We start from the raw sequence: 72,089 nt of genomic DNA, 5'->3' as shown, positions 1-72,089 counted from the left end.
TGTGTTGACACCAGCAATGCTTGAGTATCTAGCTGCTCAGGGTGGAGCTGCCCCATCAACTGCCTCTGGTGTTGCACCAGCTGAGGGGGAGGGTCTTCAGCGAAAGCCAGCTGTCAAGAGGAAGAAGTCAACTACCTCAACTAGTACAGCCACCGTCTCACATACTGGTAACGCAGTAGTTGTATTAGAATCTAGTGCTCTCTGATCATAAAGAACAACCCTAGTCTTATATACTAACTACCCACTTCTAGTATTGGAATCCGTTGCTTAACTATTTCTTGGTAACAGGCAAATCCAAACGTGCAAGAGCTGGCTCCAAGCAAACCACAGGGGGAATTGCACCAGTCTCAACTGCTGCTCCTGCAAAGGATGTGGCTATGGAACCTGGTGCATTTTTAGACCATACAGCAGAAAATTCTAACATAATTAAAAATCTTTTATCTGCTGACTTGAAAAATGAATGTGGAGTTTAAGGTATAACCCTGGCTCCCAAGCTGACTGGTTTTAAAACTAGTGTTAAGAAGAGTAACAACACATACTCTTCTAGCCAGACACTTCCATATTTTTCAAATTTGAACTTAATGTTATATCCTCTGCTGCCAGTACAATCAGCAGAGCACATACCTGACCCCTAAAGCAAACTTGAGCTGGCTCTTCATCGTGTTGAACCAGCTCAGGATACTGCACAGCCATTATGTTACTCGAATCATGCTAAGAGTCTCACTCCTACATCATTACCAGCCAGAACTCTTACACTATCTGGGTCAACATGTGTCGCCAATGAGTCAGCAGAGTCACAGCTGTACTTACAGACACCTTATTCTGTCTCATTCGAAGGGCTGACCAAATCACCAGTCTGTCCCCAGAGACCAACAACAGATGCAATTGTTGAGTCAAATTTATTTGGTTCTACAGTTGTTAACATAAAATGTTCTATTGTTTCAGTTCTTAGCAGGGTAGATGAACAGGCAGAGGGGGAGCAAGTTAAAGATGATATTATTCCTACTGTGCAGATTGCTGCCTCTGCTACTGGTATTGGTGCTACTGTTTCTCCTACTGGTGGTGCTGATGCTAGTACTGTTGCTTCTACAGCTGCTGGTAATACTGCTCCCAGTATTGTTGCTTCCACTACTACACCTGAAGTGGAAGATGAAATCATAGTGGATCCTCCTGTTCTTAAAAAGGTAATTGACAATATTGTCAAGGAGGTTCTACTTGATGAACCTGTCACTGAACCAAAGGGAGACATTACATCTGCTGCTGCTACCGATGCACAAAATGTTCTCATGGAAGCTGGTACAAGTGATACTTTTCCATCTGATGTTATCATGGAAGCTGGTACAAGTGCTACTTTTTCATCTGATGTTATCATGGAAGCTGGTACAAGTGCTACTTTTCCATCTGATGTTATCCTGGATGCTGGTAAAAGTGCTACTTTTCCATCAGATTCTGGTTCACAGGGTGATACTGTTCTAGAGGTTCTTGATTTTATTAATGCTGGCTATGTTGGCTATGTTCCCACTGAGGCAACGGTGGATACTGATGCTACTACTGGAGATGCTGCTTCTTCACCTACTGCACAGCTACTTACCGCTGCTATTGGTTCTACGGAACCCGTTATGGATGCTGGTACCTCTGCTATTGCCACTACTGACTCTTCTCAGGCTTCTGTTTCTGCTGAGAAGAAACCCTATGTGTGCCAGGTGCCAGATCCTGATGAAGTTGTCCCTAACTTCATCTATCGGGGAGCATCTATCACTCCCAGAGTTGCTCTGCTGGTGGATCAGCTAACTTTTGATCCTCAAATTGCCATAGTCTCAGCCAGCAAATTGCCTCGCGAGGAGCTGACTGAACTATTGTCTCAGCTTGATCGACCAGCTAGAGAAGAAGTTTATGAGAGGATGGCTACTTTAGAACAGATAAACGAGCAGCCATTTTATCATTATTTTGGCATGGCTCCAGCTGCTTCCCCATGGCCTGGTACATGGAGGCCTCTCAAATTCATCAGAGATCCCTCTACTGGTAAATACGTTATGCAGAATATTCCTGATTCGCCAGTACCTTCTGATTCATCAGCTTCTTCCTCATCATATTCTTCTTCTGATGGTGATGCTGATAAGGGTACTGGTAAGGATGAACCAGCCACTCATGATAATGTGACTGGTTCCAAAGATAAACCAGTGGATCTCACAGATGATGCTGATCTTCATGCTGACAAGGATACTAGTGGTTCTAAACCTTCGGGTGAAGGTAAAAATGATGGTGATCATGGTGACGAGTCAGATCATGACCATCCACCTCCACCACCCCACAGAAGTACTCCCGTGTCAGCTGCTTCTGACCAGCCCTCAACCAGCTATCTTAAATTTAATTCTAATGAGGTGGCTGATATTTCCACCTTCGCTGTGCTTAGGACACTCAGAGAAGTTACACCAGCTCTACAAAACACCATTCGCACAGCTATTGATGATAGTGTAACCCAAGCCATCCGGAACGCTGGGCAAGTCACCTCTTCGAATATTGAGGCCCAGCTAGGACAAATACGTGCTTTTGCTGATCTGGCTGTATCAGCCATTGTCAAGCAAATTGAGGGGGAGGAGGAATTAAAGCAGCGAATCCTTTCTCACAATGAGTACATGGAGGACATTGCTAGCCTTAAAGCTGATTTGGAGGCTGCCAATTGTAGAATCCTGTTTCTTAATGAAGAAAATGCTGTTCTACATGAGAGATTGGAATCGCAGGAACAACAAATGGCTAACATGATTCCTGTCTCTGCCTATGTTAAAATGGTGGAGAATATGCAATGCCTGGCTGCTCTACAGGGTGATGTTAGGGCTATGGTTGAACAGATGGCCATGGGTGTTGCAAGGAATGAAGTTAGATCCTCCAACCTTCTCCTTAGACAATTTGGTGTGGATCCTGGTGCCCATCTTACTCCTGAAGTTGCTGATTGGAACAATTTTTCTTTCTCTGTTCCCAACTCAGATAGTGACCTTGATGCACAGGTCTCCCCTGTTCCCTCTCCTGCCCCTGCTGATGACAAAAAGGGGGAGAAGAAGAATTTTAAAAGGAAATCTAAAAATAGAAAACAATCAGAGGGGGAGCATGAGCATGAAAAGGCTCCTAAACAACCAAGGAGGGATGGTGATGGTGATGTTCAAGACTCTAGCACTAAGCCCAGCAACGCTCATACTGAAACTGGTGTACAGGCAGCTGGTGGATCTCAACCCAGTGATTCTGTCACATCAGTGGATGATATTGGTTCTGGCAGTAAGCCCAGTGATGTTTCTGATATGGCTGTTGCTAAAGCTCTTCTTGTCTCTCAGTCTATTGAAAGGAAAATGAAAAGAAAACTTGAGAGATATCAGAAGAGACAGCAAGACTTAAATGATGCCTTCAATGTCAAATGGGATGCCTATGTTGCTCTTAAACGCCACAGAATTGATCATAGGAGATGGCTGACCCAACAAAAGAAGGACATTGATGATGACCTGACTGGCATTGATCTATATAAAAAGGAATCGCGAAAAAGAAATGCCAAGTTCATGATCAAATATGACAAAAAGAGGGCAAAGTTGTATGCTGAGCGTGCAGACAGAATTAAACGAATGACTCCAGAAGAAATGAAAGATTATCTTGCATCTACTGGGTCAGGGGGAGGAGTTAGAGCTGATATTTTTATGAAATGGTTAGATGCTGTGTTAGAAACCAGCTCATCTCCTCGACCAACATCCACTGCTCAGCCAGCTACACAGCAACAACCAGCAGAAACAATCAATCTTGACGATGATGATACTCAGGGGGAGCATCTTGCTATTGTTCTCTATCTATCTCCACAAGAACCAGTATCAACACAAGAACCATCAGCTGAACCCAAGCCTATTGATAAACAAAGGGTGAAATCCACTCCAAGGGATAACCAGCCCCTCAGGAAAGGACCCCTATTTGAGGCAGCTGATGAAGATACTGTGACAGTTGTGCCAGCTGATACTAATCAATCAGCTGGTACTGAAGACTCAACAAGGAGTGCTGAGAAAGAAGACCCATCCGGAAGTGTGCTGCTGGGTGACACAAGCGTTGAAGACCCAGCCAAGGTGGTTGAGCTGGGTGCTAAACCAGATGATGATACGGTTGATCCTGCTGACTTTACTGTCTGGGGTAGAGAAGATTACTTATTTGTTCAATCTCCTATCTCTCCTCGGACCCTCACTTATTTTAATAGAACAAAGGATAACTGTGTCAATCAATTCTCAGTAAGTTCATCTGGCATAGATGAATCAAACATGTATCCTCCATCTTCCCCAAAATGTCATGGTAAACACAGAACATGGGAAGATGATTCAGTTGCCCATAGTGAGCCGAATCTTTTCAGAATGAATCCAGATGAAAGAGAGCTTACAGGCTGGAGATCACTGTTCTAGAATTGCTTGAGCAAAGACAAGCAGAGCTTAATGAAAGAATACGCCAAGTCAGATTGTTGCATCATCCTCTTGATCAGCCACTCTACATCGCTGCCTTGAACTTTGGCGTTGATATTGGTGTATATTTGAATAACAGTGGTCGAAAGCTCTCCACTGATAAGGAGAAAGCTCAATTTCATGAAGCTCATCAGCTGGGTATGGATCTGAAAGAGTATCAGGTTGCTCTAAGAACTGAAGATGGAAGAAAAATGATTGAAGCAGTCAGATCTCTAAAAATTAGCCACACTGATTATCTGTTAGGCTTAGTGGCAGAACAGCAAAGAAGAGAGGCTGCTGATGCTGAACTTACTGAGAGATTAAGGCTTCAGGAAATAGAAGACAAGTTGGCTGCCGATAAAAAGGAAGAGGCTGAGTCCCTCAAACTAATTCAAGCCATTGTCAAAGAACAGGATAAGGCACTTGATGAGAAGGAAGCTGCTGAGAAAGCACCTGCTACTGCTCCTATAAAACCTATCAGTACTATTGAAGTTCCTGATCATTATTACAGGAGCAGATGTCATAACCCGACCTTAACCATAAGGACGAATACAATAACATATGATTTCATCGCGAGGTATTGACCTCTATATGCGACATTTTTCAAAAATTGCATTCGTTTTTACAATACAAACCATAGCTTTTATTACAAATACAAGGTTTAAATAACTTAATAATGATTATCGTTTAGCAATAATCTTAGACTTACAAACTTTACATGTGATAATAACAATACGACCTCCAACATATTTTACATTACAAATCCTCTGATATGCAGTTTTATTTTTGACACAAATATGCATACTCAAGATCTTGCTTAAATTCAACATGTTGCAGCGGAAGCTTTTAGTTATCACCTGAGAATAAACATGCTTAAAACGTCAACATAAAGTTGGTGAGATATAGGTTTAATGCTGGCAGCGTTATAAATATAGACTACAAGATTTCATATATAAACATTTTAATAAAAATATTCTAAGTTGTTGAGCACTTGATAACCATACTTAACATTTAATCAACGTCGCATATTCCCTTTATTATGAAATCTTACTACACAGTACCAAGTATAGTCACCGAAATGAAGTACTGTGCAACCGTTGAATACTGGTCGTCCAGTTCGGTTGGGGTTGTCAGGCCCGATAGATCTATCAACAGGATTCGCGTTTACAATACCTCATGTAAATAATAGTTACCAAGTTACAGGGAAGTATGCCAGTGGTACAACTCAACGTAGAATATATATTTTTAATCACTTGTGTCCATAACGTAAATCATAAAATGCATGTATTCTCATCCCGAAATATTTAGAGTTTAAAAGTGGGACTATATACTCACTTTTGCCTTGAAGGTATTTATCACGACTTGGTCTCCGATAGATATCACGAACCTAACCATATATATAATATATCAACATATTTTCTTTTTAAGTAATCGTTATATATATATATATATATATATATATATATATATATATATATATATATATATATATATATATATATATATATATATACTTTTAATACTTTTAATATTTTCTTAGTTCGTAGTTAGCAGTCCGATGTTAGTGGTCCACAATTAGTTGCTCAATAAAATAAATAAAGACCCCATCGTATTCGTATTGATCAGAATTAATCTTAACCCATGGTACCATGTTGTCAAATGACGTGTTGCGTACATAAAGTACCGTGTTGTCAAATGACGTGTTGCGTACAATCATGAGGTCTTATGATTAATCTTCTCGTGTTGTTTACGGGTGGTCCTGAAATATATAAAATCAGATCATAAGTAAATATATATGAAATATCATATTAATTAGAAATATATGATTAATTTAATTTTTCTCCAAATATTTTCGTAGCTAAACTAGCTTCGCATACCCGATCTTGTTTTAGTCGTAGTTTCTTCATTACAACTCCGTTTTTGTTGGTTCAACTTGACACTTCCTTGGATCGAGTCAAATTTTAAGAATATGAACTGAAAATACCTTAGGTTGTATTTGAAATCACAGGTTATAGGTCAAACTTTGGTGAAACTTATGAAAGTGATCATTTTCCATCATAAAAACAACATTTAATGATCATTTTTCTAAAAATACTTACACTTTGAGTTAAACCATGAAATTTTTATGTGTTAACATATTCATAAGAAATATCATTTTTCCAGAATATGAACTTCCAATTCAAAGCTTAAGATGGTTTTTAATTATCCAACCCAAAACAGCCCCCGGTTGCACTCCGACGACGTAGATTCAGTTTTTAAGATGTTCTTTGTAAAACCAAGTTATATCTTGTTAAGTTAGCATATCATTATGATATATTACAGGTATTGAAGTGTTTTAAAAGTCAAGTTAGAAGGATCTATTTAGTTTGCGAACAAGTTTGAAATCATTCAAACTATGTTCTTGTTGTTAAAATTTTATACCACAAAATAAGATAGCTATATGAATATGAATTGAATAAGATTATGAATAAGGTTACTACCTCAAGTTACTTGGACAAAGTTACTGTAAGAGATGAGAAAAATCCTAGAATCAAAAGAGTGGTGGATTTGGATTGAAAGGTTGGAAGTAAACTTGTTTACTTGGAAGGATTTTTGAAGTGTTCTTGAATGGATTTTCTTATGATGATTAAGGGTTGTTTTTGAAGCTAGATCTTCATGGTTATTTACTGAGATTGTGAAGAACACTTAAGGTTCCTAAGAGTGTGTTTTTGGTTAGAGAAAATGTGTAGTAAAAATGAAAATGGAATGGAGTATAAATGGTGGTGAAAAGATGTATAAATTTGTAATATTGTGCAAAAGTCTTGTAATATGCCAAATTGATTAATCATGCATGCTAAGATCCAAAATTGGCTGACTCATGGCTGCTAATAAAGTGATTGTGATGTGTATATACCAATAGTAAATACGTATAGAAGCTGGGTATGATACGGGTACATATACCCTAGATATATGTATAAAAATCTTGAGAAAACGGATCGAGGATTCAAATATAGCTATCTTTTGTAAATATACTTACATTGTTTTATGTATATAAATCCTTTAAAAGTGATAAAATACATATCTATACGATACATGTATAAGCATTATAAGTTTTAAGTATTTAAGTCGAAGAACGTCACATATAGTTATCATTTTGAAAACTTAAGTTAGTAGTCTCAAAATATACTTATAACTCATTATTATTAGTACACAATGAGATGTTAAAACATTCTTAGATCATGTTAAATATATAAAAATACATATATATACACAAACGTATAATTATCGTATGTTATATAGTTCGTGATATCATCGGTCAAATTGGACGGTCAAACGTTGTGTAAAACTCTTTTCAAAAACATAAGTCTCAACAATTTAGATTGCTTATCATGTTGGTAAGGTTTAATTTATGTAAATATTAATATTATAAGTGTAAAACGATCGGAAAAATTCGGGTCGTTACAGTACCTACCCGTTAAATAAATTTCGTCCCGAAATTTTAAAGTTGTACCTATTTTGCGTTCTCGGGAAACAAATATGGGTACTTTTGTTTCATCTGATCCTCTCGTTCCCAAGTAAACTCGGGACCTCTTCGAGCATTCCAACGAACCTTAACGATTGGTATGTTGCTCTGCTTGAGCCGTTTAACTTCACGGTCCATGATTTCGACTGGTTCTTCTATGAATCGTAGTTTCTCATCGACTTGGATTTCTTCAAGAGGAATGGTGAGATCTTCCTTTGCAAGACATTTCTTGAGGTTTGAGACGTGAAATGAATTATGTACTCCGGCTAGTTGTTGTGGTAACTCGAGTCGATAGGCTACCGGTCCGATGCGTTCGATGATCTTGAACGGGCCTACATACCTTGGGTTCAGTTTACCCCTTTTTCCAAAATGTATTACACCTTTCCAAGGTGACACCTTTAGCATAACCATGTCACCGATCTGAAACTCTAATGGTTTCCTTCAGACATTCGCGTAGCTCTTTTGGCGACTACGGGCTGTTTTCAATCTCTCCTTGATTTGTACTATCTTCTCAGTCGTTTTGTGTATGATCTCGGGACCAGTTAATTGTCGATCTCCTACTTCATTCTAACAGATAGGGGATCTACACTTCCTTCCATACAGTGCTTCAAATGGTGCAGCTTTAATGCTCGCATGATAACTGTTATTATATGAGAATTCTGCTAATGGTAGATACTTATCCCATCCGTTTCCAAAATCAATCACACATGCCCTGAGCATGTCTTCAAGAGTCTGAATTGTTCTTTCACTCTGCCCGTCAGTTTGTGGATGATATGCGGTTCTCATATCCAAACAAGTTCCCAGGGCCTCCTGTAGTGATTGCCAAAACTATGATGTAAATCTACTATCACGATCGGATATAATAGAAATAGGTATTCCATGCCTTGAAACAATTTCCTTTATGTATTATTGTAATAGTTTCTCCATTCTATCTGTTTCCTTTATAGGCAAGAAATGTGCAGATTTGGTGAGACGATCAACTATTACCCAAATGGTGTCATAACCCCAGGCAGTCTTAGGTAACTTTGTGATGAAATCCATGGTAATACCATCCCATTTCCATTCTGGGATTTCTGGTTGTTGAAGTAACCCTGATGGCTTCTGGTGTTCTGCTTTGACTTTGGAACAAGTTATCATTCCCCAACATATGTTGCAACATCTGTCTTTAAATTAGGCCACCAATAATGCGTCTTAAGATCTTGATACATCTTTCCAACTCCAGGATGTATCGAGCATCTTATCTTATGTGCCTCGTTCAATATCAACTTCCTTAATCCACCCAACTTTGGTACCCAAATACGGTTTGCTAAATATCGAATTCTGTCTTCCCGTATAACGAGTTGTTTCCCATACTTCTTCATTATTTCATTTCCTATGTTTTCTTTAGTAAGAGCTTCTCGTTGAGCCTCTTTGATTTGTGAGTTGAGCTTCATGCGAATTTTTATGTTCATCGCTCGTACTCGAATTGGTTCCCGTTCCTTTTTGCTTAGAGCGTCGGACACTACATTCGCTTTCCCGGGATGATAGCGAATCTCACAATCATAGTCGTTTATCAGCTCGACCCACCTACGTTGCCTCATGTTCAGCTGTTTCTGATCAAAAATATGTTGAAGGCTTTTATGATCAGTAAACACAGTGCATTTAACCCCATATAAATAGTGTCTCCATGTCTTCAATGCAAACACTACTGCTCCCAATTCTAAATCATGCGTCGTATAATTCCGCTCGTGAATCTTCAATTGTCGAGATGCGTATGCTATAACTTTCTTCCGTTGCATAAGGACGCAACCAAAACCTTGTCGCGAAGTGTCACAATATATCTCAAAATCATCGTTCCCTTCAGGTAACGATAAAATAGGTGCTGTAGTCAACTTCTTCTTCAGTAATTGAAATGCACTTTCCTGCTCAGAAGTCCATTCGTACTTCTTCCCTTTTTGCGTTAACGCTGTTAATGGTTTAGCTATTCGGGAAAATTCTTGAATAAACCTTCTATAATAACCAGCTAAACCCAAAAACTGGCGTATCTGCGTTGGTGTCTTAGGAGTCTCCCATTTTTCAATGGCCTCAATTTTAGCTGGATCAACCTGAATTCATTTGCTACTAACAACGTGGCCAAGAAATTGCACTTCTTTCAACCAAAATGCACACTTAGAAAATTTGGCGTATAACTGTTCTTTTCTTAACAATTCTAATACCAACCTTAAATGCTGCTCATGCTCTTGCTCACTCTTGGAATAGATAAGAATATCGTCAATGAAAACGATAACAAACTTATCTAAATACGGACTACAAACTCGATTCATGAGGTCCATGAATACAGCTGCCGCATTAGTCAACCCAAACGGCATAACCAAAAATTCGTAATGACCATAACGTGTCCGAAAAGCAGTTTTCGGAATATCTTCTTCTTTGACACGTAATTGATGATAGCCCGATCTTAAGTCGATTTTCGAGTACACACATGATCCTTGCAGTTGATCAAATAAGTCGTCAATTCTCGGTAGTGGATACCGATTCTTGATAGTTAACTTATTTAATTCACGATAATCTATACACATCCTAAAAGATCCATCTTTCTTCTTGACGAATAAAATCGGATCTCCCCACGGTGAAGTACTTGGTCGTATGAATCCACGGTCCAGTAATTCTTTTAACTGACTCTGAAGTTCTTTTAACTCAGATGGTGCAAGTTTATATGGAGCACGAGCCACTGGTGCAGCTCCTGGTACTAGATCTATTTGAAATTCTACATATCCAAATGGAGGTAATCCCGGCAACTCTTCTGGAAAGACTTCAGGAAAATCTCTTGCCACAGGCACGCCATTGATGCTCTTCACTTTTTCCTTCATTTCGACTTTATTAACATGTGCTAAGATAGCATAACACCCTTTCTTCAAGCACTTTTGAGCTTTCAAACAACTAATGAGTTTTAGCTTTGAGTTACCCTTCTCTCCATAAATCATTACTGGCGTTTTATCCTTACGAGGAATGCAAATTGCCTTCTTGGCACACACAACTTCAGCTCCTATTTTGGACATCCAGTCCATGCCGACTATTACATCAAAACTTCCTAATTCTACGGGTATCAAATCAATCTTAAATATTTCTCCGGCTAAATTTATTTTACAATCACGGCAAATTTTATCGGCTTTAATTAGTTTACCATTAGCTAACTCAATCATGTACTTAGCATCTAGAGGTAATGATGAACAATTCAATTTAGCGTAAAAGTCTCTACTCACGTAACTTCTATCGGCACCAGTATCAAATATAATAGATGCGGATAAGTTATTAATGGTAAACGTACCCGTAACAAGCTCCGGGTCTTCACACGCCTCTCTAGCATTAATGTAACAACCCAAACCGTAACCGACCAAACACGACGAAATTTCAAACAAAAAAAAATTTTGTTGTTCCAGGCCATCGGCGCGCCGCGCCAAAAGGGCCGCGCGCCGCGCCAAACCCCTGCTGTTACCGGAAAGTTTAAATGCGAAAAAGATGAACGTGTTCCCGGCATATTTAACCAAAACGCTTTTAACCATACATTCATATATGTAAAACTAGCACATAACTAAGGTATGAACAAGTTTTACAAGGTGGGGCCCACACGTGCCCAAAACGCCACTAAGTTTAAAATACAATGTTTAATACAAATTAGAGTTTCGACCACAAAAAGTTTAATTGCCAAACGACACAACGAGCATGGTGTTTGGGGTTAAACTACCCAAGTCTCGGTCAAACTCCAAGCCATAACCCAAACGTGCTTCCTAATCATCGAAGCGGGAAACTCAATCCAAGGTAATGCCCTTACCCTTATCCACACACGAACCTATAAAAAGGTAAACAACGAGAGGGTAAGCAAAGCTTAGTGAGCACAATAATTATACATACACATATATAATCTACTTACTCGCATCACTTACACAACATCATATTCGAGTTTAACAATTCATCAAGCATGCTACATTAATAAGCATATACCAATAATTCACAATCCCACAAGTAGCTAATAGTACAATAGCATACGATTCATAAATTAATACTTCCAATACATAATTCACATAACCTTGGTTAACCAATTCGAACACGGGAAGCGGTACTTACAAGACCGTTGGAGTTCATAACGTCCACTAGTGTTACTTACACACCGCGTAATCACTAGTCCCCGGGTGATGTCTTAAACACCGCGACTAACTCACCCTTACAACAATGTGGCGTCTTAAACACCGCGACGAATCCACACTTCATTCAATACAATGAGTGGTGTCTTAATCACCGCGACACTTCCACTCCCATGACATTGTGGTGTCTTAAACACCGCGACAATACCACAAGTCAATCATACCATGAGTAGTGTCTTAAACACCGGGGCAATGCTACTCGTTACTTAGAATGTGGTGTCTTAAACACCGCGACAATACCACATTCGTGCAACACAAATAAATACATTATATACACATACGCATAATTATTCCACTCACAACCACGTGTGATAACGTACACCCAAAATGTGTACTTTGCCAAAGGTAGTCAACCAAAACGCACAACCGTGCCAATTGGACCTATGCACAAGTCCATCAAATCCACCTATATGTGAAGTGAGCTCTATAGCCGAGAATCACTTCACCCGACCCGCACCCATCCTACACATACATATGCATATAGGATATTAACACTCACCTTGAAGTCTTGATGAAAGCTTCCAAATAATCTGCAACTCGCCAATGGAAAATACCTATTCCATTATCATAATTACAACAATACACTTAGAATGGATTCACAAATCAACCCAAATTGACACTTAGTGCAAATTTGACCCAAATGCACTTCCAAGTACAAAACGCGCCCAAAATTAACCAATAATCACTAACACAAGTGAGAATGGTCTTAATACGCCAATTAAACCCGATCATAGGTGTTAACTGTCCAGGTGGTTTGGCGCGCCGCGCACCCACCTGGCGCGCCGCGCAAATGAACTGCACCAGAAATTTTTTTTATGTTGTGAAATTTAACGGGAATTGTCGTGGTTTGGTTTGGGTTGTTACAATTAATAACAAATGCTCTTCTACGTGCAGATCCATTATCCTTCTCTGGATTCGGACACTGGCTCTTATAATGACCCTGTTTCCCACACCCATAACAGGTAACAGTGGGCAAGGCAGTTCTATTTGCATTAGTGGCAGGAGTCTTGGTGCCATTTGTATTTGTAACAGGAATCCGACAATCTTCAGCAAGATGACCCCTTTGATTACAATTTTCGCACACCACATTACAATAACCAGAGTGATGTTTGTGGCATCTGTTACATAAAGGATTTCGTCCTTTGTAACCTGAGTTCGAACCGCTACCCGCACCTTGCGTGGTTTCTTGTTTCTTGTTGGATTGTTGATGATTACCTTTCCACTTTCTTTTGTTTCCCGATGTCTTAACATCAGTGTTCTTATCCAGAATAATCTGGTCCATCAACTCGTTCGCCATGGTGATGGCTTCGTGAATAGTCTTGGGTTTCGATGCTGTAACATTTGCTTTGACATTTTTAGGCAAACCATCTTTGTACAGTTCTATCTTCCGTTCTTCGGTTGGTACCAATTCGGGACATAGCAAAGCTAATTCCATGAATCGCTGATTGTAGTTGGTGAGTTCAGTACCAACAACTTTCAGGCTTCATAATTCAGCTTCCAACTTCCTAACCTCGTTCCTTGGACAATACTCGTTGATTAGCATTGTTTTGAATTCTTCCCAGGGAGTATCATAAGCTACATCTCCTCCTACGGCCTTCACATAGTTTTTCCACCATGTGAGTGCACTATCTTGTAAGGTGCACGATGCATACTTGGTCATGTCCTTCTCAATACAACCACTGATTTTAAACACAGACTCAATCTTTTCGATCCACCGGGTTAAACCGACTGGTCCTTCTGTTCCACTGAATGATGAGGGCTTGCAACCTTGAAAAGTTTTGTAAGTACATCCCACACGAGGATTTGGGTTAACTGCAGCACCTCTCGCAGCCTCGACCCATAACATTCTGTCGTCCACTCGCTGATTGATGAGTTCCTCGATTTCTTGTTCCGTCATTCGGTTCAATCGCGCCATAATCTTCAATAAGAATGAAAAAAAATAATTATTCACATGGAATATTATAGATGTAGTATGTATTTACAGTACATCGTAGCTTATTAATAATATGAACCAGTTATTATTATAAAAGCCTTTTCTTCTTATTAGCGTTTTATAATTATATCTAGGGTAGTACCTACCCGTTAAAGTTCATACTTAATAGCTTAGTACATAAATCAATTACTATCACCCAAATAATACTCAACCATGGAAAATTATTGCATTTCACACTTCACTATTTTACATATGCTTATCTTACATCAAACATTAAGCAAACCACACTAGTAATATTATACAAAACGTTATATGATCCCATGGTTTAAAACAACAGCGCATCATTTAACCCAAAACGTTTGTGTTCAAAGAAATCGCTTATAGGTTATCTTGACTGTCTCCCTGTGTTTTGGCGGAGGGGCTGAAGAACTGGATGCCTGGATAGAACTAATAGGAATAGCGGGAATAGGGGTGGAAGTGTCTGGTGGAGTTGGTGCCACAACATCCTCACTAAACTTGGGATTTGGATTTTCCAATTCAGTAGCCTTTCGTTTCTTTCCTCTTTCAAACTTGTCTTTCGTAATTTCATGTATTTCTTCCTCCTCAGGATCACTTTCCGGTTCCTCTTCAATTGATTCATCCGAAAATTTTGAGTCTTCCCCAAAGGTATCGTTTTTATCATCGGACAGGTTAATGACTGGAACACCATCTGAAGATTCTGGTTCGGAGTCGCTGAATGTGATAACAAGTTCTAAGCCAGACATCTATCGCATAACAACTAGCACGTTAGTACCACATAATATTTACATATTAATTTTTTTTAACCAACAAGGATAAGCAATAGTTTTCGAAATCAAACACGGTCAAAGTCCAGACTTACTAATGCATCCTAACAAACTCGATAAGACACACTAATGCAAATTTTCTGGTTCTCTAAGACCAACGCTCTGATACCACATGTCATAACCCGACCTTAACCATAAGGACGAATACAATAACATATGATTTCATCGCGAGGTATTGACCTCTATATGCGACATTTTTCAAAAACTGCATTCGTTTTTACAATACAAACCATAGCTTTTATTACAAATACAAGGTTTAAACAACTTAATAATGATTATCGTTTAGCGATAATCTTAGACTTACAAACTTTACATGTGATAATAACAATACGACCTCTAACATATTTTACATTACAAATCCTCCGATATGCAGTTTTATTTTTGACACAAATATGCATACTCAAGATCTTGCTTAAATTCAACATGTTGCAGCGGAAGCTTTTAGTTATCACCTGAGAATAAACATGCTTAAAACGTCAACATAAAGTTGGTGAGATATAGGTTTAATGCCGGCAGCGTTATAAATATAGACCACAAGATTTCATATATAAACGTTTTAATAAAAATATTCTAAGTTGTTGATCACTTGATAACCATACTTAACATTTAATCAACGTCGCATATTCCCTTTATTATGAAATCTTACTACACCGTACCAAGTGTAGTCACCGAAATGAAGTACCGTGCAACCGTTGAATACTGGTCGTCCAGTCCGGTTGGGGTTGTCAGGCCCGATAGATCTATCAACAGGATTCGCGTTTACAATACCTCATGTAAATAATAGTTACCAAGTTACAGGGAAGTATGCCAGTGGTACAACTCAACGTAGAATATATATTTTTAATCACTTGTGTCCATAACGTAAATCATAAAATGCATGTATTCTCATCCCGAAATATTTAGAGTTTAAAAGTGGGACTATATACTCACTTTTGCCTTGAAGGTATTTATCACGACTTGGTCTCCGATAGATATCACGAACCTAACCATATATATAATATATCAACATATTTTCTTTTTAAGTAATCGTCACATATATATATATATATATATATATATATATATATATATATATATATATATATATATATATATATATATATATATATATACTTTTAATACTTTTAATATTTTCTTAGTCCGTAGTTAGCAGTCCGATGTTAGTGGTCCACAATTAGTTGCTCAATAAAATAAATAAAGACCCCATCGTATTCGTATTGATCAGAATTAATCTTGACCCATGGTACCATGTTGTCAAATGACGTGTTGCGTACATAAAGTACCGTGTTGTCAAATGACGTGTTGCGTACAATCATGAGGTCTTATGATTAATCTTCTCGTGTTGTTTACGGGTAGTCCTGAAATATATAAAATCAAATCATAAGTAAATATATATGAAATATCATATTAATTAGAAATATATGATTAATTTAATTTTTCTCCAAATATTTTCGTAGCTAAACTATCTTCGCATACCCGATCTTGTTTTAGTCGTAGTTTCTTCATTACAACTCCGTTTTTGTTGGTTCAACTTGCCACTTCCTTGGATCGAGTCAAATTTTAAGAATATGAACTGAAAATACCTTAGGTTGTATTCAAAATCACAGGTTATAGGTCAAACTTTGGTGAAACTTATGAAAGTGATCATTTTCCATCATAAAAACAACATTTAATGATCATTTTTCTAAAAATACTTACACTTTGAGTTAAACCATGAAATTTTTATGTGTTAACATATTCATAAGAAATATCATTTTTCCAGAATATGAACTTCCAATTCAAAGCTTAAGATGGTTTTTAATTATCCAACCCAAAACAGCCCCCGGTTGCACTCCGACGACGTAGATTCAGTTTTTAAGGTGTTCTTTGTAAAACCAAGTTATATCTTGCTAAGTTAGCATATCATTATGATATATTACAGGTCTTGAAGTGTTTTAAAAGTCAAGTTAGAAGGATCTATTTAGTTTGCAAACAAGTTTGAAATCATTCAAACTATGTTCTTGTTGTTAAAATTTTATACCACAAAATAAGATAGCTATATGAATATGAATTGAATAAGATTATGAATAAGGTTACTACCTCAAGTTACTTGGACAAAGTTACTGTAAGAGATGAGAAAAATCCTAGAATCAAAAGAGTGGTGGAGTTGGATTGAAAGGTTGGAAGTAAACTTGTTTACTTGGAAGGATTTTTGAAGTGTTCTTGAATGGATTTTCTTATGATGATTAAGGGTTGTTTTTGAAGCTAGATCTTCATGGTTATTTGCTGAGATTGTGAAGAACACTTAAGGTTCCTAAGAGTGTGTTTTTGGTTAGAGAAAATGTGTAGTAAAAATGAAAATGGAATGGAGTATAAATGGTGGTGAAAAGATGTATAAATTTGTAATATTGTGCAAAAGTCTTGTAATATGCCAAATTGATTAATCATGCATGCTAAGATCCAAAATTGGCTAACTCATGGCTGCTAATAAAGTGATTGTGATGTGTATATACTGTGACGATCGCTCCAAATCCATATGGACGAACACGTCATTCATTGATTTCATTGCGAGGTATTTGACCTCTATATGATACGTTTTGTAAAATTGCATTCTTTTCAAAAGGTACACAATAAATGAATATCAATTTCTAAGGTTTTCAACGTTTGATGATTTCTACATATAGACAATCACCATAAATAATAGTTTACCATAATACATCCGTTGACAATGAAGTCAAAATAAGATACACGGTGATGATTTTGTGAATGCAAAGTTTTCTTGAATAAAGCATGTATGACTCCATGCACATAGCTTGTATCACATATAAGCAAACAGCGGAAGACTTCTAGAAACCTGAAAATAAACATGCTTAAAAGTGTCAACACAAAGGTTGGTGAGTTCATAGTTTTTGTGTTTCGCATAATCTGTATATAAAGGTGGATCACAAGATTTCAGTTGTTTCATCCAGAAACGTTTATCAAAATATTCTACGAAATTGAGCACCCTGGTAACTAAACTTAACGTAAATGTAATTTGTACCCTTTGTATAATCATCTTAATAATACACGCAAACTAACGTGTACGCTTCTCAAATAGCATACGTCCGTTAAAAGGCTAGTGCTCTAGCTCGGACGGGGATATCAAACCCTATGGATCCATATACTACTACTCGCGCCCACCAGTTCTTATAACTGGCAGTTAACAGTTACCAAAGCTAAGGGATTTTCGGTTCAAACTCAGTGTAGAATTTAGTATGTACTTGTATCCATTGCGTTTAAAATAAAGTGCATGTATTCTCAGCCTAAAAATATATATTGCAAAAGCAATTAAAAAGGAATCAATGAAACTCACCTTAGCAGCATATAAAGTCGTTCACCAAAATGTGATCGAAACTCGGATTATCAAATAACCGTAGATCTCAACCTAGAGAACATATGTTGGTCAATAAATGTCTATCAAGCTAGGTCAAGTCATAGTGTATCACAATCCTAATGCTCGAGATCGACATACAAAAGTTATCCAAAGTCGTTTCAAAAAGTCAATTTTGACTGTTGTTTAACAAAACGAGACGTACCTTATATAAGGATTCATTTACTCGGTTGGTAATATTCAAAAATCCAATTTATCAATCTCGTAAACAAGTTATTTAAATCTTAATTGCAGATTCAAAAGCAATTTCAATTAACGTCAATCATAATTCAGTTGATCATATCTTTTAACCCGTTCATCGAATTTATGCGATATCTAAATGAAAAGTTATTGATTTTTCGCCAGCTTTCCGAAAACATGTATATCATATACCTTTTACCAGTAATATATGTATTTAATTCGTGATTCATTATAAACTATTTAACGACGAAATTTAGTATACAAGTATGTATAAATATATATTCGAGCACTAAACATGGATACACTATTAATATATAATAGATGAGATATAAATGCTTACATATCAATATTGTGATTTAATATTGTAGGAAGGTACGTAGACGTAACAGAGATGATAAACACTAGATTTGATTCACAAATATACCCCCGAACATTACCCATAACCTCCTTGGCAATAACCCATAATTTCCTTTGCTTTATCCCGCTCATAAAACTTGTTTTGAATTTATTCAAGCAAAACCTCGTCGTAGTATTTTATGTGAAATACTAATAATAAGAATAATATTAATAATAATAAGATTTAATATTATTAATATTCTTAATAATAATAATAATAATAATAATAATAATAATAATAATAATAATAATAATAATAATAATAATAATAATAATAATAATAATAATATAATAAGTAAATAAATACGGAGTAATGGAATGAATCAGAAACAGATATGCTCGAGCTTTATAGGTGCGGCCTGAATTCAGACCCCATGCGATCGCATGGTTCTGAAGGCCATTTGCCATGCGATCGCATGGCCCGTTTTTCCAGCTCACATATTTTTGTAATTTAGCTCGTCGACATAATTTAATATAATATATATAATATATTTAATTTATATAATTAATTATATATTATATTAAATTCACATGCATAGTTGACTTGTAATTTTTGTTCCGATAAGTCGTACGTTATCACTCGACTTATGTCCCGGTTTCGGTTTTTCGAATGCCCTTTCGTACGCTGAGAAAACTAGTACTTTTCGTTTCGTGACTCGTACCTTTGTCAAAATATAAACTTAATCATTAATAACTATGTCACTCTAAGTGTAGCTTTAATCAATTAAGTGTTTTGGTTATTTACTTCTATAAATCATCGTCTCGTAGTATATACATATATATATATATATATATATATATATATATATATATATATATATATATATATATTTATTTATTTTAAAATAGTGTTCACTGTAGCAATTCACTGTAGCAAAGTCAATTTCATTGTAGCAAATAGTGATTTTCGAAGACAATGTAGCATTTTGGGTACTGTAGCAATTTGAAAATACTGTAGCAAATTAGTGTTTTACTGGTTCATCTTAAACGCTTTAGTTAACTTATCTAAATATCAATCGAATCAATAAATGAATGTTACTATCGTTTACTAAATAACTTGAAATTATATATATGTATATATCTTTTTAATATACATAAATCGGTTTTTAAATACACATTGGAGGTTATTTATAATTAATTTTAATAATAAATATTTCAACTTATCATATATATTCAAATAGATATTTAAACCAATAAGTTTAATGTACGGTATCAAACAATTAATACATCGTTACATTTTCAAGTTATAGTATATATGTATCTATTTACATATAATTGTTCGTGAATCGTCGAAAACAACCGAAGGGTATTTAAATATATAAAAGTAGTTCAAAAATTTTGAGATTCAGTTTTACAGACTTTGCTTATCGTGTCGGAAATGTTCATCATACAAAGATTAAGTTTAAATTTGGTCAGAAATTTTCAGTTCATCACATATACCAATAGTAAATACGTATAGAAGCTGGGTATGATACGGGTACATATTCCCTAGATATACGTATAAAAATCTTGAGAAAACGGAATGAGGATTCAAATATAGCTATCTTTTGTAAATATACTTATATTGTTTTATGTATATAAATCCTTTAAAATTGATAAAATACATATCTATACGATACATGTATAAGCATTATAAGTTTTAAGTATTTAAGTCGAAGAACGTCACATATAGTTATCGTTTTGAAAACTTAAGTTAGTAGTCTCAAAATATACTTATAACTCATTGTTATTAGTACACAATGAGATGTTAAAACATTCTTAGATCATGTTAAATATATAAAAATACATATATATACACAAACGTATAATTATCGTATGTTATATAGTTCGTGATATCATCGGTCAAATTGGACGGTCAAACGTTGTGTAAAACTCTTTTCAAAAACATAAGTCTCAACAATTTAGATTGCTTATCATGTTGGTAAGGTTTAATTTATGTAAATATTAATCTTATAAGTGTAAAACGATCGAAAAAATCCGGGTCGTTACAGCAGATATGGTGATGTAATGAATAGAAGATCAAATCCCAGCAGGATCATCAAAGTGAACAGAGGGTCAAAAAGAGCCTTCAACGTTTTAAGGGAGAATAATGTTCAAGAAAGGATTAACTATGATGAGTTAAGATCCCTTGGATTTAGTGAATGGATGGAGATACTGGAGTATTTTATTGGCAAAGGTGATAGTGCCATCAAAAAGACAATTAAATCTGAACTCCAACAGCTCTTCAACAAAGCCACGAAGTTTGGGAATGCACCAGCAGTAGATGTAGAAGAGGTTATTTCTCAAAAATTTAAAAGACATCAATCTACTGGTGAAGGACCAACGGAAAGGGCCCCATCATTCTACCTCTTTCTATCCCTGTTTTTGACCCTGCTGAGATATCTATTCTGTTCTATGAATCCTGGAGAATCAAACAAGAGGAGCTATCTGAAGAAGAACGGGACAAAGATAAAGATAGATAGTCTCCTATATGCTTAAATTGTATCTTTTGTCTAACTCACTTTTCATTCTATTATCACTGTATTTAATGTATATATTCTGTTGTAATGAAAGTGAAATGAGTTTATCTTCAAAAATCATATCGAATTATAAGATATAGATAACTCGGCAAAAGATCCCAAAATAAACTTAAAAGGGACAATCTCACTGCATATTCTTATTTGTTCCCTTGTTGCTGGCTTTAGTGTTTTCTCTATATATCATAGGTTTTGTCATCATCAAATAGGGGGAGATTGTTGAGTCCCCAAAAATAATTAAGGATTTAATTATGACAAAACCGTAGTTTATTTACACTAAAATGTTATGTGCAGCCAGCACAAGTTTGTTTATGTACTGTCAGCTAATATAGCTGTGTCGAGTGTGTAGTATGCAGGCTGATCTACCAGCACAAGGTAGAATGTATTCTTTGAATCAGCACAGGATGAGTTCTCAGCATATGAAGAACCAGTAGATCTGGATAGCAGCATACAACACAAGACAGCCATGCTCCATTACAAGCATGGTAGTTTCCCAGAGTGGTCTACATCAACGCACTATTCAACAGAAGTCGAAGACAAAGTTGAACAGAAAAGGACAGGAGTCGGCGGCTGACAAGTGACCTTACAAGACCACGTGGGAATGCAGAAGTGGAACGCATGTGCAGACATGTGTTATACTTTATTCATACCTAGGGAACACAACATTCCATTTGTTTAAAACAAATGGTAGTGCCAAACCGAATTGGTGTGTTCCTGCAAATAGCTACCTAAGAGGAAAGGAGAGCACGCCTTCTGACACAATTGTCCCCACAAGTACAAGGCATCCTATGTACTAGTGGACAATAGATTAATTACACGGACAATAGGACTACTATATAATTGTTGTATTCACTGCTGTATCATCTAGTGGTGTGGGTTTTATTATTTAGAGTCCTAAACGTGTAATAGCTTTTAGTTTACCTCTTAGCTATAATCTAGGTAGTCTGTATCAACCAACTATCATTCCGCCAAGGATAGTTGTGATTCTTTGTGATTCAATCAATAAAGAATAACCGTTGAAAATTACCTGTGACTCTATCTAATTTGCATGCTTGAATACATAATCGAGTTTAACTGTTTAGTTAATTGAAAAGAAATTGTATTCACCCCCCTCTACAATACTCCTGTTGTTATTAAGGGACCAACAAATAGGTTTGCATAAATCGTTTGATTGATGTTACAATGATATATCGGTTTGATGTGTATTTGAGATTGTAATAGTTGTAATAGAGTCTAGTTGAATTAATGTCACAAAGATCATACGACCTTCACAATCAGACGCGATTTGAAACAATTTTATTATATTTAGATCTTATCTTATTATATAATTTTGATTGAAATAATTGTGCCTTGGTCCCTCCATTTTACCCCAAAAAGCTAACAGCGTTCATCAAGTTTTTTTTGGCTTTCAGCGTCCCTCTATTATCACATTTTTTGATTACACATCCCTCCATCAACTTTCTGTTAAAAAGTCCGTTAAGTCATGCCATGTGCCTTGCATGTGAGGGTAAATTCATCTTTTTACTCTTCATCTACCTTTTCTCAGCTCCTTGTTCTTCCCCAATTCATAAAATTAAAAACCCTAATTAAAAACTCATATCTAAATCCAAAGGCTGCGTTTTATTTATATTTATCATCTCCTTTAAATCACATTTCCATTTCCATTTCATCTCTCTGTTATCATCAATATCAAAAATTAAATTTGAGAACAAAAATTATAAGATCCAAACTGATATTTTAAGATTTAGAACTACAAAATCAAAGAAATTAAAAACTCGACCTATAGAACTATAATAAAAGTCACTCTAATTCTTGTACTTCGCTAACGGTTGTACAGTTAATCGGAATTCGTTGCCGGAATCAATGAAGTTACCCAATCTTACCAGATCTGAATATGAAACGCTATTGGAATCGATGAAGTTACTGGAATCTGATTGTTTACATAAGGCATGAACTTGTAACGAATTTGATTCTCTTGATTGGGTTCCCTGTAATCTTTGAGAAAGCAATCAATAGTTTTAAAAATATAATTCACATAACAAAAAACAATAAAGAAACAAACTTTAGAGGATGTAGTGCGACAACAGATGAAGGAGATTTTTATGATGGAGATCCTCTAGCGGCGGCGGTGCCGATGAAGGGAATCTTTTTGGCTTAGCTTCCAACGGCTGGCTAAATGATATACTCAAAGATGTTTATGATGATGATATGTAAAAAGATGCCAAGGGTTTTTTAGGCTTGTGATCTATCAAATTTAGGTTGAGTTGGTTATACGTGAATCAAAGAAAAAAGAAATACGGAACAAAATATTAAAAAGAAAAAGAGGATGAAGATAAATTTGATAGATGTGTTGGAGATAAATTAGAATTTAATTTAAAAGAAGAAAAAGAGAAAAGGAAAGGTAAATGAGATTTGTTTAAAAAACGAATAAATGATTCAGGTGAAGAAGAAGCGTAAAATTTACCCTCACATGCAAGGCACATGTCAAGGGTTAGCGGACATTTTTAACGGAATTTAGGCGGAGGGACTCGGTATGCTTAAATGGTATAATGGAAGGATGCTGTTAGCCAAAAAAAAACTTGGGGGACGCTGTTAGCTTTTTTAAGTAAAATAGAGGGACCAACGGCACAATTATTTCATTTTGATTTAATTCAATTCTTGTTGTTTTAAAGAAAATAATAAAAAATACAATAGCCAACACTCTTCTCACCTTCTTCCTACTCAATTTTTTTTCTATAAAAATCAACAAACTCTCGCAACCATTACAACTATCACCAATTAAGCAAAATGGCTCATCCAGTTTCACAAGCTAACGAAACTAGTCCTTTTGGTTCACTCACACCTCAACAGTTTTACACTCATCATTCAATCTCTCACTCCACCAGTTACTTCACAAACCCTAGAGGTCTCAAAATCTTCACTCAATCATGGACGCCATTACCTCCGGTTAAAATTAACGGCATTATTTGCGCCGTTCACGGTTACACCGGAGAGTCCAGCTGGTTCGTTCAACTCACCGCTGTATATCTCGCGAAATCAGGATTCGCTGTCTGCGCTATCGATCATCAAGGTCATGGATTCTCCGACGGTCTCTCGCTTTACATTCCGGATATCAATCCGGTCGTTGATGACTGTATTTCGTTCTTTAATACCTTCCGTGCTCAACACGCGCCGTCGTTGAAATCGTTTTTGTACTCCGAATCGCTCGGCGGTGCAATCGCGTTGTTAATCACTCTCCGCCGTGACGAAGCAGCCGGAAAACCGTACGACGGATTAATACTCAACGGCGCAATGTGTGGAATCAGTGATAAGTTTAAACCGCCGTGGCCGTTAGAGCACTTATTATCAGTCGTCGCTGCGGTTATTCCGACGTGGCGCGTGATTCCGACTCCCGGATCGCTTCCGGAGGTTTCATTTAAAGTTGACTGGAAGCGGAAGCTGGCGTTGGCAAGTCCGAGAAGGTGGGTGGCGCGTCCACGAGCGGCAACAGCGCGTGAGCTGCTACGGATCTGTAGGGAGCTGCAGGAGAGATATGCAGAAGTTGATGTGCCGTTTTTGATAATTCACGGCGGTGAGGACGTACTTTGTGATCCGGCGTGTGCGGAGGAGTTGTATCGATGCGCCCGGAGTAAAGATAAGACGATAAAGATATATCCGGGGATGTGGCATCAGTTGGTTGGTGAAGAGGATGATGACGTGGAGGTTGTATTTGGTGACGTGGTTGAATGGTTAAAGGCTAGAGCTACTAGTGATTAATTGGATGCTTAAATGATAAAGTTGCGATTTTAAGTGTGTAATTTTAATCAAAATAATATATTTTCCCCTGAAAAACGAAAATTAAATAAATTGGAATAAATCGTCGACTACACTCGATTAGAAGTAAACAAACCATAACCTACTCTGATAATACTTAACAGTATGAACCAACAAGACGTCAGTTAAGACTAAAAGAACGACATCTTTACCACCAGTTTGCATGAACTTCAACCCATTTAATACATAGATTGCAATGCATTTCACCTTCTGAATATTGAACCTCCGAATTGAACCATACATAGGCAGTTGGCATGTTTTCTTAAATATTACTTTAATCCGAACTGAGAATCTACCTTTTTAAGAAGCATATCATAACAAGAGGCCATCCTTTGCATCTTCAACAACACCTCGAGACCTTTGAATACATAAAGGGAGGTCACTAGCTAATGCAAGGTACTTTTATCGAGAGAATTCAATTGATTAACGTTGCTAATCATCATGTTGTTCTATGATAAGTGGAAAGTTATTGTACAACGATATTTCTAGACGGAAATTGAAATTATGCTTGTATTTTTTACGTGATAATAGACAATGTTCATCAACGAATAACTTAAACGAAGTTGTGTACCAAACCAAAGACCACATCGACCAATAACTTAACAAAGTTGCATACCAAAGGCTGAAAGAGACAATGTTCATCATGTACAACTACCCGCGGAGAACACAAGTCTAAACATCTTAACAATTAAATCTAAATAGGTTTTGTTGTACCCCCATACATAAAAGATACCAATTCTAACATAGCTCAGTATCAAACTTCAAAGAAATACCCATACAGAACAATTCTTGCGACAGCAACTTCGCACCATACGGAACGCGCACCTTAATAACATCTTCAAGTGAGTCACACACACGACAATAGGGCCCACGTATCTTTAAACCCCCAGGGACAGTCCTCTGAATCACAGTAGCCATTCTCTTGCACCTTGTACAGACATGCATCTCTGAGCTGTCACTAAGAGTGAATAAACGTTCGTGTAGATTAGCTGAGGCTCCATGGGCAATGAGACAGTCTCGTTCCATGTATCCAAATTTGATACCACCGAAACGTTTCCTGTCAGCAACTGGTTGTCGAGTGAGAGGATGTACGGGACCCGTGTTTCTGAACTTGACTTTATCTTCAGACATGTGTACCAGCCTCTGGTAAAACGTGGGTCCCATGAAAACAAGAGATTTTATTATTTCACCAGTCCTGCCGTCGTATAGCCTCTCACTTCCCCATCTTGAAAATCCTGCCCTGAAATTTTGAATTATATTGAAATTTGATTATATATACCATATATTTCTGATAATGTACGGTTTAGCGGAATAGACGGATTTATAACGTTAAAAAACAGTTGAAGTACACTTCGAGTGACTTTCAAGTTTCAACCAATCTGACCCAATTAACCAATTTCACTTTTATACTAGTTTTATGCTTGACCCCTATTATGATCTGCTGGAGATATTACATCCACAATCGACCCAAATCATAGTAAATGGATTAAAATTATCACCTTTGAGGCTCAGTGATCATAATTAAGACAGTAAAAAAGAAAATGACACTCCATTTGGATATGTAGAATGAATAGTTGACTCTAGAGGTCAACTGGGGTAACCTCACTTTCAAAATCCAACAAATATTCTACAATTTATATAACAAACTGCTAGATACATTGCAACCACAGTTGTAAAAGTTGGCCGACATGTCATATAAGAGACTAGCTCGTCCCGACTTGGCCCAAAAACACCTTAAAAACGGTCAACGCTAAAAAGTGGGTCAAAGTCGGCCGAGTAGGGTCAAAGATCTGCTGCATATATAAAGTGAAGTAGGTAGTTTACCTGTGAAGCTGGTTGGTTATGGCATCGACGGAGGGAGAAGAGAAAGGTGTGGCATATCGTTGTGACCCGCCCAAAGCAATACCCTTGCCCAGGGCAGATTCCAGCATCTGACCGGGAGTTTGTCTTGAAGGAAACGCATGCGGGTTTATAACAATATCTGGAACAATCCCTTGTACACTAAAAGGAAAATTCTCTTGAGTTTCCAGATAACCCAAAACACCCTTTTGCCCATGCATGCTCGAAAACTTGTCACCCAGACACGGTGAACGCACCTAATAAAACCAACACATCATTACTTTAGCAATAAAAATATAAGCAAACATTCTTATTCCCTTCTTTATAATGTAGTTTACTTTCAATTTTACCCATTTAACCCGTTACATATATAGCTTAACCAAATGGACCCGTTCACAGGCACATGGGTTTAGTAACGGGTCAGAATAATATAATAACAAACACAATGAAATAAGCAAATTACCTGTCTCAGAGATACTACAGCAAAGTTCTTTCCTTCATCATTTGCTGACAAGATTACCTTTTGAACCATCCCTCGTTCTGTGTGTTTCAGCTTCACACTATGATCAGAACCTGATTCAGTATATTTCCCGATAACTATATCACCGCTTTGCAAATTGGCACCAATAAACGGGAACCCATCATCATCCAAACTATCGACCCGCCCAATCTTACTTTGTATCTTCCCAAAGTTGACTGTATCATCATTACTAATTTTCTTCCCCGAAGCCGCTTCCTTATTCTCGACTTCCGCTTTATAACTCCGGATATGTTCTGACCGAAACATGCCACGGTCAAGTGAAGATCGGTTCATGACCAAAGAATCTTCCTGGTTGTAACCAAGATGAACATTTACAGCCACAATAGCACACTGCCCGTTGTAAAACTCGGGTCTCGGGATCATCCCCTTTTGACTTTGACCAGACGGTTGACCCGACTTTTCAAGACAATCGGAAAGCACGGTTTTGAAAAGTGGCCTTTGTGTGTAGAATAGCTGGTGAGAAAGGGTATCGACTCTGATGTCGGGATTAGTACATGAGTACCCGATCGCTTGCTGACTGTGCTTTTGTGACTGGTACAGAACCCTTTTCGCATGGTCATGGTTCGCGAACGGGATTATGCCACAGCTTAAACCTAACATGAATGACATGTCGAGTTCACAGTGTGTGTATTTGGCCGGGTAGTGGTTTTTCTCTTCCAGAAATAGATACTTAATGTCCCATGCTGTGCAGCAATCTTCTTCCTCTTCGGGTCCGATTAGCTCAACAACTCCATTATCTAAAAGATCTTGGAATGAGTGTCCACCCCCTTTCAAAAGTTTAATTTTGTGCAGGTTTTTAACAACTAAAAGTGGGCGCAAGACCCGCCCAGCATCACAAAATATTCTCACTTCTTTATGTTTACCATCTCTTTTAATTTCAACCTGAAAACATATACATAAAAAAAAAAAACATGAACTACACGTATCAATATCAGATCATAAGGTCAAACTTGGTCAAAATCAGTCAAAACTCGGTCAAAATCAAACTTGGTCAAAGTTAGACACTAACCTGATGAGGCACTTCTTTCCTACGTCGTCTGCGCCTAAATTCAGCCACAAAAGAAGCAGAATTTTCACAAATCCCAACCCAGTCGCCATCAACAAAAATCTTATCCATTTCATTGACTGATGTTTTGGTATCATCCACCAATTTCTCCATCCCACAAGCAACAAGTGTATCTGATATTTGTTCTCGAACTGTAGTTGTAACAAGTGCAGTTCCAGCCAAATTCTTTATCAACCCGCAATCTTCCCCATCTGGTGTAGATAGATAACATATCTTTCCCCAGTGAGACGGGTGCCTAAAAAAAGATAATAATAAACAATCAAACAAACAGATAATAAAGCTCAAGTCTTGTCACATTTATAACTAACAAACAAACATTTAAGAACACTTACGGATATCGTGCATCTCCAGCTTTACCAGCATACAAAACCCGTTGGCGGGTTCTTCTCATATCAGCAATCATCTGTAACGGGTTAGCCCGTCTAAGCATGGCCACAACTCCAGACGTCTTCTCCATGTTTTGATATGCATGTGACCAGGAACCCGTCGAAAAGGCACGAGAAAGGCCGTTTGTAATAATGGCTGCATCAAGGTAACACACTATTTCACGTACTGTTTTATCTGGATACAAATCCCGTTGCATCGATTTAACCATCTGTCTCTCAGCGTGTCTTAAATGATTCTTTAACTCCCGTTCGAGTAGCTCACCGGCTAACTCCAACCTTTTGTTCCTAAAATCATCTTTGTTGTCTGGCTTTCTTTGACCCGTGTAACCATCAAGAAGGCATTTCACCATGTATCCCAAAAATCTTGCTTTTCGACCGAACCCGACAATACTCGGAAACAAATACGCCTCAATGGACTCAACAACCGATTCTTTAGGTGGGAATCTGCTCTTTTTTAGAAGATTCTCAATAAACTTTAGTGAATTTTTCCCTTTTCGAAAATCTTCACACTCTTGGTCTGCAGCGTGTATAGAGGCAACCAGAATATTGGTGATGTTTACGTCCTTTATGTCTGCATCGATTAGGTTGATTACCTCTTTATCCGATTTCACGCCCAGGGCATAAAAAAGGATCCAGATCGGGATATCCATTAGGCTTAGAATATAAACCGTTACCAGTTTCGCCGAACTACCAATATCTTCAAACTTTGGCCCATCGGCCAGTTTCACATACACCCTCTTTCTCTTATTAACTGACCGGTACGTCACTCGCCAGCTTTGATTATCACTCAACCATACTCGATTCGATCCGAGTTGTTCTTGTGCGATAAAAGTCTGCAATAACATAACATTATTAATAATTTTATGACCTCTCAAAGATATATGACAGTTTATCATGCAGAAATATTTAGTTTAGTATATGTTGTCACCTTTTCAGCTCCCTTGATTATAAAATAACCGCCTTGGTCATAATCACAGTCGTTTTTATCAGCTCCACTCATCCAACACGAGTCAGAATTAACCATTACAGGGATCCTCCCTATAATCACATCCCCCGACTCGGTTTCTATAACTTTCTTGTCCAGATACTTGTCTTTTCCAGTTTTAAACTTGTCACTTCTCACAAGTTCTTGAGTATACACCTGCCATATTATGAAAAAAAAAACCCCGCAAATTATTATATTAAACTCTTCTTTTAACTATTTGACCTGTTAGGGTGGAAGATAGTCCAAAACAACCCATTCATATTCATATAGGTATATTTGCAAACCAACAATACACACAAACAGTGCAAAGACAGAGAAATAGATCAATCAAAAGCATAGTTTTTTCATATCAAAGTTACAAGGTATTATCATTTTCATTACCTCTTTCGTGAACTGAACCTTCATCCTAGAAGAATATGTCATATTTTGAAGCCGGGCATGTCTAGGCAAGAATTCTAGATACTCTTTACCACTATCAGCAGAAAATTTCTCACCGGTCCAAAACCTTGGGCGTTCAAGGGTGACCTTCCCAAACTTGACTGAGGCGAACCTCCACTCATTGTCACCCTTTTTAGACGGGTCATATCCCGGTTCAACGATTATCTCGCCAATCGAGTCAAACACGTTCTGAATCCCTTCTTTGATGAAGTCATTATAAGAGTTAATCTGATGACTTATCAGACCATAGTGTTTAAAAAAGGATGTCGCTGCCTTTTTAGTGAAGAGTTTCAGTGTCGCTTCATCAAAATCCTTGACCGATGGTGCATCCATCATATCATCATCATCATCAAATTCTTCATCTAAGTCAGGATGAACTGCTCCGTTTAAACGCTTATCCTTCTCACTTGGTCCTCCTTTTTCCATTTTATCTGAAAGTAATAAATTCATCCAATAAGTTCAATATCACTAGTGCAAAACAACCAGTGGTCATATAATTTGTAAGCCAATATCTAACTCATACTTAATCATATCTGAAAAACAAAATTTGAGCAGATATATATATATATATATATATATATATATATATATATATATATATATATATATATATATATATATATATATATATATATATATATATAAATTATATGCATCTAAATTTTCACGTTTTTAGCCTCATAAATTCCATGAACCAGATAATTATAACTAGATCTATAAAGCCAATACCAAACTCACATATATAAATATCAAAATCAAATTGTAAAACCGAAAAATGATTAATGACAAGAGTAATATATAGATATAAACAATAATATGATCAAATGACATTATGTTTCGGTAGGCTTTTATGGAGTGCAAAATTAGTTTTCCTTACATTTTAGCCCTTGAATAGCTCAAAACCCTAAAAACAAACAAATATAGAAGTAAAATATGTAAACGCATAACACAAAAACCCTAATAAAAACACCGTATACAAATTATGAGCAGCTTCATTTCATGAAATTTCAGTAAATGTAAATAGCAAGCGGATCCGTGTAAACCTAAATTGTTAACAGCAATAAAATCGAAGAGCTATTGTATGCATGTTTAGAGATATATATACTTACAAATAATGAATTAGAGATCGATTTTCCTGTTTTCAGCTTTGGTTGATTGTTAGGGTTTGTAGATGACTAAAGAAAACGAGAAATGCAATTAAAAAATGATGATTTTTAGGAGGGTTTGAAAGAGTGTTTTCGGGCGTCGAAGAGTTGTAGCTCACTCACAGGCAATGTTTTTGTGGAGTGAAAATAATTGACAGTAGGTGTGAGTAACGTAAACGGTGAATAATTTGGGAAAAAGGTAAAATTGAAGATGTAATCTTAGAAAAAATTCAATTTAAATTTAAATTTTAAAAAATATAAAATAAAATAAAATATAATCTATCTATCTATCTATTATATTGCTAAAATGATGATGTCATTATTAGGTTAACTCTTTTGTTAAGAAAAAATCAAAAAGAAAAAGAAAAAAATCTAAGCATGGTGGATGATGTCATTAATCTAAATAATTTAGAATTAAAATTAAATCTTATTAATTAATTATTATTATTAAATCTTATTAATAATTATTTTTATTATTAAAATTAATTAATTTTAAATTATTGTAATTAATTATTTTGAATTGAGTACGAGAAAGTATAAAAGTTAGGTAGAAGGAAACCAATTTTATATTTATATTTTTAATTTACACTTTTAAAATAAAATGACAACCAATATTATATCTTATGATTGGATGATGATTGTTTAATATGCATTTTAGGTGTTTGATGAAATGTTCAGCTGACGAGTTTCTTAGTCGGACTATGTGATTCAACGGGTCATTAAACTAAATAATTTTAGCATTTACGTTCACTTAATACATAAAACATATCATTAAACTGTTTCATTTAAACAAACCCGTGATTTCACGGGTCATTTCACTAGTAACTAATATTAAATCTCTAACATTATGATGTCATAAATAACAATTTTCCTTTACAAAAGAAAATCAAAAAATAAAAAGAAAAAATTCTAAGCCCACTTAGTGATGTCATTAAGTTATTTAATTTACAATTTAAAAAAAAACTTCTTAAAATTAATAAAAATTATATTATTGAAATTGAAAAAATAAAATAAAAAATAAACACCAATAAGATAGACTTTAAATCCGACCCATTATTCTCATTAATGAAGTAATTATCTTCATTTATAAGATCTTTCTTTTATTTGATAAAATGTTTGTAAATCTATTTTGTTTACATACTCTGGAAATAATTTATAAAGCTAACTACGATTCATCCGATTAAAATCAAATTGTGTGGAGCCTAAATCATCAAGAAAAATGTAATACTTAAACAGGTTTGAATGATCCAATTACTCTTATCCCGAATTTGTATATAAACTGTAACAACGATATACTTATGTGTCTCTTGATTCCCGCTTTTCCTGATAATATTGTATTAATCTATAAGAGTGGTCTCGTGCTCTTGTGGTTTGGTTTTTAAATGGATCGATAATTATGTAATCAATTATATGTTTGTTTGTTTAATTTTATCTTCTGTGTCAACAATATCTTAAAGAGATTATTTTAAAATGAATGAAATGGGGTTTTGATAAAATGATCAGCCACTTTTTGTTGAGGATTATGGCGTTTTGAGAATAGAGAGCTGCTTCCCGTGACGAGGTTAATGTCTTATCATCATTTTCTATAGAACTTTTTAATATGATATAAATACATTAGATGTTGTTTTACTTTTACAAACTGACGAAGAATGTATTTCATATGAAGTGATGATTGTTATATCTTAGTTTTGGGCAAGGGAGGTGATGAGGTTAGTTTCTTTTCCTTTTTTTCTCTGAAATTTAGTTATATAACTACATCTACTTTATTTATAGATATATGTTTGCTCCAAGTTTCTATGTTCATATTATATAATAGAATTAGCACTTAAGTAGTTATGTTACATGATAAATAATTTAGGGGTTACAATGATGATTTCTTAATAAGAGTATGAGACAAAGTGTTTAAAAGAGAATTCTCTAAAAAGTGTATCTCATACCATTGCGCTATGTATCTAATTACGAAGCATGTTTTGGATGAAGGATGTGAAGGGCATAAACATAGTTTTGGATGAAGGATGTGAAGGGCAGAAACAAAGATAAAGTTTTGATATTGTAGCATTCGATGGTCTGTAAAATGTACAGGTATCACATACCAGTTAGCTATTCTGACTAAACAAGTAATTTGGATATATTTTTATTATTATTATATCAGTATTTTTTTAAAGATTTAAAGAGTGTATATGTATGTTACCATTTATGTGTCTTAGTGAATGTGCTTAGTGATTCATTTTATCTCTTACAACTTGGTTGTCAGGTCTTTTAATTCAAAAAGGAGACTTGAAACCAGATTATCTATTGCAACTTGATTTTTTAATTACCTCAATTCAAAAAAGAAAGGACTCGTGACTCATATTATGTCATGTGCAGCAGTGCAGGTGAGTATTTGTTTTATGTAGTTTTGTTTTATGCAGGTGAGTATTTGTTTTATGTAGTTTTGCTTCTATCTAATCTCATACCGAGTAACTGATATGAGTTGAATCAAATGGGTCATGAGAAATTTTTGAGTAATAGTGTTGATGGTAGATGAAATGTAAATTATTATTATCTAAGATGTAAAGTTCTTGTGAGACTTGATTGTGATTTGTTACTGACATATTTGAATTGGTTTTCATCTTTAATTTTTGTTGAATCTAAGTACGTAATGTATCATATTTAAAAAATGTTTGATTGACATGTTGCATTACACTTATGTTATGTAATTGATTGGAGCATTTCAAGTAGTGAAATCAATTTTATTTAAAAGATAGAATTCATACGTTTCATTAAAACAAACCCGTGATTTCACGGGTCTTTTCACTAGTTTATTATAAATTTAGTAGTTTTTATTATATGCATATATGCATTTTATAGTTCTTTTTAACCTGGGTATCCAGACGGTCAACTTGACTAATCCCAGGGCGACTACTCGCTACGCGAGCAGCCCGGACTCATTTATAACAACCCGTCAAAAATCCCTTTAACGGAATGTTAACTCTGGTCCCAGTGCTTGGCTTGACTTCTACGTAACAGCAATATTTTACAGCGGAAGCAATTAATACCTGAGAATAAAACACGCAAAACGGGATCAACAATAATGTTGAATGAATCTACAGATTTTAGGTAAACTATACAATATGTTTAAGAAATAATATTCCAAAATGTTTATTAGTGGAAGACCACCAAAGTTTTATGTCAAAAGTTTGCATACAACAATGTCAAGTGTTAACTGCTCGTAATCAGTGATGTCAAGTTCCAAATGTGTGACATCAAAATAGTTTCATTTCATATAATTGTAGACATTACCATGTCTAGTTTCAAATGTTCGTAAACCACAGTTTCAAGTAACGTAACATAGTATCTGAAAAACAGTTATCAGAAAAATATTTTAAGTTCCTTGACTACGAGATTTTACAAGTACAACTCCAGGTTGTGAAACGTTGGCATAATTTATGAGCATCTGAATACTAGCAATGACCGGAGTATAGAACCTACTATACCCGCCGTTACCTCATAAAATGTTATACACTTGTTCGAGTGTATTTAATGTTCAAAGTAAATGCACCACAGTTAATAATGTAGGGTGAGGTTGTCAACCTAATGGATCCGTCCATCTAAATTGTGCTTACACCTAAGGTATTAAAAGTATTCAAGCTAGAGGCTTTGTGAACAAACTCAATATGCATATATAGTACCCGTGTCAATACAAAAAGCATTTGATAATGTGAGTATAACAGTGTGTATTCTCATATCTGAAAATATGTAAAAAGCGGGACTGTAGACTCACCTTCGAAAAAAGCTCGGGTTGAAAAGTGGACAATTACTTGTACGGATTATAGCCGAGTAATGCAACCTAAGTATACGTATTTAGGTTGGTCAACATATATGTCTTAAACAAATGTGGTTTCATAGTATAAGTTTTCTTATTGCTCGACTCGACGCGTTTCAAAGTAAAAGTCAACATACGGTCAACTAGTTCATGCAAGTCAAACGAAGGCAACCGAAGTCAAACCAAAAGTCAAACTTGGTCAAAGTAGTCAACTAAGGTCAACATCAGTAGTTTCATGTCAAATGTTGGTCAACATGTCAAACCTAAGTCAAACAACACGTTTTGGATCATAAATGGTCAATTTCACAATTTCAGTTTATCGTTTTGCACAAAGTTCATGTACATGTAGCAAACTTAGCATATTATATCATAGTACAAAATTCATGCAAACATGGTAAACTCCATATCATAAGTATACTCAAAATCGATTCCAAAAAGTCTGGCCAGGGTCTCATATGATAATTAAAAGTCAGGAATCAGAAGGGGTACATTTATAGTTTGTCAAATCAATTTCTGACCGCGCACTGATTTGGTTTTGGCTATAACCGGAGCTAGGGATATGAAATTGATACAATACCAGTGGCCATAGTTCAAGGACAAGTCAAAATAACACATATCAAAAGTTGAGCAATTTTTGTTTAGCCAATTTGTACAGTTTATTCATGCAAGTTGGAAGTTCAGTTTTCAGCTCAATTCAGAATTTACATAATATATGGCCCTATTGTGCCCAATGCATAAGGTCTCAGAGATTGAAATTAACTAACCATATGTCACACATCATGTCAAAATTCATATTCCAGAATCATACATTCTAATTCAATAAACACAAACCACAGAGTATAAAACAGAGAGCAAGTTGCTGTTACGATCCTAGTTTAGCTAGTCACATTCGCACACAATTATCCAAAGATCTAGATTCAATCAGACTATGATATCTACATGAAAAGTGAAGTAATTTTTGTGTACATTTCAAATATGCAAAGCTTTAAATCCAGAAGCTAACATATTTTATTATACAAGACTGTTTTCATGCAAGTGCTGTATAAAACCACTTTTTCACTAAATCAAGCATATCTCAAGTTATACATAAGCAAACAACATGATATCCTAGTGTAACCGGAGTATTTTTAAATTACCTATCCAATGGCATTAATTTCACAACCCAATTCGTGGTCTATCAAACCCATAATTTCTGATCAATCACAAAAACACAACGTTAATTTCAATTGGCCATAACTTGATCATCCGGAAACGAAATCAAGCGAATCCAAAGCCTAAAATCAATAGTTTTTCGCAAGAAATCTAATTATCACATAATATCATGCATTTGAAAAATCAAAATTTAATGTACATGTAATAAACAATTCGGTTTTCATGCTAATCAACACAACCGGACAAATTAACGCATCAAACAATAATCACACATCAAGACTTGAGCAATAGACAACCTAATCCATGAAACTTTAACAAAATTTAGATTTTAAAGATTATGTTTTAGCTATTTATACCTTTGATCACAAAATTAACGACACACACGTGTAGAGGACAACGAGAATTGCAAGTTTGATGTTCAAGGCTTGGCCAAAAATTGAAGTTTGATGTGTGTGGGTGTGAGTATGGTGATGGCAGTAGGAGGGAGAGGAGGGATCGACTGGTGCAGTTTAATTGTGAGGGTTTTACTAATTTTAGGTTTAATACTTGTATTTATACTAACACTAGTTCACTAATTTAGCACGTAGGTCCCTCAAGTTGCAAAATTAAACATAAAAGGGGGTGGGAGATGGGAAATCGGCCGAATGGCCTATGTGGTAAGTTCCCGGGCTCTCGTTTTACAAAAGCGTGTAATCGTGGTCCGTTTCAAGTGCCGTTTAGTCGTACCGAAGGCCCGGAACGCTAAACCGATCGTTAAAACGCAACCAAACGTTAATTTATTAACAACCCAATGAATTAAATATTTTTGAAAAGCTAATAATTATTAAAATAAACCCGAGTGTTTCGTTGCTCAAAAAACATTTATCAAAACCGTATCATTTTTATTGTATTTCTTTATCTGAAATATTTATTCGAATTAATATCAACTCATATTAATTATTGTAACCCTCCAAGGATCAAGTATGTATTTATTACACATAAACACATAAAAGTCAAGTAATCGCCGTTAAATAACTAACAGAAATTTAACGGAAGTGACGGAAAAAGCAGGGTTGTTACATTACCCACGTGTTATTGAAAATTTCATCCCGAAATTTTAGTGATCGTCCGCTGAAATAGTTTCCTTGGGAAACAGTTGCGGATACTTTTGTCTCATCTGATCTTCACGCTCCCACGTGAACTCTGGTCCTCTTCTCGCGTTCCACCGAAATTTAACGATAGGAATTCTGCTTTGTTTCAACCGTTTGACCTCACGGCCCAAGATTTCGACAGGTTCTTCAATGAAATGAAGTTTGTCGTCGATACGCAGTTCCTCTAAAGGAATAATCAAATTCTCATCGGCTAGGCACTTCTTTAGGTTGGATACATGAAAAACGTCGTGTATACCGCTGAGTGCTTGTGGCAGTTCCAACCTGTAAGCTGCCGGTCCAACTCTTTCAGTTATCTCGAACGGTCCAACATATCTAGGACTCAGTTTACCTCATTTCCCGAACCGTATAACACCCTTCCAAGGTGATACTTTAAGCATGACTTTGTCACCAACTTGGAGATCTGTGTCCTTCCGTCTAACATCGACGTAACTCTTTTAACGACTCCGAGCTGTTCTCAATCGTTCCTGAATCTGTAGGACTTTCTCCGTTGTCTCCTGAATAATCTCAGGACCTGTCAACTGACTATCCCCCAAATCGCTCCAACATACGGGAGATCTACACTTTCTTCCGTATAATGCTTCGAAAGGTGCAGCTTTAATGCTCGCATGGTAGCTGTTATTGTATGAGAACTCAGCTAGTGGTAAGTACTTATCCCATCTGTTTCCGAAATCAATGACACATGCTCGCAACATGTCCTCAAAAGTTTGAATAGTTCGTTCGCTCTGGCCATCTGTCTGGGGGTGATATGCTGTACTCATATCTAAACGGGTCCCCATTGCTTTCTGTAATGACTGCCAAAACCTGGAAGTGAATCTGCTGTCGCGATCGGATATAATAGATATAGGCACTCCATGCCTAGAGACGACTTCCTTAATGTAAATCTGAGCCAACTTCTCCATTTTAGAAGTTTCTCTTATCGGTAAGAAGTGTGCAGACTTAGTGAGAACATCCACTATAACCCAAACAGTATCGTAACCTCCCACCGTTCTCGGCAGTTTTATGATGAAGTCCATTGTAATACCTTCTCACTTCCACTGGGGAATCTCTGGTTGAGTTAATAATCCTAATGGCTTCTGATGTTCCGCCTTGACTTTAGCGCAAGTCAAGCACTTTCCGACATAGGTAGCAATATCAGCTTTCAAATTTGGCCACCAATAAAATGCCTTCAAATCTTGGTACATTTTATCTGATCCTGGATGAATTGAGTACCTTGACTTGTATGCTTCCTCCAACACTAGTTCTCTCAATCCACCAAACTTTGGTACCCAGGTTCGATTAGCAAAGTACCGTGTTCCGTCCTCCTTGGTGTCAAATTTCTTATCCATTCCTCTGAGAAATTCAACATCGACATTTTCTTGTTTCACGGCCTCTCGTTGTGCTTCGCGAATCTGTGATGTGAGATTCGTACAGACAACTATGTTAAGCGCTTTAACCCTGAGGGGTCTCTCTCGCTCTTTTCTGCTTAAAGCATCTGCCACAACATTCGCCTTGCCCGGATGGTATTGAAGTTCACAGTTATAATCGTTAAGCAGTTCCATCCAATGTCGTTGTCTCATGTTGAGCTTTTCTGATCAAATGTGTGCTGTAAACTCTTATGGTCAGTGAAGATAGTAAACTGGGTCCCATATAGGTAGTGTCTCCACATCTTAAGTGCAAAGACAACATCTCCTAGTTCAAGGTTGTGCGTAGTGTAGTTATGGTCATGAATCTTTAACTGTCGTGATCCATAAGCAATAACCTTATTTCGTTGCATAAGCATGTAACCCATGCCTTGACGTGAGGCATCACAATAAACAACAAAATCTTCACTTCCCTCGTGTAGAGACAATATCGGTGCAGTTGTTAACTTCTCTTTCAACAACTGAAATGCAGTTTCTTGCGGTTCTGACCACTCATACTTCTTGCCCTTATGAGTCAACATGGTTAATGGTCGGACAATCTTAGAGAATCCTTCAATGAATCTCCTGTAGTAACCAGCTAGACCCAAAAATTGTCGGATCTGAGTTGGCGTCTTTGGAGTTTCCCAGTTCTTAACCGACTCAATCTTTGCTGGCTCGACCTGTATTTCCTTGGCCCCTACAACATGGCCAAGAAATTTTACCTCTGGTAACCAAAAGTCACACTTAGAGAACTTTGTATACAACTGCTCTTTTCTAAGCATAGTCAATATCGAACGTATATGTTGTTCGTGCTCTTCCTTGTTCTCGGAGTACACCAATATATCATCAATAAACACAATGATAAATTTATCTAGGTATGGCTTACACACACGGTTCATGAGATCCATGAACACTGCCGGTGCATTCGTCAAACCAAACGGTGTCACTGTAAACTCATAATGTCCATAACGTGTTCTAAATGACGTCTTCGGGACATCAGCTTCTCTGACTCTCAATTGGTGATATCCGGATCTCAAATCAACCTTCGAGTAACAACTATATCCCTACAGTTAATTAAATAAGTCATCAATCCTCGGTAGCGGATACCGATTCTTGATTGTCAACTTGTTCAATTCTCTATAGTCGATACACAATCTCATCGACCCATCCTTCTTTTTAATAAACAAGACTGGAGTTCCAACTCAGAAATTCATGGTTATGTGATCCACCTTCTAGTACCTGTTGCAAATTAGGGCATTATAACCCTGATGTTGTTCACCATGGGAAGCTCTTGTAGTTCTAAAGGTGCAAGTCCCTATATTGTGTACGTAACGGGTGCAGCTGCTGGCACCAAATTAATTCGAAATTCGACTTCACGGTGGGGTGGACATGCTCAGGGCAATCTCTAATAGTCGGGAAATATTCGGGTCTCTTAAATGTCGGCTCATCTTTACTCACATGTGCCAGAATTGCGAGACATTCTCATCTCATGTACTTCTGGACCTTCGAGTAATTAGTGTAACATGACGGTGTACTGATCTCTTCTCCGTACACTATTATCATCGGTGAAAGAAATTCGAATAGTCTTCTGGTTGTTGCTACCTCGGTTGTATCGTCAGATAACCAGTTTGTTTCAACCACTAGGTTAAAACTTCCCAGTTTAATAGTTCTATAGAGTACACGCTGTCTAAGGAAGGTACAGGGTTATAAACGGTGTGACCAAATTCTCTAGCGTTAAAGCTTCTCTCAGCACCGGTGTTGACAGTATATATAAACATTATGGTTGATGAGTGAGAACGTGACAAATTTCATAGAAAACGAAAATGAACAAGGTGTAATGGCAATTCAAACAAAATCTGCTATTTAATCGAAAAGGGTTGGTACAAAAACTCCCAGACGTGTGTGTCTCGCGGGAAACAGATGAAGTGTGGTTCGCGTCGATGTGTTCAAAGTTGGTTGATAATGTTTGTGGGTATAATGAAAATGATTGCCGCTTAAGAAACGTACGTTGGAACAGAATGAGAAAGAATATGGTAACAAGTAGTATTACTAGTAGAAATGAGTGATGGCGTTAGCGATAAGTAGCGATGGGTTGTGATAAGCAGTGATGATAGTAGTGACGTATAAGTTGTTAGATAGCATGCTAGCATCATAAGTATATACACTTGTATATTAATGCACCCAATAAGGTATAATAGTTATCAGTAGGTAGGCTCGTGTTTGGGTAACAAAATCGTGAACTGCGGGTGGCTGAACGATAAGTAAGTTGGAAGTCAAGTAGACAACATCTACTACGTATTATGCAGGCTGTTACCAGGAATTCCTCCTCTAAAAACGTATCAGAAATGAGTTGTGATGCACAATAGCGAGTAGTAAAGCGTGGAGGTGTTAGTAGTGACGAGTAGTACTTAGTAGTGGTAAGTAGTAATGAATAGTATTGAGTAGTAGCAAGTAGCAAGCGGTAGCAGTGAGTAGTATTTAGTAATGACAAGCAGTGAGAAGTAGTGATCAGTCGTGACTAGCAGTGAGAGGCGGTGTTGAGTAGTAGTTAGCAGTGATAAACAGTACTGAGTAGTGGTATGAGATGACGAGCGTGTTCAAGTAGTGTCTTTGTATTGACAAGTAGTGATCGGTGGTGACAGACAGTGTCGAACAGTGACGAGTTGTATCATGATTACAAGTTAATTACAAGTTATGATAACAATTAATTTGTATAGTGTAAGTTTCTACTCACATTTGAGGTTATACGGTTGTGTTCTAACGTTGTTTATCCAGGTAACCTACCTGACTCGGTCCCAATTCCTTATTTTGCGATGTCGGAACTTCTATATGAGTTACCATAATGTAATCCCGGTCATCACATTATGCTATCTCACATTTCCATTCGACATCGCTCCATAAGTTCAAGATGGCATAGTCAACTTAATTTAGTTAAATCTCGTGTCACGGGTACTTATGTGGTTCGTAGTATAGCGCTTAGTTCAAGTCCATATCATATGGGTATAGGGTGTATATGTACGTGATGTAATGTGTAGCCCTACACGTCGTATTGTGAAGCAAATAGTGCAGGTATAGTGTGTAAAAGTCATCCAAGACACGCGGCTATAGACTAGACTTCACTAATGCGCCCTACAGTTAGACACACTAATGTATCCTAGTTCCCTATAGCCAAAGCACTTATACCATCTATAACACCCCGTCAAAAATCCCTTTAACGGAATGTTAACTCTGGTCCCAGTGCTTGGCTTAACTTCTACGTAACAACAATATTTTACAGCGAAAGCAATTAATACCTGAAAATAAAACACGCAAAATGGGATCAACAATAATGTTGAGTGAATCTACAGGTTTTAGGTAAACTATACAATAGGTTTAAGAAATAATATTCCAAAACGTTTATTAGTGGAAGACCTCCAAAGTTTTATGTCAAAAGTTTGCATACAGCAATGTCAAGTGTTAACTGCTCGTAATCAGTGATGTCAAGTTCCAAATGTGTGACATCAAAATAGTTTCGTTTCATATAATTGTAGACATTACCATATCTAGTTTCAAATGTTTGTAAACCACAGTTTCAAGTAACGTATCATAGTATCTGAAAAACAGTTATCAGAAAAATAGTTTAAGTTCCTTGACCAAGAGATTTTACAAGTACAACTCCAAGTTGCGAAACGTTTGCATAATCTATGAGCACCTGAATACTAGCAATGACCCGAGTATAGAACCTACTATACCCGCCTTTACCTCATAAAATGTTATACACTTGTTCGAGTATATCTAATGTTCAAAGTAAATGCATCACAGTTAATAATGTAGGGTGAGGTTGTCAACCTAACGGATCCGTCAATCTAAATTGTGCTTACACCGAAGGTATTAAAAGTATAAGTTGTGTTATTGCTCGACTCGACGCGTTTCAAAGTAAAAGTTAACATATGGTCAACTAGTTCATGCAAGTCAAACAAAGTCAACCGATGTGACGATCGCTCCAAATCCATATGGACGAACACGTCATTCATCGATTTCATTGCGAGATATTTGACCTCTATATGATACATTTTGTAAACATTGCATTCTTTTGAAAAGGCACACCATAAATGAATATTTAAATCAAAGGTTTTTGACATCTGATTGTTTCTACATATAGACAATCACCGTAAATAATAGTTTACAATAGTAATTCCGTTGACAATGCAGTCAAAATAAGATACATGGTGATGATTTGGTGAATGCAACATTTCCTTGATAAATATTCCATGTAAGACTCCATGCACATAGCTTGTCTAACATATAAGCAAACAGTGGAAGACTTCTAGGGAACCTGAGAATAAACATGCTAACAAGTGTCAACACAAAGGTTGGTGAGTTCACAGTTTTAGTGTTTCGCATAATCTGTATATAAAGGTGGATCACAAGATTTCCGTTGTTTCATCCGAAATGTTTATCAAAATATTCTTCGAAATTGAGCACCCTGGTAACTAAACTTAACGTATATATAATTTATACCCTTTGTATAATCATCTTAATAATACACGCAAACCAACGTGTACGCTTCTCAAATAGCATACGTCCGTTAAAAGGCTAGTGCTCTAGCTCAGACGGGGATATCAAGCCCTATGGATCCATATACTACTACTCGCACCCACCAGTTCTTATAACTGGCAGTTACTAGTTACCAAAACTAAGGGATTTTCGGTTTAAACTCGGTATAGAATTTAGTATGTACTTGTATCCATTACGTTTAAAATAAAGTGCGTGTATTCTCAACCCAAAAATATAGTTTGCAAAAGCATTTAAAAAGGGAGCAAATGAAACTCACCTTAGCAGCACATAAGGTCATTCATCAAAAAGTGACCGTAACTCGAAATGCAAGATTAACCGTAGATCTTAAGCTAGAGAACATATGTTGGTCAATACATGTCTAATAAACTAGGTTAGGTTATAATGTATCACAATCCTAATGCTCGAGATCGACATACAAAAGTTATCAAAAGTCATTTCAAAAAGTCAGTTTTGACAATTGTTCAACAAAACGAAACGTGCCTTATATAAGGATTCATTTACTTGGCTAGTAGTATTTTATCAATCTCATAAACAGGTTGTTTAAATATTAATTGCAGATTCAAAAGCAATTCCAATTAACGTCAATTATAGTTCAGTTGACCATATCTTTTGATTCGTTCATCGAAATTACGCGATTTCTAAATGAAAAGTTATTGATTTTTCGCCAGCTTTCCGAAAACATGTATATCATATACCTTTTACCAGTAATATATGTATTTAATTCGTGATTCATTATAAACTGTTTAAAGACGAAATTTAGCATACAAGCATGTATAAATATATACTCGAGCACTAGACATGTATACACTATTAATATATAAAAGATAAGATATGAATGCTCACGTATCAATATTGAGATTCAATATTGCAGGAAAGTACGTAGACGCAATAGAGATGATAAATACTAGGTTTGACTTGCCAACAATACCCATGAACATTACCCATAACCTCCATAGCTATAACCCATAATTTCCTTAGTTCTATCCCGTTTGAAGCTTGTTTTGAAAGTGACACGCTCATGACCTCGTCGTAATATTTTATGTATAATATTACTAAAAATATTAAGATTAATAATAATAATAATCTTAATAATATAATAATAATAATAATAATAATAATAATAAATAAATAAATACTTAGGAGTAATATGTGTAAAAAAAACATGCGCAAGAAACCTGGTATTTATAGCCATAATTCCTGATTCTGATGCTCATGTGATCGCATGGGTTTTATGCCTATTTCTCATGCGATCGCATGGCCGTCAGATCCAGCTCACATATTTTATGTTTTCTTGTTTGTCGACATAATTAAATATAATATATATAATATATATAATTTAAATAATTAATTATATATTATATTAAATTCATGTGCATAGTTGACTTGTAATTTTCGTTCCGATGACTCGTACGTTGTCACTCGACTTATGTCCCGGTTCCGGTTTCTCGAACGCATTTTCGTACGCTTAGAAAACTCGCAATTTACTTTTTGTGACTCGTACTTTTGTCAAAATATAGTCTTAAATTATCAATAAACTATATCATTCAAAGTGTATCTTAAACTTTCGAGTGTTTTGGTCATTTACTTCTATAAATCATTGTCTCGCTATTTGTTAATATATATATATATATAATAACAAATCGTTTTATGACCAAGTTAATATATATTTTCAACATTCATAAACACGTTTTAAATATACGTCGTAAGTTATTCATATAATTAATATTCCAACTTATCATATATATTCAAATTAATATTTAAACCAATAAGTTTAATGTACGGTATCAAAAAATTTAAGACATTGTTACGTTTTCAAGTTATAGTATATATATATGTATCTATATACATATAATTGTTCGCGAATTATCGAGAACAACCGAAAGGTATTTGAATATATGAAAATAGATCAAAATTTTTGAGATTCAGTTTTACAGACTTTGTTTATCGTGTCGAAAATGTTACTCATACAAAGATTAAGTTTAAATTTTGTCAGAAATTTCTGGGCCATCACAGTTCCTACCCGTTAAAGAAATTTCGTCCCGAAATTTGAGTGAGGTTGTCATGACTAACAATAAAAATGTTTTCATGCCGTATATGTGTTGATAAATAGAGTTTTATCACCGTTGAATAATATGGATAAAACAATCCGATTATTCGAAGCGTATGAGAGAAGTTATCGTAAAAGAGTGAAATGAAGAATAGAGATTCGTCTTAACTCTTGACATATTAACGATTGATTTCCGTAATTTAAGGAATAGAAAATCTTCATAATCTAAATAAGATTTGATTCTTCGGAATTTAAGGAAATTAAGATTTCTTTTGATTAAATGGGTAATTTGCCTCGATTGCTATGTTTGATATTTCGCTATAAATTGACCTCTTCTGTTTCATTATTTTCATCACTCTTACATCTTCTTCCTCATTTCCTATTTTCAAAAGATTGTAAAAATGCTTCATCCAGTTCTGATTCTTGATATACTCCTAACTTTCATATCTGTCATTCTTCTTTTTCATCTACCACCGGAGGAAATTATTTTCTTCTACCATTACCTTGGGGTTATAGTGTTTTTCATTCTCCCGTGTCTTTATATTGCTATACGCATTGATATACACGGTTTGTAATTTCTGGGTGGTTGTTGGGTTTTATATCTTCCCTTATATTTTGATGTCTCTGCTTCTGTCTTTCCATAATCATTGACATCCACAGTTAATACTCTCTCCAATTTACTGTGATTTATATATACTCCCGTTGATATTTTGAAGCTTCATGCTTTTGTTTTATCTTCCCGACTTTAAATCAAGTGAATAATGGTCCAGAATTCGTAGGTATGAACTTCAGAATGAACATAATTAATGTTCTAAAAAAAACGGTAATAGCACAATCTGACTTGTCAAATTACCAGAATACCTCGAAAAAGACCGAATCATTAAGAAAATATTTTCTTGATAGTTTAGAGGTTAAATAGAATGAAAGAGTTATGTAACATGGTTTATAATGAGGGTATGATCTGTGAACCTTTATCACGTTCCATTAGAAACTCAGCATGACTTACTATAATATAATCACAGGTTGATCAAGTGTCATTATATTATACTAACTCATGCTTCAGTTCTCAACACCACTTCAAAAATATTCATATTTTAAACTCGAAGGTTTCAGAATTTAAAAACTAAAATAGTTTCTTTTATGATGTTACACAGATATCGCAAGGAGAAAATTGATTTCCAATGAGAATGATTATGGAATTATCTCCAGAAATATGGAGGATATTTATAATGAAAGATACGATGATATCTTAGAATTTCTAATATCAGAGGATGATGAAGAATATTGTCCGCAAGGGTTTAGATTCGGAAGCAAGGTATTCGTTAATGGCTTCAGCAGATACTGAATAATTTGGATTCTTTGAAGGCAGGTTTAGTCTTTGTGATTTATCCACAGCCTCCTTCATACTTTGCTCAATCCGTTTTCCAGTTCCAAACCTTCTCTTTTTCTGAGCTTTGCCAACACACTATTCTTTATCATCAAACTTTTGGCCGTTAAGGTCGTTTACAGTTTTTGCTGCTTCATCAGCATTCATAGTTATCATAACCGAATCGTTGGTTATCAATCCGAGGTGTTTTCAAAAGTTTGAAGGGTTTGCATGAAGATTGTAATTGTCAAGATACATATGATGTTCTAGAATTTTGAACGATACAATTTTTTTTTTTTTCTTTTTTTTTCTGGGTTTATGAATAGAAGTGATATTCTAGCACAGTTTTGAAGTCAAAGTATAGCATTTGAAAGATGTAAGAATCTAAGAGTGATGTTTTCTGTTAAATCTTGGCTTGGATTCTGATTTTTCAAAATCAGAATATGTAATTGAATTTGTATGGAAACAATTGTATATCGCTGTGAGCATAGTTAATAATTTTTGAATCAAAGTTGAAGAATGTACAGTATAACATATTAATTGTGAACTTATATATTTCCCGAGTATTACCTACCCGTTAAAGATTTCACAATTAATACTTTGTACAAAAGAATTTTTTTATTACCGTCTTTATGAAAATATATGTATGTATATTTTCTTCAGATGTAATACAGATTTGATGAGTTAATATCATATTAAGCTCATTTGATTTTTGAATTGAATGAATAATCTCTAAAACATTAAGGATTACATAATCTTCGCGGAGTATTTTCACTAATGAAATCAATACATCATTATTTATTCTTATTCCTCGGTGAAGGATGTTGATGCTCGTGGAATTCTTATGAACTTCATAAGATATAAATGATGGTTTCTAGAAAGTTTCGAGTACATCGAAGATAAAAGTGTAAAATCAAACATGTAATTGATTAATACACCAAGTTCATTATGAAATGGAATTCATTGAGTTGAAACAGATATTTGTAGTTAACGATGGTTAAGTTGTTAATGAAGGATGTACATCATAGCAATTTAGTAATATGAATTAACCGAGTAGTATCTACCCCTTAAAATTCACACGTAATAGCTTAGTACGAAAAGATTCATGATGGTTTTAAAATTTATATATATAAGATATACATATAAATTCTTTAGATGAATTGAGTTATTACTTCATAACTCATTGATACAATATACTCGTTGTTGACTCATAATGATGTCCACGGTGCTTTCTTGAACTGACGGAGCTTGTGATGTTAGAGGTGCTACTGATTCTGACGATGTTGACAGCACTGCCTGTGCTGGTGAGGCTAAGGGTACTGTTGATGCTGTTGGTAAAACAAGTCTAGCTTGTATCTTACACCATTCGGATAAGGGTTTCTACTCTATCTGATTTAGGGTTAAGGCTAGAATAGATAATCTCTAAACTTTAGAAATTACATAATCGCCGTAGAATGTTTCTCCGATGAAGTTATGAATCCATACTTCATCGTTTGTCGTTGCTGGTACTTCTTGGTACCTATGGTGCGTATGATGTTGATATCCGAGGTACAAATTGTGATGTTGAGGCGTGTGATGCGGATGTGGTTGTTGGTGGTGGTAATGATCCTGTTGGTGTGGATGATGGTGGTACCGGTTATGCTGCGGGTTGAAATGTCCCGTTCTTATTGATTAAAAACGTTCCATATTAATTGATTTCGTTGCAAGGTTTTGACCTCTATATGAGACGTTTTTCAAAGACTGCATTCATTTTAAAATAAACCATAACCTTTATTTCATCAATAAAGGTTTAAAAAGTTTTACGTAGATTATCAAATAATGATAATCTAAAATATCATGTTTACACACGACCATTACATAATGGTTTACAATACAAATATGTTACAACAAAATAAGTTTCTTGAATGCAGTTTTTACACAATATCATACAAGCATGGACTCCAAATCTCGTCCTTATTTAAGTATGCGACAGCGGAAGCTCTTAATAATCACCTGAGAATAAACATGCTTAAAACGTCAACAAAAATGTTGGTGAGTTATAGGTTTAACCTATATATATCAAATCATAATAATAGACCACAAGATTTCATATTTCAATACACATCCCATACATAGAGATAAAAATCATTCATATGGTGAACACCTGGTAACCGACATTAACAAGATGCATATATAAGAATATCCCCATCATTCCGGGACACCCTTCGGATATGATATAAATTTCGAAGTACTAAAGCATCCGGTACTTTGGATGGGGTTTATTAGGCCCAATAGATCTATCTTTAGGATTCGCGTCAATTAGGGTGTCTGTTCCCTAATTCTTAGATTACCAGACTTAATAAAAAGGGGCATATTCGATTTCGATAATTCAACCATAGAATGTAGTTTCACGTACTTGTGTCTATTTTGTAAATCATTTATAAAACCTGCATGTATTCTCATTCCAAAAATATTAGATTTTAAAAGTGGGACTATAACTCACTTTCACAGATTTTTACTTCGTCGGGAAGTAAGACTTGGCCACTGGTTGATTCACGAACCTATAACAATATATACATATATATCAAAGTATGTTCAAAATATATTTACAACACTTTTAATATATTTTGATGTTTTAAGTTTATTAAGTCAGCTGTCCTCGTTAGTAACCTACAACTAGTTGTCCACAGTTAGATGTACATAAATAAATTGATAAATATTATCTTGAATCAATCCACGACCCAGTGTATACGTATCTCAGTATTGATCACAACTCAAACTATATATATTTTGGAATCAACCTCAACCCTGTATAGCTAACTCCAACATTCACATATAGAGTGTCTATGGTTGTTCCGAAATATATATAGATGTGTCGACATGATAGGTCGAAACATTGTATACGTGTCTATGGTATCTCAAGATTACATAATATACAATATAAGTTGATTAAGTTATGGTTGGAATAGATTTGTTACCAATTTTCACGTAGCTAAAATGAGAAAAATTATCCAATCTTGTTTTACCCATAACTTCTTCATTTTAAATCCGTTTTGAGTGAATCAAATTGCTATGGTTTCATATTGAACTAGATTTTATGAATCTAAATAGAAAAATTATAGGTTTATAGTCGGAAAAATAAGTTACAAGTCATTTTTGTAAAGGTAGTCATTTCAGTCGAAAGAACGACGTCTAGATGACCATTTTAGAAAACATACTTCCACTTTGAGTTTAACCATAATTTTTGGATATAGTTTCATGTTCATAATAAAAATCATTTTCTCAGAATAACAACTTTTAAATCAAAGTTTATCATAGTTTTTAATTAACTAACCCAAAACAGCCAGCGGTGTTACTACGACGGCGTAAATCCGGTTTTACGGTGTTTTTCGTGTTTCCAGGTTTTAAATCATTAAGTTAGCATATCATATAGATATAGAACATGTGTTTAGTTGATTTTAAAAGTCAAGTTAGAAGGATTAACTTTTGTTTGCGAACAAGTTTAGAATCAACTAAACTATGTTCTAGTGATTACAAGTTTAAACCTTCGAATAAGATAGCTTTATATGTATGAATCGAATGATGTTATGAACATCATTACTACCTTAAGTTCTTTGGATAAACCTACTAGAAAATAAAAAAATGGATCTAGCTTCAACGGATCCTTGGATGGCTCGAAGTTCTTGAAGCAGAATCATGACACGAAAACAAGTTCAAGTAAGATCATTACTTGAAATAAGATTTTGAAATTGAACCAAAGTTTGAATATGATTATTACCTTGTATTAGAATGATAACCTACTGTAAGAAACAAAGATTTCTTGAGGTTGGATGATCACCTTACAAGATTGGAAGTGAGCTAGCAAACTTGAAAGTATTCTTGATTTTATGTAACTAGAACTTGTAGAATTTATGGAGAACACTTAGAACTTGAAGATAGAACTTGAGAGAGATCAATTAGATGAAGAAAATTAAAGAATGAAAGTGTTTGTAGGTGTTTTTGGTCGTTGGTGTATGGATTAGATATAAAGGATATGTAATTTTGTTTTCATGTAAATAAATCATGAATGATTACTCTTATTTTTGTAATTTTATGAGATATTTCATGCTAGTTGCCAAATTATGGTTCCCACATGTGTTAGGTGACTCACATGGGCTACTAAGAGCTAATCATTGGAGTGTTTATACCAATAGTACATACATCTAAAAGCTGTGTATTGTACGAGTACGAATACGGGTGCATACGAGTAGAATTGTTGATGAAACTGAACGAGGATGTAATTGTAAGCATTTTTGTTAAGTAGAAGTATTTTGATAAGTGTATTGAAGTCTTTTAAAAGTGTATAAATACATACTAAAACACTACATGTATATACATTTTAACTGAGTCGTTAAGTCATCGTTAGTCGTTACATGTAAGTGTTGTTTTGAAACCTTTAGGTTAACGATCTTGTTAAATGTTGTTAACCCAATGTTTATAATATCAAATGAGATTTTAAATTATTATATTATCATGATATTATCATGTATGAATATCTCTTAATATGATATATATACATTAAATGTCTTTACAACGATAATCGTTACATATATGTCTCGTTTAAAAATCATTAAGTTAGTAGTCTTGTTTTTACATATGTATTTCATTGTTAATATACTTAATGATATGTTTACTTATCATAGTATCATGTTAACTATATATATATATATATATCCATATATATGTCCTCATATAGTTTTTACAAGTTTTAACGTTCGTGAATCACCGGTCAACTTGGGTGGTCAATTGTCTATATGAAACATATTTCAATTAATCAAGTCTTAACAAGTTTGATTGCTTAACATGTTGGAAACATTTAATCATGTAAATATCAATCTCAATTAATATATATAAACATGGAAAAGTTCGGGTCACTACAGTACCTACCCGTTATATAAATTTCGTCCCGAAATTTTAAGCTGTTGAAGGTGTTGACGAATCTTCTGGAAATAGATGCGGGTATTTCTTCTTCATCTGATCTTCACGCTCCCAGGTGAACTCGGGTCCTCTACGAGCATTCCATTGAACCTTAACAATTGGTATCTTGTTTTGCTTAAGTCTTTTAACCTCACGTGAATTGAAGTTTTTCGTTGATTTGGATTTCATCTAACGGAATAGTGAGATCTTCTTTAGCAAAACATTTCTTCAAATTCGAGACGTGGAAAGTGTTATGTACAGCTGCGAGTTGTTGAGGTAACTCAAGTCGGTAAGCTACTGGTCCGACACGATCAATAATCTTGAATGGTCCAATATACCTTGGATTTAATTTCCCTCGTTTACCAAATCGAACAACGCCTTTCCAAGGTGCAACTTTAAGCATGACCATCTCTCCAATTTCAAATTCTATATCTTTTCTTTTAATGTCAGCGTAGCTCTTTTGTCGACTTTGGGCGGTTTTCAACCGTTGTTGAATTTGGATGATCTTCTCGGTAGTTTCTTGTATAATCTCCGGACCCGTAATCTGTCAGTCCCCCACTTCACTCCAACAAATCGGAGACCTGCACTTTCTACCATAAAGTGCTTCAAACGGCGCCATCTCAATGCTTGAATGGTAGCTGTTGTTGTAGGAAAATTTTGCTAACGGTAGATGTCGATCCCAACTGTTTCCGAAATCAATAACACATGCTCGTAGCATGTCTTCAAGCGTTTGTATCGTCCTTTCGCTCTGCCCATCAGTTTGTGGATGATAGGCAGTACTCATGTCTAGACGAGTTCCTAATGCTTGCTGTAATGTCTGCCAGAATCTTGAAATAAATCTGCCATCACTATCAGAGATAATAGAGATTGGTATTCCATGTCTGAAGACGACTTCCTTCAAATACAGTCATGCTAACTTCTCCATCTTGTCATCTTCTCTTATTGGCAGGAAGTATGCTGATTTGGTGAGACGATCAACTATTACCCAAATAGTATCAAAACCACTTGCAGTCCTTGGCAATTTAGTGATGAAATCCATGGTAATGTTTTCCCATTTCCATTCCGGGATTTCGGGTTGTTGAAGTAGACCTGATGGTTTCTGATGCTCAGCTTTGACCTTAGAACACGTCAAACATTCTCCTACGTATTTAGCAACATCGGCTTTCATACCCGGCCACCAAAAATGTTTCTTGAGATCCTTGTACATCTTCCCCGTTCCAGGATGTATTGAGTATCTGGTTTTATGAGCTTCTCTAAGTACCATTTCTCTCATATCTCCAAATTTTGGTACCCAAATCCTTTCAGCCCTATACCGGGTTCCGTCTTCCTGAATATTAAGATGATTCTCCGATCCTTTGGGTATTTCATCCTTTAAATTTCCCTCTTTTAAAACTCCTTGTTGCGCCTCCTTTATTTGAGTAGTAAAGTTATTATGAATCATTATATTTATAGATTTTACTCGAATGGGTTCTCTGTCCTTCCTGCTCAAGGCATCGGCTACCACATTTGCCTTCCCCGGGTGGTAACGAATCTCAAAGTCGTAATCATTCAATAATTCAATCCACCTACACTGCCTCATATTCAGTTGTTTCTGATTAAATATGTGTTGAAGACTTTTGTAGTCGGTATATATAATACTTTTGACCCCATATAAGTAGTGCCTCCAAGTCTTTAATGCAAAAACAACCGCGCCTAATTCCAAATCATGCGTCGTATAATTTTGTTCGTGAATCTTCAATTGTCTAGACGCATAAGCAATCACCTTCGTTCGTTGCATTAATACACAACCGAGACCTTGCTTTGATGCATCACAATAAATCACAAAATCATCATTCCCTTCAGGCAATGACAATATAGGTGCCGTAGTTAGCTTTTTCTTCAATAACTGAAACGCTTTCTCTTGTTCATCATTCCATTCAAATTTCTTCCCTTTATGCGTTAATGCAGTCAAGGGTTTTGCTATTCTGGAAAAGTCTTGGATGAACCTTCTGTAGTAACCAGCTAGTCCTAAAAACTGGCGTATGTGTTTCGGAGTTTTCGGGGTTTCTCACTTTTCAACAGTTTCTATCTTTGCCGGATCCACCTTAATACCTTATTTGTTCACTATGTGACTGAGGAATTGAACTTCTTCCAACCAAAATGCACACTTTGAAAACTTAGCGTACAATTCTTCCTTCCTCAATACTTCTAACACCTTTCTCAAATGTTCACCGTGTTCTTGGTCATTCTTTGAGTAAATAAGTATGCCATCAATGAAAACAATGACAAACTTGTCAAGGTATGGTCCACACACTCGGTTCATAAGGTCCATGAACATAGCTGGTGCATTAGTTAAACCAAACGGCATGACCATAAACTCGTAATGACCGTAACGTGTTCTGAAAGCAGTCTTTGGAATATCATCTTCTTTCACTCGCATTTGATGATAAACGGAACGTAAGTCAATCTTTGAATAAACAGACGAGCCTTGTAGTTGATCAAATAAGTCGTCGATTCTCGGTAGTGGGTAGCGGTTCTTGATGGTAAGTTTGTTCAACTCTCGGTAGTCGATATACAACCTGAATGTACCATCTTTCTTCTTGACAAACAAAACAGGAGCTCCCCACGGTGATGTGCTTGGTCGAATGAAACCACGCTCTAAAAGTTCTTGTAATTGGCTTTGCAGTTCTTTCATCTCACTGGGTGCGAGTCTGTAAGGAGCACGAGCTATTGGTGCAGCTCCTGGTACAAGATCTATTTGAAATTCAACGGATCGATGTGGGGGTAATCTCGGTAATTCTTTCAGAAATACATCGGGAAATTCTTTTACAATGGGAACATCATTGATGCTCTTTTCTTCAGTTTGTACTTTCTCGACATGTGCTAGAACAGCATAGCAACCTTTTCTTATTAGTTTTTGTGCCTTCAAATTACTAATAAGATGTAGCTTCGTGTTGCCCTTTTCTCCGTACACCATTAAGGGTTTTCCTTTTTCTCGTATAATGCAAATTGCATTTTTGTAACAAACGATCTCTGCTTTCACTTCTTTCAACCAGTCCATACCGATTATCACATCAAAACTCCCTAACTCTACTGGTATCAAATCAATCTTAAATGTTTCGCTAACCAGTTTAATTTCTCGATTCCGACATATATTATCTGCTGAAATTAATTTACTATTTGCTAATTCGAGTAAAAATTTACTATCCAAAGGCGTCAATGGACAACTTAATTTAGCACAAAAATCTCTACTCATATAGCTTCTATCCGCACCCGAATCAAATAAAGCGTAAGCAGATTTATTGTCAATAAGAAATGTACCCGTAACAAGCTCCGGGTCTTCCTGTGCCTCTGCCGCATTAATATTGAAAACTCTTCCGCGGCCTTGTCCATTCGTGTTCTCCTGGTTCGGGCAATTTCTAATAATGTGGCCCGGTTTTCCACATTTATAACAAACTACATTGGCATAACTTGCTCTGACACTACTTGCTCCGCCATTACTCATTCCGACACCATTTGTTCCTTTCGTTCTATTAACCCCTGGTCCGTAGACCTCACACTTCGCCGCGCTATGACCATTTCTTTTACACTTGTTGCAAAATTTGGTGCAGAATCCCGAGTGATACTTTTCACACCTTTGGCATAGCTGCTTCTGATTGTTGTTGTTGTTGCGGTTATTATTGTTGTTGGGATGATTGTTGTAGCTGTTGTTGTTGTTGTTGTTGTTGTTGTTGTTGTTGTTGTTGTTGTTGTTGTTGGGCCGTTTGTTGTAGTTGCGATTGATGTTGCGATTGTTGGGATAATTGTTGCGATTATTGTTGTAATTGCTATTGTTGTTGTATTGGTGATTCTTATCACCGTTTTCCTCCCACTTTCTTTTGACTTGCTTCACATTGGCCTCTTCAGCAGTCTGTTCTTTAATTCTTTCTTCAATCTGGTTCACTAGTTTGTGAGCCATTCTACATGCCTGTTGTATGGAGACGGGCTCGTGTGAACTTATATCTTCTTGGATTCTTTCCGGTAATCCTTTCACAAACGCGTCGATCTTCTCTTCCTCATCTTCGAATGCTCCCAGACACAATAGGCACAATTCTGTGAATCGTCTTTCGTACGTGGTAATATCAAATCCTTGGGTTCGTAACCCTCTAAGTTCTGTATTGAGCTTATTTACCTCGGTTCTGGGACGGTACTTCTCGTTCATCAAGTGCTTGAATGCTGACCACGGTAGTGCGTACGCATCGTCTTGTCCCACTTGCTCTAGATAGGTATTCCACCATGTTAACGCAGAACCTGTGAAGGTATGCGTAGCGTACTTCACTTTGTCCTCTTCAGTACACTTACTTATGGCAAACACCGATTCGACCTTCTCGGACCACCGTTTCAATCCGATCGGTCCTTCGGTTCCATCAAATTCCAAAGGTTTGCAGGCAGTGAATTCTTTGTAGGTGCATCCTACACGATTTCCTGTACTGCTAGATCCAAGGTTATTGTTGGTATGTAGCGCAGCCTGTACTGCGGCTATGTTTGAAGCTAGAAAAGTACGGAATTCCTCTTCATTCATATTCACGGTGTGTCGAGTAGTCGGTGCCATTTTCTTCAAAATAGTCAAATGGAACAAGTTAATCATACAGAATATTAAGAGTAGTTAATAGTATTTCGTAGCATAATATGAACTCATTTATAAAAGCTTTTTCTTCATATTAGCATTTTATAAGTTTAAATTCGGGTAGTACCTACCCGTTAAGTTCATACTTAGTAGCTAATATACAATTCAACTACTACAATTCTATATGAAAAACTGATTATAATAATATTTTGCGTTCAAACTTTTACACAATATTTTACAAACTTACAATACCGCTTATTTTACATATAGCATGAAATATAGCACACAATAAATTTGATATAAGATGGTTGTGAAGATAATTCTAGCTAGTACACAAGTCGTTCAGCAAAGGCAATAAAGACACGTAATTCATACGTCCAGAAACAAGTCATGCATTCTGGTTTTACTAGGATTACTTCCCATCCTTGGTCTTGTGGAACATAACCATTATGGCCGTTGATAAGACATCGTGTTGTAACGTCGTCAAAGGGACGGGGGTTACGAAATGTCCAACAGTCCCGTAACAATCTAAAAACCTCATTTCTTACCCCAATTACCGACTCCGTCACTTGTGGGAACGTTTTGTTTAATAGTTGTAGCCCGATGTTCTTGTTCTCACTTTGGTGAGAAGTGAACATTACTAATTCGTAAGCATAACATGCTTCTTTATATTGCATGTTAGCCGCTTTTTCTAAATCACGAAGTCCAATATTCGGTTATATTGAGTCAAAATAATTTCTTAACCCATTGCGTAAAATAGCATTTGGGTTCCCCGCAATATATGCGTCAAAGTAAACACATCGTAACTTATGGATTTCCCAATGTGATATCCCCCATCTTTCGAACGAAAGCCTTTTATAAACCAAGGCATTCTTGGAACGTTCTTCGAATGTCTTACAAACTGATCTCGCCTTAAATAGTTGTGCCGAAGAATTCTGACTGACTCTAGACAAGATTTCATCAATCATGTCTCCGGGTAGGTCTCTTAAAATATTGGGTTGTCTATCCATTTTGTGTTTTTATACTGTAAAATAGACAAGAGTTAGATTCATAAAAAAAATACTTATTAATACAAGCAATTTTTACATATATCATAAAGTATAAGCACACTATATTACATATATTACACCACACGAATACAACTATCTTATTCTGACTCGCTTGTTTCTTCTTCTTCGGTTTTGGTTCGTTTTGTCAAGTTTCTAGGGATATATGATGTTCCCCTAATATGAGCCGTCGTTTTCCACATTGGTTTAGAAAAACCTGGTGGTTTAGAGGTTCCCTGGTCATTGTTACAACTTAAGGACTTCGGGGGTTGATGATACATATAAAGTTCATCGGGGTTGGAATTAGATTTCTCTATTTTTATGCCCTTTCCCTTATTATTTTCTTTTGCCTTTTTAAATTCAGTTGGGGTAATTTCTATAACATCATCGGAATTCTCGTCGGAATCCGATTCATCGGAGAATTGGTAATCCTCCCAATATTTTGCTTCCTTGGCGGAAACACCATTGACCATAATTAACCTTGGTCGGTTGGTTGAGGATTTTCTTTTACTTAACCGTTTTATTATTTCCCCCACCGGTTCTATTTCTTCATCCGGTTCCGATTCTTCTTCCGGTTCCGACTCTTCTTCCGGTTCCTCTTCGGGAACTTGTGAATCAGTCCACGAATCATTCCAAGTTACATTTGACCCTTCATTATTATTAGGTGAGTCAATGGGACTTGTTCTAGAGGTAGACATCTATCACATAATATCAAACGCGTTAAGAGATTAATATATCACATAATATTCACATGTTAAAAATATATAGTTTCCAACAAAATTTGTTAAGCAATCATTTTTCAAGTAAACACGGTCGAAGTCCAGACTCACTAATGCATCCTAACAAACTCGATAAGACACACTAATGCAAAATTCTGGATCTCTAAGACCAACGCTCGGATACCAACTGAAATGTCCCGTTCTTATTGATTAAAAATGTTCCATATTAATTGATTTCGTTGCGAGGTTTTGACCTCTATATGAGACGTTTTTCAAAGACTGCATTCATTTTAAAACAAACCATAACCTTTATTTCATCAATAAAGGTTTAAAAAGCTTTACGTATATTATCAAATAATGATAATCTAAAATATCATGTTTACACACGACCATTACATAATGGTTTACAATACAAATATGTTACAACAAAATAAGTTTCTTTAATGCAGTTTTTACACAATATCATACAAGCATGGACTCCAAATCTCGTCCTTATTTAAGTATGCGACAGCGAAAGCTCTTAATAATCACCTGAGAATAAACATGCTTAAAACGTCAACAAAAATGTTGGTGAGTTATAGGTTTAACCTATATATATCAAATCATAATAATAGACCACAAGATTTCATATTTCAATACACATCCCATACATAGAGATAAAAATCATTCATATGGTGAACACCTGGTAACCGACATTAACAAGATGCATATATAAGAATATCCCCATCATTTCGGGACACCCTTCGGATATGATATAAATTTCGAAGTACTAAAGCATCCGGTACTTTGGATGGGGTTTGTTAGGCCCAATAGATCTATCTTTAGGATTCACGTCAATTAGGGTATCTGTTCCCTAATTCTTAGATTACCAGACTTAATAAAAAGGGGCATATTCGATTTCGATAATTCAACCATAGAATGTAGTTTCACGTACTTGTGTCTATTTTGTAAATCATTTATAAAACCTGCATGTATTCTCATCCCAAAAATATTAGATTTTAAAAGTGGGACTATAACTCACTTTCACAGATTTTTACTTCGTTAGGAAGTAAGACTTGGCCACTGGTTGATTCACGAACCTATAACAATATATACATATATATCAAAGTATGTTCAAAATATATTTACAACACTTTTAATATATTTTGATGTTTTAAGTTTATTAAGTCAGCTGTCCTCGTTAGTAACCTACAACTAGTTGTCCACAGTTAGATGTACATAAATAAATCGATAAATATTATCTTGAATCAATCCACGACCCAGTGTATATGTATCTCAGTATTGATCACAACTCAAACTATATATATTTTGGAATCAACCTCAACCCTGTATAGCTAACTCCAACATTCACATATAGAGTGTCTATGGTTGTTCCGAAATATATATAGATGTGTCGACATGATAGGTTGAAACATTGTATACGTGTCTATGGTATCTCAAGATTACATAATATACAATACAAGTTGATTAAGTTATGGTTGGAATAGATTTGTTACCAATTTTCACGTAGCTAAAATGAGAAAAATTATCCAATCTTGTTTTACCCATAACTTCTTCATTTTAAATCCGTTTTGAGTGAATCAAATTGCTATGGTTTCATATTGAACTCTATTTTTTGAATCTAAATAGAAAAAGTATAGGTTTATAATCGAAAAAATAAGTTACAAGTCATTTTTGTAAAGGTAGTCATTTCAGTCGAAAGAACGACGTCTAGATGACCATTTTAGAAAACATACTTTCACTTTGAGTTTAACCATAATTTTTGGATATAGTTTCATGTTCATAATAAAAATCATTTTCTCAGAATAACAACTTTTAAATCAAAGTTTATCATAGTTTTTAATTAACTAACCCAAAACAGCCCGCGGTGTTACTACGACGGCGTAAATCCGGTTTTACGGTGTTTTTCGTGTTTCCAGGTTTTAAATCATTAAGTTAGCATATCATATAGATATAGAACATGTGTTTAGTTGATTTTAAAAGTCAAGTTAGAAGGATTAACTTTTGTTTGCGAACAAGTTTAGAATTAACTAAACTATGTTCTAGTGATTACAAGTTTAAACCTTCGAATAAGATAGCTTTATATGTATGAATCGAATGATGTTATGAACATCATTACTACCTTAAGTTCCTTGGATAAACCTACTGGAAAATAGAAAAATGGATCTAGCTTCAACGGATCCTTGGATGGCTCGAAGTTCTTGAAGCAGAATCATGACACGAAAACAAGTTCAAGTAAGATCATCACTTGAAATAAGATTGTTATAGTTATAGAAATTGAACCAAAGTTTGAATATGATTATTACCTTGTATTAGAATGATAACCTACTGTAAGAAACAAAGATTTCTTGAGGTTGGATGTGTAACATCCCGCCTTTTTCCGTTTACTTTTCTGTTTAACTATTTAAATCCCGTTATATGTTTATAACATCTCCCGTTAATACGTGTTTTAAAAATATCTCGTCTAGGTAATTCACGCACCCGCAACCGAACTTGAGGGACTAGTTTTGCCAAAATGCCAAAGAGGTGACTAGCCTTTGACTAGTCAACCCCCACCCCCATCTTTTCTTTTTCATTTTCCCTTTTCTTCTTCTACTTCCATATTTTCTCTCAATTTCTCAAACAAGGAATCATCATCTAAATCCAAGCTAGCGGGTGTCTTGCAAAACAAATTACATATTTGAAATCCTTGCAACTTCCTCTTCGATTCCATACCGACTTCATCAAGTTTGGGTAACTTTCTAAAATCACTAGATTTTGTGTTCTTGATATTTTTGAACTTATAAAGTTGTTAATTAGTGTCTATGGCTCAAGTCTAACATGAATATATGATTTATATGCTCGATTTCGTTATTTGAAGTAACTAGCTTGAGTATGAACTTTGGTGTGTTTGATTTGGTGGTTTGGTTGTTTGAATGTTGTTAAATGTTATAAATGCATGTATTAAATGTGTTCCTAGTATCACTAGCTTCAAATTGATGTGTAGGTTGCTTGAGAAAACTCCATAAACTTGATTAGTGATTTTGGTGAATTCGGGTTAGGGTTTGATAAGCTTAAAATGAATATTTGATGCATTGAATGACATGAATTGTAGTTAGTAAGTAGTTAGTTGTATTGTATGCTCGATTACCTACAAAACAGCATGTTATATGTATGCATTAAATGCCCGAATCATAAATGTGCACTTATCAAATTTGTGTATTAAATGTGTGCATTAATTGATCATTTACTTTGGAAAACCGATTGTTACAAATAACATTTTTGGTTGGTGAAATGTATTTAGATGTGTTCTTTGTCAAATTACCTTTCTAACGATATAAGATACGAGTTCTAAGTATTAGCGGTTTGCGAGTTATGCTTGAAAGTGTTTGGAATTGAGACTTGGACATTTGAGACTGACCAGGTACCAGTTCCCGTGTATTGTCGCGGCGCGACAATTTGGGGCCGCGGCGCGGCCTAAGCCGTGTCCAGTTTCTGACCTCTTTGGTCAAAATACGAAAAATGTTTGGCACACTATGGACCTCCGATTCACATGAGACTTGTTCTAACCTGCTTATATATGAATAAAAACCTCAGAAAAATAGTTCGGGACCCAACCCGAACGTGTTGACTTTCGTTGACTTTGACCGACCAAAGTTTGACTTTTTGTCAAACTTAACCAAATGATTATGCAACCTTCCTAACTTGTTTCTGTACTTGTATCTTGCATGAAACTTGACAATTTGATTCACATGCTACATAATCGAGTCGTAACGAGCCATAGGACTAATTAAACATCTTTGACCTATCGTGTTTACCGTTATTGATATGACCTATTGGTTTAGGTCAAGACTAGCACTATCCTTCGCACACGTTACTTTGTGAAGAACTTTTCATACGTGCACTCAAGGTGAGATCATAGTCCCATCCTTCAAACAACTTTTATGCTTTAAACTATGGGATGAGAAACATATACGTATCATACTTTTACACTTTGAACACAAGTACGAAAACGAACATTCCACGTACGGGTTTGAACAAAAAGCCTCAATTCAATTATCATTAGTTACACTTGCAGGGTGTAAACGTGAACTTATATTATGTGATCATGTAAAGACCTCGACCTTATCCCCCCCGGATGAAGTCTTCAACATTTGGTTCCATTACGATGATCGACTCCAAGTAAGGTCCTTAGTATGAGCTAATGCACAGCGGAAGACTTAATTCGTACCTAGGTTTTGAGTGTTTTAAACGGGTGTGAAGTGATGATATAGGTATGTTTGCAGAGAGAGATAGAGATAGAGATAGAGAGAGAAGATGATGATGTATGGTTGCGGTATTGGTGGTGGAAGTGAGGGTGGCTGTTGATAGAATGGTGGTTCAAAGGTTTGGTGATGATAACGATTTCGGGGATGGATATGGGTGATTATTGGTGATGGTTTACTCACGAAAAGGGGGAGAGGGAAAAGGTGGCGGTTATGGTATTTGCAGGGTAGTTTCGATGGTGGTTAACTGTGGTGGTCTCGATGGTGGTAGGGTGGTGGTGATGATAGTTTTATGTAGTGGTGAGAGTGGTTGTAGGAGATAGATAATAGTGGTGAGTTATTTGAGTTAGTCATGATGCATGTTTGTATATGGGTTTAGTTCGAATGAAGAAAATATCGAGCAGTCGTTACATATTGGTGATGATTGAAAACGGAAACATCTAGTAGCATTTTAATGGTGATAATGGGTGGTTGGTTTGAGCACGAGAAAAAGAAGAAGAGTAGGTGGGTTTGAGGAGAAGCAAGGAGTACATATATATGGATGTTTATATATATGTGTCAAACATATATGTATAAATATAGTTAAAGTGTTACAGCAAATAATCAATAATTTGCAATGATTTCCATTTCAAACAGTAATAATCATTCAATATTCAATAGTATAGCCGCCCCTAATTTAGATTTATGTACCGACACTTTATCCCGAAAGGCCATATCGTGTCTATTGCTAAAACAGCTAATGTATAAAAATGCTCCTAAAAATCCCAAATTTTTAGGTTAAATAAATTAAAGTATTTCACTCATTACCTGATTGAAACCTGATCAAAAAGGTTCACTAATTATTTATTTTCTGTTTCAATTAACGTGTACGAAGTACTAACACTTAAACTCAAAGGGGTAAAAATATTATTTATAATGATAATAATATTAATTATAATAATGTCACTATAATCTCATTATCAATAATTATAAAACTATAACAATTTGTACATATCAATTATTATATCAAAATATTATTTATATAAATATATGCACATATAAAGTTACAATCAATTGTTCGTGAATCGTCAGGAATGGTCCAAAGGGTAATTGATTATCCGAATATAGATTTCAAATTTTCTAGACTCAACATTACAGATTTTGCTTATCGTGTCGGAAACATATAGAGAATAAGGTTTAAATTTGGTTGGAAATTTCCGGGTCGTTACAGTACCCACCCGTTAAAGAAATTTCGTCCCCGAAATTTGATAGAGGTTGTCATAAATAACAATAGGAATGTTTTCATGATGAATATGAGGTAATAATAGAGTTTTATCATTATTGAAAGATATGGATAAACGACCCGATCATGTGAAGCGCACGAGTGAAGCTTTCACAAAAGAATGAAATGTGTGAATATGGAATTGTTTTAACCGATGACGTGATTAGGATTGATTTCCAGAATTTAAGGGATTTAAAGAAAATCTTATGTAATAAGATTTGGTTCTTCGACGATTTAGGAAACAGGATCTCCTTTGATTTAATGCGGTAATCTGTTTCGATTTCTTTGTTGGATATTTCACTATAAATCCACCTCCTTCCCTTCCTTACCTCCCACATCTTCTATCCCCAATTCATATCTTAGAGTATTCTTTAAAATGTTTCATCCCATTCTGATACTTGATATACTCTTAATTTTCACATCTATCATTCTTCTTTTTCATTTACCACCAGAAGAATCTATTTACTTCTACTATACTCTTGTGTTTATAGTATTTCTAATTCTCCCGTGTCTTTACGTTGCAATACGTATTGATACATGGTTTGGGTGGTTGTTGAGTTTGATATCTTCTCTTATATTACGATGTTCCTGCTTCTGTCTTCTATAATCATTGTCATCCACAGTCAATACTCTCTTCTATTTGCTGCGATCTATACTCCAATTTCTATTGTGGGGATTTGTCCCTTCGTTTCTTCTTCTCGTCCTCGAGTCAAGCGAGTAAGGGTCCGGAATTCGTAGGTATGAAATTTTGGAATAAGCATAGCTAATTCTATTAGAAAGAAATGGTAATGGCACGATTTTGATTTGTCAAATTACCGGAATATCCTGAAAAAGATCGAACTATCGAGACGATATGTTCTTAATATGTTTGGAGATTGAATAAAATGTAAGAGTCGTGTAACATGGCACATGATGACGGTACTGTGAATCATCACATTCCATTAGGAACTTAACATGACTTACTGTAATATAATGAAGTTGATCAAGTTTCATTATATTATACTAATTCATGCATCAATTCCCAACACTGCTTCAGAACATTCCTATTTTAAACTCGAAGGTTTTAGAACTTAGAAACTAACACAGTTTCTTTTATATTGTAACGCAGATATTACGGAGGAATAAATGATTTCAGATAAGGATAGCTGTGAAAACATCCTCAGAAATATTGGGGATATTTATAATGAAAGATATGATAATATCTTGGAATTTCTAATGTCGAAGGATGATGATGAAGATTGACCCGTAAGGGTTTAGATTCAGAAGCAAGGTGTTTGCTACAGAATCGTCATGATTCTTTATGTACAAGTTTAGTCCTTGAAATTTGTTCAGAGTCTCCTTCACGGTTTGCTCAATCCGGTTTTCAGTACCAAATTTTCTATCGAGCGTTCCTAACACTTCCTCCTTTTATCATCAACTTTTGGTCATTAAGACCGTCTACAACATGCTGCTTCGTCAGCATTTCAAGAACTACTTCATCGTTCAAGACGTTTTTTAGAAACTTCACATTCGGGGTATGAAATTCTTAGAGATAAACATCATAAGTATAGCTGGAGAAGTTCTGCAAGATTTTTCAAAATACGACTTGCGGATTCCGCCAAAGGAATGCCGAGCTGCTGGTACATGATGTCGTGAAAGGTTCTCCAGTAACGACGGCGAAAGGACAGCGTATTTATATCGAGATGATAATAAGACTAGTTTTACTGAGAAGTCAAAGTGGAGCTGTGATAAAAGTGGCTAATTTGGAAAGAAATTGCAAAGTTATTTTGGGTAATAATAACACTAAGGAAATTTACACTGCTACGTGTTAACTTAGTTTCCGAGAGTTTTCAGGTGCATAACCATATGCAGGAATCTTTGTTCCGTAGACGAGGTGCGACTAGTTCAACTTCTTGATAGAGGCGTTTTCAAGAATCGTGAAAAGTTGTGAATACAAATTGTAATCGCCAAGATACGAATGAGGTTTAGATAGAATCAAGTGGCAAACTTGAAGAATTGTTTAGTTTCATATGTTATAATCAACATTTTAATTCATTTTAATCGTCCAAAGTTAGCAGTCCAATAGTCCGATTGTCCAATGGTTTAATAATTTCATATATAAATTAAATATATAATATTCGAATTAATTAATACGTATCGTGACCCGTGTACCGGTCTCAGTGTCGATCACAACTCAAAGTATATATATATTTTGGAATCAACTCCGACCCTGTATAGCCAACTCCCACCTTCACATATAGAGTGTCTATGGTTGTTCCGAAATATATATATAGATGGGTCAATATGATAAGTCGAAACCTTGTATACGTGTCCCGTTATTTAAAATGCGTAAAATAAATAAATATATATATCATGACCCATTATACAACGTGTTGTCTCAGAATAAATCCGACGTATTGTTGTACATGTGTCCCGACGGTATGTATAGTGCAGAAATTAAAATTGCGAGAATGTAAATTGCGATAAATTAAATGTTAATCAGTTAGCTGGGAATAGTTAGCCGGAACAGTTAGCGTGTAATCCTATCACAATTTCAATTAATTAATTCGTTTGTTTCTAACACTTTTTATTTTTGTCCAATGTTTTCTTCGTTATGCCACTTGTTGGATTCTGATAGGTCAAAATCCAAATATGAAATTCGAATAGAAATGGTTATTCGGTGGTGAACAGATACGTGTATCGGTAGTTGTAAGTAAGATAGTAAATGATCGTTGAATCAGATTCGAAAAATGTACAGTGTAACTTATTAATGTGAATTCTAAATATTTCTCGGGTACTACCCACCCGTTAAAATATTTTTATCATTAATAATTTGTACGAAGGAATTTTTAATTACAATTTTTATGAAAATATACTGGCATATATATTTTCTTCAGATGTAATCATAGATTTAATGAGTCAATAAGATATTAAACTCATCAGGTTTATTGTTAATACTAGATTACATAATCTCTAAAGCATTAGAGATTACTTAGTCGTCATATTGAACGATGGTAGTGAGGTAAAATGGTACGTAAATCGAAGATAATCGATGTAGAACGATATGTAGAACGAAAATAAAGTGGATAAAGCGATACGTAGAACGGTGATTATACTCGAGGTGTAATTTGTGACGTTGAGATTTACGACGTGGTGGTGGTTTGGGGGTGATAAGAGTATTGTTGGCGTTGATGACAGTGATGCTGATTATGCTGCTGGTGCTGCTGCTGGTGTTTGTAACCTTCGCACCATGTTCTCCAAAGCCGTCACGCGAGCGCGAAGTTCGTTAACTTCTGCTAGTACACTGGAATGATTGGCGGTCGGAGCGAGCGGATGAACAAGATTCGAAATATGGGATAGTATATAATCGTGACGAGATATTCTGGAAATGGGAGAGAAATTGGTTTCTCGAACAGATTCGCTGGTAAGGGCTTCAGGTTCATCGTCGAGAGGGTAATTTAATGGATGGAAGGGATCTTCGATGTGAAATGATTTTCGGATATCAGATGATATTCTAGCTATATAGAATATGATACTAAAGATTTCGTAGACTACAGAGGAATTTACGGCATATATCAGGCAAGTCTACGGATACGCTAAGATATGAATTTTGTCTATACACTATCGATGCACTAAATGCAGTAAGACGTGTCTAGACTTATGAATGATAAGCAGGCAATTCCCTAAAGATGATAAGTAGATGGTTTCCGACTAAAAATGATAAGCAAATCTTTTGGACATGTAAACACGGTCGAAGTCCAGACTCACTAATGTATCCTAACAACTGCCAGTTTAGACACACTAATGCAGACCTGGTTCACTAAGACCAACGCTCTGATACCACCTGTAAAGACCTCGACCTTATCCCCCCCGAACGAAGTCTTCAACATTTGGTTCCATTACGATGATCGACTCCAAGTAAGGTCCATAGTATGAGCTAATGCACAGCGGAAGACTTAATTCGTACCTAATGTATTTTGTAGTAAAAATACATATAACATCACTGATCAAGTATAAGGTTGGCCTCGGATTCACGAACCTTAATAAGAGTTTAAAAAAATGTTGCTGCACACGCCCAGATTTGGGCTCGAACCCATGACCCTCTGCTAACACGACCCACACCTAAACCAACCAGTCCACTTTACTATTCTGTTTTACTAGTCATTTGAATCTTAATAACCTGTTTTTATTCTTCATACCCATGATCATACCAAAACCATAATCTTAATTATAATCGGATTCATCAGCATCATTTCTATTATGCTTGCGATTTTCATCATCATTATCACCTCCTATAATCTTTTTTAATATCGATCATGTATCTATATCATCACCATATTCATATATATATTTCGAGTTCCATTTGTCCCTTTATCTTTTCGGCCAATTAAAGAAACTCACACATAAGCCCAACATAATATATAGTATCCGGCCCACCTCAGTTTATTTACCCGACATGTATTATTAATTTAGTGAGGTGAGTGTTTGTCCCGGTCCACCACAAGACCAAAACAAAAAAAAAACGTCGGTATGCCATGATTTATCATTATAAAATCTTCCAATATCATTAACCCCATCCTTTTATTATCAATTCAACATTATCAATATTGTTTGTTCATTGTACAGAATATAAATATACGAACAAGTAGTAGTAGAAGTAGGTACGAGGAAAAGTTGTTCCGGCAGTGGTGGTGATCGTTTTATTTTGTCGAGCAAGGGAAACAGGGTTCGTAGGTGGTGAATTGCAGCCGTAACTGCACTCGTTGCAGCAAAAGTGATTGCTAATTTGTTGTAGCATCATAAGAAGGTGTGTTGGAGCTTTGGTTGGAACGGAGAGGGAAGGAAAAAAATAATGGCAGTAGCCTCCTTATATTTATGGTGATTTGTGGTGGTTGTAGAAGAGGATGATCAAAGAAGATGATGGTGTACATCTTCCTAGGTTTTGAGTGTTTTGTGTGAAGTGATGATATAGGTATGTTTGCAGAGAGAGATAGAGATAGAGATAGAGAGAGAAGATGATGATGTATGGTTGCGGTATTGGTGGTGGAAGTGAGGGTGGCTGTTGATAGAATGGTGGTTCAAAGGTTTGGTGATGATAACGATTTCGGGGATGGATATGGGTGATTATTGGTGATGGTTTACTCACGAAAAGGGGGAGAGGGAAAAGGTGGCGGTTATGGTATTTGCAGGGTAGTTTCGATGGTGGTTAACTGTGGTGGTCTCGATGGTGGTAGGGTGGTGGTGATGATAGTTTTATGTAGTGGTGAGAGTGGTTGTAGGAGATAGATAATAGTGGTGAGTTATTTGAGTTAGTCATGATGCATGTTTGTATATGGGTTTAGTTCGAATGAAGAAAATATCGAGCAGTCGTTACATATTGGTGATGATTGAAAACGGAAACATCTAGTAGCATTTTAATGGTGATAATGGGTGGTTAGTTTGAGCACGAGAAAAAGAAGAAGAGTAGGTGGGTTTGAGGAGAAGCAAGGAGTACATATATATGGATGTTTATGTATATGTGTCAAACATATATGTATAAATATAGTTAAAGTGTTACAGCAAATAATCAATAATTTGCAATGATTTCCATTTCAAACAGTAATAATCATTCAATATTCAATAGTATAGCCGCCCCTAATTTAGATTTATGTACCGACACTTTATCCCGAAAGGCCATATCGTGTCTATTGCTAAAACAGCTAATGTATAAAAATGCTCCTAAAAATCCCAAATTTTTAGGTTAAATAAATTAAAGTATTTCACTCATTACCTGATTGAAACCTGATCAAAAAGGTTCACTAATTATTTATTTTCTGTTTCAATTAACGTGTACGAAGTACTAACACTTAAACTCAAAGGGGTAAAAATATTATTTATAATGATAATAATATTAATTATAATAATGTCACTATAATCTCATTATCAATAATTATAAAACTATAACAATTTGTACATATCAATTATTATATCAAAATATTATTTATATAAATATATGCACATATAAAGTTACAATCAATTGTTCGTGAATCGTCAGGCATGGTCCAAAGGGTAATTGATTATCCGAATATAGATTTCAAATTTTCTAGACTCAACATTACAGATTTTGCTTATCGTGTCAGAAACATATAGAGAATAAGGTTTAAATTTGGTTGGAAATTTCCGGGTCGTTACAGATCACATGGGCTTGACGAGCCTCATTCGGACGGTTCACTACCGTTAGCGGATGAAATATATTTTCGGGTCTAGTGTATGTTCTAACACTACGCGAAGGGTGCAAAACAGTTAAGTTTGATAATTGGGTGCCCGTGAAACAAATAACAACTTTGGAATGCAAATGATTTAGATAATCATATTATATTAAATCTTGTGGTTCAAATGCAACGTTTACTAAAACACCTATGATTTCACCAACGTTTTCGTTGACAGTTTTCTATATGTTTTCTCAGGTCCTTGAAAGCTACTTGATACATGCTTCCGCACTCTTTTTGATACTTGTTTGGATGTCGAGTATACATGCATAGATGGAGCGTCTTTTGACTATTTTAAATTGTGTCGCATAGGTTTCATTCGTACGTTAAACATTGTAATGTAACTAGTCTTTCGAACTACATTTGTTAACTTGAAACATCCTTTTTCTTATAAAATAAATGCGACATATTTTGGTCAAAAGTCATAATAAAGACTTATGACCACGCAACGGGACCGAAGTAGTCGGCGCCGTCAAACATGATTTGGTCGGGTTGCTACAGATGGTATCAGAGCATTGGTTGTAGGGATTTAGAGTTCATTGGTGTCAACCCCGAGTCATAGGGTACATTGGTGAGTCTAGACTACAACCGGCATATAGACTTTAAGTAGGAATTACTTGACTATTTGTGCATTTATACTCGAACGCTTCTATTCATATCTACTCTTATTTCATCTAAATCTCACGTTGTTTAATTTGATTGACACGCCACCTTGACTATATGAAATAATGTCGAATGCACATATGAATCAGGGTAATATAATTTCCGGGATTATATTACGGTGACTCATATGAACGTTCCGACATTATGACATAAAGAATTTAAGGCGAGTCAAGGAAAATTTTCTCTCTATCTTTATTCCATATCACGGTTAGTATTATTTAGAATACTAACCAACGGTATTCTTTTGTTTTGAAGGAACAATGCCTCCTCGTCGTGCACCACGCCGTGAAACACCCGAACAAGCTCTACAACGCATGATAGCCACCGCCGTAGATGCGGCCATGGCCGGTCACTCATCCAACAACAATAACAATAATAATAACAACAACCAAAACAACAACAACAACAACAACAACAACAATGGAGCCGGTAACTCAAACGAGGGATGCTCCTATAAAGCCTTCATGGGGTGCAAACCTCACACTTTTGATGGAACCGGGGGACCGGTTGTGCTCACCCGATGGTTTGAGCAAACGGAAGCCGTCTTTAGCATAAGTGGTTGTCGGGACCAAGACAAGGTCAAATACTCCACTCACACTTTCGCCGGTGTCGCTCTTACATGGTGGAATACTTATGTATAATCGGTGGGTACCGATGAAGCTCACGCCCTCTCTTGGGCCTATTTAAGGGAAAAGATGGTCATCGAATATTTCCCTCGCGAAGAAACCCGAAAGCTCGAACAAGAGCTAAGAACCTTGGAGGCGGTCGGAAACGATCTCAATGCCTATAATCAACGATTCGCCGAACTATCCTTGATGTGCCCAAACCTCGTGAACCCCGAATCTCAAAGGGTCGAACTTTATATGTATGGTCTTCCAAAGAGCATCAAACAAGGGGTGATGTCATCCAAACCCGCTAACCTACAACAAGCTTTGAACATGGCCCGCCAATTGATCGAAACGGTTGACGAAATCGTAGTACCGGCGCCTAAAGCCGAGGACAAGTCGGGTAACAACAAAATAAAATGGGAAGCCCCTCAATCAAGCAACAACTACAACAACAACTTCACCAAAAAGCCTTTCACCTCCGACGCCAAGAAAAGTTATGACGGAAATAAACCCTTTTGCAACAAATGCCACAAACACCACTATGGTGAATGTAGCAATCTATTTTGCCACCGGTGCCAAAGGGGTGGTCATATGGCCAACGATTGTAGAAGTGCTGCCCCCGTCGCTCAAAAGGTGCCCAATGCACCAAAATCGGGTACTTGTTATGAATGTGGCCAAACGGGTCATTTTAGAAATGCCTGTCCGAAGAAGA

At 35.8% G+C, this 72,089-nt stretch overlaps 2 protein-coding genes across 2 annotated transcripts; one reads left to right on the top strand and one right to left on the bottom strand.

Annotated features, from left to right (window-relative positions):
• The first annotated feature begins 24,124 nt into the window (after window positions 1-24,124).
• LOC139869352 (caffeoylshikimate esterase-like) lies at window positions 24,125-25,707 on the top strand. Its single transcript, XM_071857665.1, has one exon. The coding sequence runs from the start codon at window positions 24,207-24,209 to the stop codon at window positions 25,173-25,175; it is 969 nt and encodes a 322-aa protein (XP_071713766.1). The 5' UTR covers window positions 24,125-24,206; the 3' UTR covers window positions 25,176-25,707.
• Window positions 25,708-25,727: 20 nt separating this feature from the next.
• Window positions 25,728-31,731, bottom strand: LOC139869351 (DNA-directed RNA polymerases IV and V subunit 2-like). Its single transcript, XM_071857664.1, has 8 exons — window positions 31,597-31,731; window positions 30,431-30,918; window positions 29,993-30,205; window positions 29,011-29,897; window positions 28,622-28,913; window positions 27,535-28,494; window positions 27,057-27,328; window positions 25,728-26,472 (listed from the first exon to the last, which is right to left on the bottom strand). Exons 2-8 carry the CDS (start codon window positions 30,911-30,913, stop codon window positions 25,971-25,973), a joined length of 3,609 nt encoding a protein of 1,202 aa, XP_071713765.1. The 5' UTR covers window positions 30,914-30,918; window positions 31,597-31,731; the 3' UTR covers window positions 25,728-25,970.
• Window positions 31,732-72,089: the final 40,358 nt, after the last annotated feature.

The sequence above is a fragment of the Rutidosis leptorrhynchoides genome, chromosome 9, assembly GCF_046630445.1.
Source record: "Rutidosis leptorrhynchoides isolate AG116_Rl617_1_P2 chromosome 9, CSIRO_AGI_Rlap_v1, whole genome shotgun sequence".
In the NCBI taxonomy this organism is placed as follows: domain Eukaryota; kingdom Viridiplantae; phylum Streptophyta; class Magnoliopsida; order Asterales; family Asteraceae; genus Rutidosis; species Rutidosis leptorrhynchoides.
This window is presented reverse-complemented; position numbering and strand designations above follow the sequence as displayed.

What these genes read in the sequence shown, in the direction of transcription:
- LOC139869352 (XM_071857665.1), top strand. Translation starts at nt 24,207, where the DNA reads ATGGCTCATCCAGTTTCACAAGCTAACGAAACTAGTCCTTTTGGTTCA.
- LOC139869351 (XM_071857664.1), bottom strand. Translation starts at nt 30,913, where the DNA reads ATGGAAAAAGGAGGACCAAGTGAGAAGGATAAGCGTTTAAACGGAGCA. An exon ending in GGAAAGAAGTGCCTCATCAG is followed by an intron (nt 28,495 to 28,621) that starts GTTAGTGTCTAA and finishes ATATGTTTTCAG; the next exon opens with GTTGAAATTAAAAGAGATGG. An exon ending in ATAACCAACCAGCTTCACAG is followed by an intron (nt 26,473 to 27,056) that starts GTAAACTACCTA and finishes TCAAAATTTCAG; the next exon opens with GGCAGGATTTTCAAGATGGG.